Source organism: Hydra vulgaris, chromosome 10 (genome assembly GCF_038396675.1).
Source record: "Hydra vulgaris chromosome 10, alternate assembly HydraT2T_AEP".
Classification (NCBI taxonomy): domain Eukaryota; kingdom Metazoa; phylum Cnidaria; class Hydrozoa; order Anthoathecata; family Hydridae; genus Hydra; species Hydra vulgaris.
The window spans coordinates 340,801-412,889 of record NC_088929.1 but is presented as its reverse complement, the minus strand read 5'-3'; the positions used below and the strand labels follow the sequence as shown (position 1 = coordinate 412,889).

Below are 72,089 nucleotides of genomic sequence, written 5' to 3'. Positions count from 1 at the left end.
AGGTGCCGCCTGCGGCGTTGATGTAAGAACTACAAAGAAACTCGTGTTACGACAAAAACGCCAAAGACGAGTTGATGATTTCATGAAAAAGCATCGCAAATGTATCAAAATTGATGAACAAGTTGACGATGTAAATGTTTCGGCAATTTCTGAAGAGAACGACTCAAGAATGGATGCAATGTATCCGGATTTCAGTGTTACCACAGACACTACTGACAGTAAAGTATTGGATATTGATAACAAGCAGCGCAAAAAACAAGAGCTAAGATGTGCGACAGATATAAAGTTCCAGGTCGTTGTGCAGCAGCTATTGTCAGTGCAACATTGCAAGATATGGGTCTTATACACAAGGGGGACACATCAATGGTAATAGATAAGAATAAACTTGGCAGAGAAAGGTAAAAGTCAGAAAGCGATTACAAACACAGGCATTCCAGCAAAAACTGAATGGACTCTATGACCAGAGTGCAAAACAAAAACCAGTAACAAAATAAGATAAGACCAGGTAACAAAAACCATGGACGGATTATTGTAGAAAAACATGTGTGTCTAGTTCGCGAGCCAAATTCAGAGTACCTAGGCCACATTACACCTTCAAGTGGAGGAGCCGAGAGCATAACTACAGGTATCTGGGACTTTCAAAAGAAGAATAAAGTCAAAACAGAGGATCTAATGGCTAATGGGTGCGATGGCACTAATGTCAATACCGGCACACACTGAGGTGTGATCCGTTTGCTCGAAAAGCGCCTTGGTAGACCGCTTCAGTGGTGCGACTGTTTATTGCATGCAAATGAACTACCGCTTAGGCATCTGATTACTCATTTTGATGTAGTTACGAGTGGTCCAAAATTATTTTCTGGACCCATTGGAAGTTTACTGCCGACATGTGAAGAATTGCCCGTTGTACCATTTGTGGCTAAAAAGTTTGACAACTGTCCTCCTGTGGATTGTGCTGACTTGAGCACGGATCAAAAATATTTTTTCAACATGTGTAAAGCAGTAGAGACTAGGCAATGTCTTAAAGATCTTGGGTTGCAAAAGCTCGCGTCGGTGGTACATTCAAGATGGTTGACTACCGCTAACAGGCTGCTTCGGTTATATGTAGCGACAGCTATTCCTTCCGAGAATCTTGTGGAACTTGTCGAGTATGTCATGACTCTAAATGCATCGTTATGGTTTCACATTAAAGTCAGGTCGGCGTGCACGGAAGGATTGCGACATATGTGGAGACTAATACAGTTTTACAGATACATGAGAACTCAAAGTGATTGTTGATCCCGTAATAGCCAGAAACAGTTACTTTTGCCATTCTGGGAACATCTTGTTGGCAATGCTAGCTGATGAAAGAAACCACATCAGAGAGCTGGGCTGCAGACGGATACTTGCTGCATGGAAGGAGAATGCATCAGAAGCACTGCGACAATTTCGCTGTGGTTTCATCATTGGAGGTTTCCGCTGCAAACCTCCAATGATGAAACACCTGGCTGAAGCAGAGCTACAAGACTGCGTTAAGAACAGGAACAACCAGTTTGTAAGGAGCCTGCCACAATTTCTCTGCCATACCCAAACCCCAGAGCGACATAATCGTCTAGTGACTGAGGCATCGGCGGCAGTTTGCACTGAACAACGAGACGGATTTATCCGTTTTGGTATTGAATCCAGAAAGAAAATGAAAATATTAGACAACAAAGCACAATACAGACTTTAACATTTTATTTGCATGTGTAGTGTGTACTTGTGTACTGTGTAGTACAAGTATTTTAAGTAACTAAATTAAACATTGCTTAGTTGTATGTAAAATGTCAGAAAATGATATTTCAAGAGTGTTGGGGCACCCCAAGACCAACAAATTTATGAGCTCTACTTTTTTGTTTTCACTAATGCTACTATGGAGCAACTATTCCACCTCCTGCCAATTCTTTCAGCCCACCTTATTGTTAACCCGTATCAACAAGGGGATTTATTATTTTTCATTTGCCCGGAAACTTGTTTTACCTCGCTTTCATAAATTTCTTGTTTTAACAGTTTATTTTCTTCTTTAGTTATTTACTTAACTTTGGTGGGAAACTTACAAAAGACCATAGGTATATGTATGAATGATGGCGATCATCAATACATATATTTATGGATTTTATTTTTATCCTAAGCAACTATTTATTTTATGTCCTCAGCAACCTAGTTGCTAAGAACATAAGGTTTTTGTTTTTTGAACAAAATTTTGTTTCGAGTAACTGCAACTAGTAAAACTGTAACAAGATTTTGGGTAACCATGGAGATTTAGAATTTGCATCTATTTTATTTCTTCTTATATTACTTTTTTATTAAATATTTCTTATTACATATTTTTGTTACATATTTCAAATCATTTTTTCATTGTTACTTACATACTAATGATACACGTTTTGAAGATTTAAAGTGTGATTTAAAAGTGTGGATTTTAGTGCTTTGACAATTGCTTTGTTTTTGCTTTAAAGCATTCTTTATTGAATTCGAAAAATTATCTAACAGAGCTTTCAAAAATCTCACCAGTTACACCTTAACCATAACATGAAGGTGCATATCAAGTGATCCAACATTATTATCTTTAGTAAAAAAAATCAATATTTCCTCCTCAGATTTGCAGAATAACTCGAATAGCCATTCAATCCAATTTAAAAAAACTTGATATGAAATAGCTATAAATCATGCGAATCATAAAAAATTTGCTTAAGGCAGTTTCAAACTTTTCATTAAAACCAAAATTAACATGAAATTAATATTAACTTTTTTAAATATTATTTCTATTATGTTTTAATATTTACAACGTAATATTTTAATTAAATGAAAATTTGACTCTGTAAAAGTAATTACGCTTATAAAGTTTATACTGAGATTCTTCTAAAAATATACCCAGAATTTTAAAAATTGTCTAACTTTTAATATCAAAATGAATATTGAGTTGATAAATAAAGTTCTTTTTTTTAGTTGGATAAATTACGATTTTTGAGTCAATTTATGAATGAAACGCTGAACAGCTAATTAAAAAAGTTCTCCGAAATTTCCGCGTTAAAAAAATGCTAATTTAAGTACATAGTGTTATATATTTAGTTTTTATGATTACATTTTACTACATAAAGAAATAGTCTTTTCAAGCTGACTTATTCTAGTACTGTAGCCATCTTCGTCATGAAGGTGTTTACTGCAGAACCGATTTCTTTCAGGGTAACTTTTGATTTACCAGTGTCATAGGTTGCTCTCACGCTATTTTCAGGTTTTGAATACATTGTCAATGAAACTAAAACTTTAAGTTTTTTACTGACATTTTTGTTTCCACGCCATTGGGTTTTGAAAGCTGATATAGCTTCTTTTTCTTTTTTAATCAGAAGAGTAAATTCTTTGATTTTATCTTGAAGAGGAATTTTTTTGGCAGAAATTTCTGCAATTTTATTAACAGCATTTTCAGGAAGGGGGATGTACTTTTTAGCTAAATTCCATGCTTGTTTTAGCTTATCAAGGTCGTTTAAATCTCCAAGGTCTTTTGGGCTACCGAACCATTTTAAACCTATAATTGCTTTTGGATCTAAATAGTCCTTGATTTTATCCAATCCCATTGCAAAAACCATGTCAACCATGCTTTCTGTTACCTTTGGTCCTGAACGTAAATTTGATAGTTGTATTTTAATAGTTCCACTATTTTCTACCCATTTTCCGTTATCATTTAGTTCTGACCCAATCACTTCGTAGTCCCCAAAACATTCGAAAAAAGCTTGTAATTCGTTTGCATCGCCGGCAATAAAATAATCGTACACTCCTATTTTTATAGGGATTTTAATTTTGTTTAAAACTGAAAGAGGAGCCCTGGGTTCAAGTTCCATACTCTTTGTGCCAATGTTAAAATTTGGGTAACCAAATGATTTGATCGGAGAGACTTTCTTATCTGGCGTCTAAAAATACGTTATTGTTGTTAAAAAGAAAGTAAGTAATTTGGTTGTTAAACTTTCTGTTACATTACATAACATTATTTTAAAAAAATGAAAGATTAAGTCAAACAGTTTATTTTTTTCTAGTAAATACTATATGCATTTAAAACATTTTCAACTATTTTATATGTTTTAAAATCAACAACTTCTTTCTTACCTCCTTTTTCTTTAGAACGGCTTTGCATTTGTCAGAAAACTTACTTTCAAATAGTGATTTGATTCCACCTAAAATCGAGCGATTTATTACTTTTTTTTTTTCTAACGCTTTTTTAGTTTGACATACAATTACCAAAGATGCAAGAATTACTAAAAGAAAAATTGAAATGCTCCTCATTTTTCAAATGTCTGAAAAAATGATTTGAAGAACAAAATAAAGTTTTCGTTGTAAATTTTACACCCGACTAACTAAACCATAAACTTGAAGGCTGGATGAAAACTATTTACGTTTAAAATGGTTCATTGATTTGAATTACCGTTTATGTTAACTACTTTACTCACTTTTTATTTAAACTTACTTTTATTTACCAAACAGTTTTACGTTAAATTGCACGGTCTAATGATTAAGTCATTAGACTCATTTAATCATTGACTCAAGGACTAAAATTAGACTATAGGCTATATATAGACTAAAAATAGACTATAGCCTATTTTTAGTCCTTAAGTCAATTGCCGATTGCATAAATAATTTTTTTTTAAGATTCCGTACAGTCCATAGAGTGTAAGGAATTTACTCTGTACTTACAGTCCATAGACTGTAAGGAATGTTCACTCAATGTTTCACCTTAAAATATAATTTTTGAAATATGACCAGGGTTTTTGGTAAATGGTGTCTGTAGGTTTTTATTTTACTTATTTCATTTATTTATTTATTTACTTTATTTTTTTTTTTTTTTTTTACTTTATTTTTTTTTTTTTTATTTACTCTGTTTATTTTATTTATTGTGTGTGCACATTAATTTATAGCTGTAAACAGGGCTGGGGCAAATAGGTGTCACTTGGAGGAGGTGCCATTGCAGCTTTTGCCGACTAAAGAAAAAATAAAATAAAAGGTCTTCGTTTTTTAAAATTTGTTGACTGCCTTATCGACATTTGCCGATTGACTTTCTAAATTTACCGACTAAATTGTCTAAAGGGTCAAACTTGCCGACTAAATGAACAAAAAGATCAGTGATGGGGAGTGTCACCCCCACGCACCTTCCCCCTTCCTCCCCATCATTCCTCCTTCTTCATCGTGCTGGCCTTGGTTGTAAATAGTTGCAACAACAGAAAACAGTTAAAACTAAGGTTTTCATAGAATAGATCTTTTTAACAAAAATGACTGACAAAATAATTAAAACAAAAACTTTCGAAACTTTATAATAAAAAGAATACTATTCTTTAGAAATAAAACAATGTTTATGATATAAATCTTTTTTAGAATATCTAAATTAAGTTTTGTCACTTGAATACCTTATTTATTTATTTAATTAATTATTTTATTTTACGATGTATGCAATGAAAAAGTAAAGTACAACGTACGAAAGAAAAATAAAAACGTAATTAAAAATAAGAAACAATAAATAAAGACAGACGAAGAAAAAGTAAATAAATTTAGTTAGGAATTATTTAAAATTAAATAAATTCTAGAATAAATATCGTCAGATATTAGTGAGTTTAGGTGGCTTTATGGTTTAAAAAATAATTTCTGCATTTTAAAAATAAATGTTTCTAAATAACTTCAAATGAAAAGAATAAACATTTTTATTAACTTCAAAAAAATTATAAAAAACTTTTTGTTAACACACTTTATAACTCTTAAAATATACATCCAATGAACCTAAAAACTTCAGAATATCTTTATGATTCAAACCAAAGGGACGGTAGCAGAATTTTTTAATAAAAATTTGTACATCAAAAATGGCGGATAAAAGTAATGGATGCAAAATAAAAATCAATTTTTTATTTAAGATAATTATTCCAAACTTAGAATAATATCATTAATTTTGTGTAATTCTGCTCCAGTCCCTCAAGTATTTGTTATTGAGCAAAAATTTCACCCTGAAAATTTCAAAGTCTTTTTTAAAATCTTCAGAAGATTTTCTTATAAAATGGCGCTGACGGTGGCTGTCTATTTTGCATGAACCAAAAATACCAAGATATCTGATTTTGAGATTTAGAGTCTTAAAAACTTTTAAAATATCGTACCTTCGATCATTGAAATGAATAACAGCTAAAGCTACACTAATATCTAAAACTGCTTTGAAAACAAATGCATCGTTAGGACACCTTTACCAAATTATTTGATTAAATGCTTCGTTTGAATTTTGGGTAGTACCATGTAGCATCTTTTCAACAAATTTTCAGAGCATAAATTAATAAAAATCGGTTTTATTGCATTATGAATAGCTAATGGTATGTTTACAGAAGATATTTAATAAAATTTATTTTCATCTTAAAAAGTACACCAACTAAAAAACCTGAATAAAAAGACAGGAAATCGCCGTTTCAAGGGTCGTTGCTATAGAAGCTGAAAAGACTGTACCTAAAAAAACGGATATTACTCATAATATTGAGTTTGAATGTATATAAAGATATACATTTTTTGAATCTAGAATAAATTTCAAATAAGAAAAAGTAATTTTTTTATTTTTTAGTATTTTTTTACCATAAAGCCACTGAGCTGTAATTTTTTGCGCAGTGGCGCAGTTGTTTGAGCACTTGCTTTAGAGATCAAGCAAAAGATTCAGAGTTCGAAACAAGCTCTGGGCATATTTCGCGCCATCGGTAAGAAAGGAGACATGAACTTCCTATTTCAAAGGCAGCAACTATAGAAGACTTTTGCAAAAATTTTAGAAAAAAAAGGAATTCATTACTAATGCAATGATTCATAAACAAAATCTACTTTTCAAAAAAGTTTATAATTAGTTCGTTGTAGGGGAAGTGGGGGTCGCATATGGAGACACAAATGTTTTTTAACATTTCCTTTTCAAAGATATTATCTAGTATGGCAACAAAGATACCATGCATCGGTAAAACAGTGCATTTTGCTTGTGTAAAACAGTAAATTGATAAAACAGTACAATTCGCTTTTGTTAGAAAGAGTGCTTGTTGCGTTTCTGAGAAATTGTAGATAATTTTGTTGTAAGTATACTAATTTGATAAAAATATTATATTTACATAATATTTTCAAGACCTTTTTTTGTGGATTAAGCAATATTTGATTTTAGTTTTAAACATATGTGTTTTATTAGCGTTATTTTATCAAGTAAAAACCATTTTTAATACTAACCAATCTTTAGAAGCAAGCAACGAATCTGTATTCGTTCTTAAAACTGTCTTCTGGGGGCAGATGTATTTTGAATGAGAAAACTTAGACTGCAGATAAAAAAATTGCCTGCACAGCATGTCTTCGTGCAACACAATCATCAGATAGACAGAGAAAATGCAAAGAATTGTACTATGAAAATCAAACACTTGACAATTGTTGTGAGGGTACGGTTGTTCCTCACAATGGGGGCGCAACCATTTTAATTTCACTAGCTGTATACAGTTAGTCAAATAAATTGTATACAGTTAGTAAAATATCTGCAGTCTAAGTTTTCTCATTCGAAATACTTATGTCCCCAGAGGACAGTTTTTAGAAAGAATACAGAGACTCGTTACTTTACAAACTTTAAATTGCATCACTTAAGGAAAAAATAAAACGATTTTTGAAAATGTTTTTGCAAATGTCATTAAAAAAAAATTACGTAATTTTTGTGTAATGAAATTTTTATAAATTGTTTTATTTTTTTTCTTAAGTGATGCAATTCAAAGCTTTTTAATGTGACATTTGAAATAAACTTTAAAAATCAATATGGACATTAAGGCAATCATCCCCCCCCCCCCTCCTAGATATTTTGAAATTATTTTTTTTTGTAAATAACTCAACATGTTCTTTTAAAAACGAAAGTGGAATAGATAGGTTTTTAAAATTGGGATATCAATATATGGACTAATTTCATATTTACTTTGATTAAAACAGTTAATCACAAAGCTTATATTCTAAAAAAAATAAGTTAACAATAATTTTACTGTGTGAGCCAGCCTGCTCACAAACCATTAGACCTAAAAAAGTAGAGAGAAAAAATCAAAAAAATCAAAAAAAAGTTATAATAATAATTAAAACAAAAAATTAAATTTTGACTTTTTTAAGGAGGATATTATCGATAACTTATACAGGGCTACAGCTGTTTTATTTCCGGGGTATTTGCAACGGATTTTATATTGATTTGATGTCCTGAATTCAAATATACTGTTATATTTTGCCTACCAGCTCAAATTGAGATATAACATTTTATTGAAATCAAAGGTGCCAATTAGGGGGCAATGGCATTTTATCCTAACAAATCAAAAATCTTTTATAAAAAATGATTTTGAAATTTATTTGAAAATAGTTTTGATTTGGATCAAATTAAAAGGTAAATATGGAACTTTGATTATTATACTTTACAAATATATAGTTATATACTATATTACACTTTATTGTATATATAATTATTACATACAATGATAAAATATCTAAGAAACAAAAGAAAAAATGTTTATGAAATAAACAATAATTACATTAAACACTCCAGAAGTTTCTTTTTCGTGACTTATTTTAATGTATTTATGAACAGTCTCTTTTTAAATTTGAGTAATAATTTACTATCTTATGCGTATTGGGATTCGCCAATCTTTCTTAACTGCAACAAATAAAGGCTAGGTTTTTCGCTCAGCCTCATTTATCAAATTCACGAAGACATAGTCATTAAAAAGTTTTCTCATTTGTGGACCATCAAATACTACTGCTTTAATTTTTTCATTACTCTATTGTGGCATCTTCTCCCCATGGCCTACTAAATCATACGGCCGTGTATGTTACATTTTAGAGGCCGAGGTCTATTTATGCAACAACAAAAAATAACAGTGCAATATTAAAAAAAACTTTTAATACATATATTAATATATATATATATTATATATATATATATATATATATATATATATATATATATATATATATATATATATATATATATTATATACATATATATATATATATATATATATATATATATATATATATATATATATATATATATATATATATATATATATGTATATATATATAGACAATTTAATAATATTGACAATGCTGAATATCATGGTTAACAAGTGTGTTGCATATGACTGTAAAACTAGATACAACAGTTCTTTTGGAAGATATAAAAGTTGCTTCTTTTCATTTTCCGTTGAAAAATCAACAGTTGCTAAATTATTGGGTTCGTTTTGTAAACCGTATTCACTAAATTCTGTCTTATATAAAAAGCATTTAAATTAAAAGTACATTATTCGAGGTATAAAATACAAGTATAATTGGAATTTAAACACTATTGCTGAAATTTTGTCAACCAAATGCTTAAATGGCCTACCACACTACTATCACCTATTGCTTTAAGAAGTCCACCTAAAACTCGTATTTATCAAGAAGATGAAGTTAGTCTTTTTCTAAAAATGATACAATAAATCGAACAAGTTAAACAGTAAACATTCACCAAAAGGTTTTCAATTTAAAAAACATCTCAATTGTGTTATTTATTACAATTTAAAATTTGATTGTTTACACATTTTCCGTCGGGCCTTGAATCAATAATAATTAATCATTGTTTATCCTTTTTTATGCTTTGCAATAAAAAGGAAATAATGTTACATTTCTTCCATGGTTAACTAAAGGTCATAATGGCAATTTACCTAGTTTGAGTATGCTGAAAATCTTGCATTATACTTGAAAAAATATAGCCTCTTCTAATAGAAATATACTACTTGAAGAAATAAATAGTAGAATATACTATAAAGCAAAGGGTCAACTTCAATATTTTGCAGATAAGTTCAGACATGCTTTATTATTAAGATATACATCTTAAAAAGCATATAAAATTTTAAATAACCGTTACCATTACCTTCAGTTTCTTTATTAAGTATAAAAAAAAGGTGCAGTTAATGCAATAAAGACTGTTAAGACGCTTCGTGAGAAAGGTTCAATACATGAAGATATAAAACTAATTGTAAATGCATTTTAGCTTCAGAAACAGGTACAATATTGTAGTGGGGTCTATCTGGGTGCAGATGAAAATGGTACTCTGTACAAATGAGTTGTAACATTTATGATTGTTAGTTTAGAGAAATCTATTCCTTACGTTATAAAAGCAGTATGTGAAGATACCTTGGGTGGTAAATGGCTTTTGATGCAAATATCAGATTCTATTAGTTTTCTTTCTCTGTCTATATTCGTGGAGTTTTTACTAACAACCATCAAGTAAATGTTAATGCATTTAGTTTGCTTCGTATTTAGTAATCAGTCAAATTTAGTTATTTATCATATTGATGGTCCAAATATTAAAATAAAATTATTTTATGATAGTGTTCACATTGTTAAAAATATCAAAAATAATTTATTACACTGTAAAAAATTTGTCTTACCATCATTTACATATAATATAAAAAATGACGTTTATAATTGCCCAGCTGGTTATATTAGTTGAAGAGGTTTTTATCTTCTACATTCTAAAAATGAACAAATTAAATTAATTTAAAAATAATCTAAAATAATTTAAAAAATTTTTAAATAAATAAAAAATTTTTAAATTAATAAAAAATTTTTAAATAAATAAAAAAATAATTTAAAATAATTTAAAAAAAACTCCAAAAATTATATATCAAAGCCTTCACCCTAATAATAAAAAGTAAAATGTTTCACTTACACTGTCGATTTTCGATGAATCAACAATTGCAATTTTTTAAAGTTATTTTTTAGAACAAAATGACATTTCTGGATTTTTAAGCAATTTTCAAAAATGGTGGACTGTTTCAAAATCAAAACAACAATTTAGTGCTAATAAACTTGGTAATGCAATTATTTTTGATGATGTTAAAACCACATTTTTTAGGCAACTAGCTGGTTGAACGTTGGCAGAAGACTCAATTTTTTACTCTATCAAAACAAATATTATCTGCTCTTATCACATCTCTGCGTTCTCAAGCACGAGCTTATTCGAAAAGGATATTTGTATGTGCTTGATTCATGATTTCAAAATGAATCTATAGAGCGTAAATTTTCTCAACTTCGATAGATGAGTGGTGGGATTTTCTCAATATCGACAGATGAGTGGTGGAATTTTCTCAATATCGACAGATGAGTGGTGGGATTTTCTCAATATCGACAGATAAGTAGTGTGAGATCTTTAATTAAGGAGAATGTAAATTTTTGGGATGAAGACTTAAAGAACAATTATAACCCAATTAAAATGAATTACTTATAACATTAGATTTAAACTCAAATGAGATATCAGAATTAACTCTTTTACCTGAAACAGAAGAAATTGCAACAACAATTGCTGGTTATATAGCAAAGAAATGGATAAAAAGAAGCAAATGTAACGATTGCATTCTATGCTTGCTACAGATGCAAACTATATAAATACTTGTCCATATCTACAAATACTTTTACAAGATGGTCTTACTGTGCCTTTACTTTCACTTAATAATTTCACATTTGGATGCTTTGCAGCCATAATTTTTCAAAATTAATAACTAAAAAAGGTGCTAATGTCAAAAATTTATAAAGCTTTGTTTTATGAAAATACTTTCCGAAAGTTTTTTTACTTGCGATTTACACAAAAATTGGGGGTTTAAGTTTGCTTCTAAAATAAAAATTAATTTTTTTTTTTAATTAGAAGAAGGTAATCAATGCCACTGTACAAAAAGATGCTGTTAAAATTTTTTAAAGTAGACAAAGAGAAAATTATACATATATAAAAAAAAAAAATACAAATATATAATATCATAAAAAAAATAAATAAATAAAAGAACACAAATGTCAACCTTTTTTTGTAAGTTCCCAGTGTTGTCAATTTAAATGTGTAATATACAAATATATAAAAATATATATTATAGATACAAATATATATTTGATATACATAGATATATATGTTTATAAATACACAAATCGCATGTATAAAAACACAAAATTCCAATTAATTGTGCATACTTTTTATTCTTTATATTATATTTGTATTCGTAATAATATATTTATACCATCTATTTAGTCTAGACAAGATATAATAATGTTTTCTCTATAGTTGCGCAGCCAGTCTTTTTTTGTAAATAGGCCTCTTAGAATCGGCCTCTAAAATGTAACATACACGGCCGTGTAATATAGTAGGCCATGTTCTCCCCTATATATCCAAAACACGATCCGTTTTTGTCAAGGCCCAGTTTGACATACAATGGAGGAAAAATTACTTTTTCCTGTTAGTCAAGACGTCGTTAATGACATTAGTTTTCCCAATGCTCATGTTTTTCTATTAGGCCATTCCTTTCTAGCCCAAGGGTGTGTTTTATCTTGACAAAATACAAGATCCTTTTCTAGAGAGAAGAATGGTAGCAGATTCTTTTCTCGTGTACGGTAGAATTCTGGTTCTTTTTTCAAGTAAAATTTTGTTCTTTAACCTAGAGGCAAGTTATTCAGAAACTTTCTTTGATAAGCTAAGATCTCTGGTGAGGTCATTTAATTCTTCTTGTTTATATTGCTGTGGAATAGATGACATCTCCTCATAATCACTGCCAACTTCATAAATATCAGAATGGTGCTTAGAAGCAATTCATCCTCACAGAGTTCTGGTTGCTGAAGAAACGTTTGGATTGGCACTTCCTCTTAGTGAAGAACCAGTTGTCTTGCAGAGAGTAAATTGGGATAATTCCACTTGCTACGGTTGTTTCGATTGATTTCAGTAATACTTATTATGCAGAAAAAAAAATCATTTGGCACGCCGATTTTCTTTCTTTTTCTTTTCCCCATTGTTCATTGTCGTAAATGTTTTGCTTTACTTTTACACTTTTAAGTTTTACAGACTTGGCGTGACACCCAGGTTTTATCTTGATCTACTAACCTACTACCAGAATATGCAAGATAAGCCCTCTTTACAAAGTGTCTGACTGGTTTTATGTTTTCTTTTAACTCTCTTTTCCGCATATGTATCAAAACACGTCAGGGCGATTAAAACAACGTCTTCTACTTGAATTATTATTTTATCTATCTCTAAAAACAAAAACACAACAACATTCTACAACACGGTAAGTTTAAGGTAAACCTAACAACAACACTTTCCAAAACAGAAATATCATGCATTTCACACTTTATTCACGGTCACTTTATTTACCGTATGGTTATTCCACCTGGTGAGTTATCATGTAACAAACTGACTGGTAAACTGATTATTGATAAATATATAGAATACAGTAACTAAACCATTTATGCGTGAATTATAAATTTACAAAATGGAGTAAAAACTGTTAAATTAACAATTCTAACTCCTTTTTTTTAAATTTATAACTCACATATACAAGGTTTGGTAGATAAAATAAGATTTGGTAGATAAATTAAGATAATTTACTTAATAACCTGAAACGAATTTGTCGTTGGTAATGACAACTATCACAACAATTGTTTAAATATAACCTGTCGATCCTAATAAATCGTGGGACCCTCCTAATTTAATTTATTTAAACGATCTAAATAAAGCAACTAATCTGATGAGCATCATGTTCGCTAATGATAATAATTTATTTATCTCTAAGAGTGATATTAGCAAACTTTTTGCCACCGTAATTTTTTTTTTCTTTTTTAACATCCTTTGCTTTCAACAAGGCTGCGAGCAACCACTGTTTGAGCGAGAAGTTACTGGAAGAGAAGTGATGAAGTTTATGGAGCAAGATAACGATTGTGACTTAAAAGATTGCAAACTATATGAATTAGGAAAACAAGATAATAATAAGAGAATAAGGAAAAGAAAGCAAATTCTAAAGAACTGATGTTCGAAGAAAAAAACGAGTTAGAGTTTTCGGAACACTTATGAATAGTCACAGTAAAAGGATGACATTTAATTGAATGACGAGTAACACGAGAATGAGTTTTAGTTGCGGTAGTGGTGTTTAAATGAGTTTAAATGCGGTAGTGGTGTAGTGGTAAAGCGTTTGCTTCATAAGCGAGAGGTACCGAGTTCAATCCCCACCACGTCCCTGGTAGTACCGCGCTCAACTTGTTTCTCTGCGCAGCGGCCTTGTTCGTCAAGGTTCATGTTTCGGAGTTATAGAGTTGAGAGGGGGTTATAACCACCATTAAGTAGCCTCCTTATCTGTAGTGGCCTTCTCGGCCTTGAGGAGGTAAATAACAAAAACAAAATAAAAAAATTGATGGAACAAAAGATACAAGCACTTTAGAGCAGTGCCCGTTATAGTATTTGTAGAATAGAGAAAGAGAAGCAACATTAAGACGATGTGATAATGGTTGGGTGTTAGCTGCAAGAGCAGGTCCAACTATGTTTACAATGCGTTTTTGAATCTTGTCTAAAAATAAAAGGGCATTGTTGGAAGCTCCGCCATTGTTGAAAGCTTATGGAGAAGACTAGCATACCAAACTTTATCAAAAGCCTTTGTAATGTTAAGTGCGATAGCCTTAACCTTTCCACCTCTCTCTAATGTACGATAAAACCTAAGGGTTATTACTGTTAGCAAATCAGTTGTAAACGAGAAGATCAAAATCCGTATTGATAATCAGAGAGTAAGTTACTAGATTCAAGATGAGAAATTAAGTGTTTGTTAATTAATCATTCAAAAACCATTCTTATGATAAGAATTAGACTAATGGGACGGTAGTTAGACAAATCAGATCGCTCTCCAGAATTTTTGAAAATAGGGATAACAGATGCCGCTTTCCAGCATGCCGTTAAACAAAATTTCGATAAGCACTCGTTAATTAGTTTTGAAAGTATAGACAACAGCTCCAAAGAACACTTCTGCAAAAGACTACAACAGTTATGTTGTTCGGACCGCAAGCTGCAGAAGAGTCTAACAGAAAATAACTTTAGATAAAAAAAGCTGGAGTTATACAAATGTCAAGTAATGGATCAAGCTGTTTGTGGGCAATATCAGATAGAACACAACTAGCGGAATCAAGAGATGATATTGATGAAAAGTTGTTTGCAAACTATTCAGCTTTGTCTTTATCCAAGAAGTTATGTAAATAGCACATTTATCAGCAGAAAGACGAAAGATTTCTACCCAAGGGCCGTTACAAAAAAAATCATGGAAAGAGTCCCTGTCAGCTTTAAGATAGTTGTAAGAGGTATGATAATAAGGGGATTCTGATGATAAAGAAGAATGAGATAACAGTTTTAGAGAGATCAAAACGTGATTAGAAACACATAATGGTGAATGTAGAGAAACTGTACTAAACAAAAGGTGAACTGGTGAACTTTGCAAGAGATAAGACTCAACAGAAGAAAAGTTACTTCGAAGACCACCAATGATAGTGAATGATAGGTTTATAGAACTTGGTGATGACTTTGTTTTTTGTGTTTTATAGTTTTTGGTTTTTCAGTCATTTTTTAACTTTGTTAAAGAACTTGACTCAGAGCATAGATAGTACTCAGCGAACTATTTAATAGCCTAGCAATTGCATTATTAACATTAAAAAACCCTAAGCCGTTTTAAAGGGCTCCAAATGTGGCCTTGATAATGCATACCAAAAGTACGAACAGGGAAACCATCCATGCGCAACATATTTATTATTCATTATTTATTACTAATTATTTTATTTATTACTAATTGTTTTATTTATTACTAATTATTTTATTTATTACTAATTATTTTATTTATTACTAATTGTTTGTTTATTACTAATTATTTTATTTATTACTAATTATTTTATTTATTACTAATTGTTTGTTTATTACTAATTATTTTATTTATTACTAATTATTTTATTTATTATTAATTGTTTTATTTATTACTAATTATTTTATTTATTACTAATTGTTTTATTTATTACTAATTATTTTAATAATATAATAATAACTATTTAATAAACTAAATTAAAATAATAAATTATTTTAATAATATAATAGCTACTGTTTACCACTTTGTTGATGATACTAACCTAATGCTAATTAATAAATCCTTAAAAAAAATTAACAAACACATTAGCCATGATCTTGCCAATCTAGTTCAGTGGCTTCAAATAATTAAAAAGTGGCTAAAAATATTAATCTTATTTTATGAAGCCTCTTGTCAGCTTATCACAACAATCATTTACGTTAATATGTAAGTTAACACAACAATCGTTAATAAGTTAATAACTTTGAAAAAAACAACAATGAAAATATAAAATTTATGTTGCGAAACATAAACTATGAGTTTAAGGTTTATGCCTTTTAGAAATTTTGCGTTAAGACGAAGGTTCTGTTAATCAAATTTTGAAATATTTTTTTTACCCACAATACACTGCAACTTAAAAAAAAACAGAAACCTTTTTTGATCTTAATGCGGAATAAGAGTCATTAACCTCAGAACCTCATAAGCAATAATAGGAAAAACGAACAAAATGTTTTTTTGAATGCTATAGAATTTGTGTTAAAAATGCACATCCTAACATCTATTGCAATGTCCGTCCGCTACCTCTATACTATCTTTCTAACTCGACTTCTTCTGACTTTACACTTTAATTTACTTCAATCTTTCTAAAACTCGCTTACTCTTCATCCGTCAAAGCAACTAATGATGCTCTCTAGAGAGGTGAACGTATTTTCGTCGATCTTGGTATATAGCCTTAATATGGTAACATACCAGGAGGTAGAGGATAAACAACAATACTTTTTTTTTTGACTGCTATATACAGATTACCTAGCGGTAACATAAAGGTGATATTTAGTGAAGTATTTAGAAATCGTAAGAAATAAACTACCATATTTAATGGGAGGCTTTAATCTAAACTTTTTAAAAGTCTAAGTTGATAATAATGTTAAACGCTTAAAAATTATATTTTATCAGCAGAATATATAACCATTAAATATATTACTATAAGTTAACAAACCGTTACTTATCATACTGAATGTTCATAGATCATATTTTTACTGAAAATTTTTCAAAATATAGCACTTAATGCGAGATCAATAAAACCAATATAAGTGATCATTTCCCAATCATTTTTACTTCTAATTCAAGATTCAAAAATCACACGTGACATATAAAAAAATAATAATAAAGAACTTAACGAAAAAGATGATTGACAAAATTAGAATTAAAATACTTCGCAATCATTATCGATATTAAACTGAGAACAATTTATTATCAACGAATACGCAAATAAACTTAATTAACATTTAATAATTGAATATTCAGTAGATTTGAGCAAGGCTAGTTGAGCGATTTTTACCAGACCATTAGGTGAAAGTGAATAAATATCGAGGTGTTTCACTCGCCTTGAATTTCATGAAATCTAAGTTGCATTTCTCTAAAATAAGGCAGGTTTTTATTCTGAGTAATAAAATACTCAAAGAGATTAGTAGAATGGCAGATGCCTCTCTCTCTCTCACTCTTTCTCTCTCTCTCTCTCTCTCTCTCTCTCTCTCTCTCTCTCTCTCTCTCTCTCTCTCTCTCTCTCTCTCTCTCTCTCCAGGACATTGCGGTTTTTGACCTGCGACTTTTTTGATTCTGCAATTTTTAAAACTTAATTTCATAAGTTTTGATATTTTAGTCATATTGTTAAAGAACAATTTATGTCGTAAAGTAACAAATTGTATAAAAATAATGCTTTACAAATTGGCTCAAAATCAGATGTAAAACACGAAGAAAACAATTATAAACCAATTTTTTTTCTAATGACAGACTTTTCTTAGAATCAGTAGAAATATAATAAACATGAAATCAATTGAAATAGCACTATAATTTTATCTTGTCAAAATTAAATGTAATAAGTTTTTAGCAGTGTCATTTAAACCTTATTTAATCTACATTTCATTACTTTTAGTTTACACTTTTAGGACCAACAAGATTGGCAAATGTATATTAAACCTGCTGCAGAGGTGAAATATAAATCATGGCAAAACCAAAGAGGTGCTTGGTGCTGGCGTTAGCATGTTTTACCGAAATATAAAAATAGTAAAAAGTTCCGTATTCAAAAACAAAAGGAGATCAGAAAAGATGTAGAAATGGATAGAATCATAGCTGAAACTCTTTTGAATGAGACTCCCTCTTATTGGATAAAATGAATTCCAAAATATTTAAAATCTTTCAAAGTTACTAACAACTCATTAGAACTCACAGCAAAATTTTAAATTTATTGACCATAGTTTTAGAAATTTATTTTTCAAAACAAAAAATATATTTCTTATTTTTAAAAATGAATTGTAGGGTAAGATATTTTTCTCCTCAAACAAGAAACGTATTTCTTGTTTTAAGAAAAATGTTTCGTAATAAAAGGTTCAATTTTGGTATGCTTACAGTAAAATTTATTCAAGATAATGTAAAGCGTGTGATGAGCTTGGAGAAGCTTCAGAAGCTACTTCAAATAAAGAGTTCTTGTAAAAGCCATTAAAAAAGAAGAGGGCATTCAAGGATCTAGCTACGGCGACTGCTTTCTTGCTTCCTCGCTATTTAATAGTTTTAATAATTGGAATTTTGATACAATAACAAACTGCAAACTCTGAACCTTAAAAGTAAGTTTAAAAATTATTTTTTTACATATTTTCTTGAGATATTTGTCTTAAGCTGAAAGTTAATATGCATATAGACATTTATTGTATATTTGTAGTATTTAAACGCTCAATTCTGAACCAAAGTTGCTTCTGAAACAAGAGATCTGTGGCAGTAACGGATTCAAGATTTTTGATGTTTGAGAATAACAGACACGGCGCAAACTCCAAACATTTGTATGTTCATATTTATGTCAAATAATGATGCTTTTTAAAAAGTTACAATGATTGGAGGCTGGGAACAAAAAAGGCCTAAATTTTTACTCCCCTTTGCCCCAAACGTGAGAGCAACAAGTTGATGAAATAATTTTTTTGCTTTTCTTACCTAATTTTATATTCATCAATAAATTTTAAGTATCTTTTTACATCGAAAAATTTCATAGTATTATCTCTAATCTCAAAAACTATATAAACTTTTTATGTTCATAATTTATGAACGCTAAAAAATAATGAAATTTAAAATTTTTTGATAAATTTAAATTTAGTTAAGAATAGCAAAAAAAATGTTTTTACCAACTTGTTGCTCTTACGTTTAGGTCAAGGGGAATGAAATTTTAGTGGTTGTTTTGTTTCCAGCCTCCAATCTTCGCAATATTTTGCAAAGTATCATTATTTGACGTAAGTATAAACATAAATGTTTGGAGTTTGCGCCATGTCTCTTAGCTATCTTAAACACCAAAAAATGAAAACTTTACTGATCTGTGGCTCGATGCCTACTGTAGGCTTTTTCGACATGAAGCAAGTGTAAACTTCCAAGTTGAATGCTTTTCTGGGGTGCTCTGTGATGCGACCATTAGGTCTTCTTGGAGCACCTAAAATAACTACAGAAAAAATATTTATATATATTTTAGAATCACATTGATATGTTTTGATCTAGTTTAGTTTACAACAAAAGATCGAAAGTCCTTTATGCAATCTTTTCGAATTATAAAAATAAAAGATTTTTTCTATTAATATGACCATTTTATATAAATATGACGCCAATCATTAGCTACTCCGCATAAAAATTGGTTGTCAAAAATTAATTATGGAATTGGCTAATATTGCCTAATGTTTGCAGAGCTAAGTTGAGGTAAGTTGAGCAATAATGTGTGGTAAGTTGAGCAATCAACAAACAATTGAATATGCATTGTACAAAATTTGAATGAATTGTCAATAAATCTTTCACTTACAGTAGGGGAGAGGGGGGCACGTTGATACACTTTTTACTTTTTCTGACATTAAAAGCTAAATATTATATTTAGAGTGAAAATAATAACTTGTATATTAGAACATAATTAAAATAAATACAGCACAAAAAGTAAGGTAAAGATTTGTGTGTCAACCTGCCCCATTCTGGGGCAAGTTGATACACACCATGGGGCAAGTAGATACATTTAATAAGACTTGAAAATGAAGCTTTAAAAAACTAATTAAGTAATCAAACGCAAGCACAAAAGATTAAGTAAACAAAAGCAAGCTTTCTTGTTTTTTTTGGCGAAAGACCAAAAAACATTTTCACTGCGTCTAGCAGATAATTACGAGTTCTTGTTCCTCTGCAGCAGTAAATAATAATTTGTGTTTGGAATAACCAGATGTGGAAACTCCTTGCTTGGCTTTTTTGCAGAAACAAAGTAATGTGTTTTTATCTAAGCCATGGGTCAAGGCGACAGTTTTGAGACTTCAGCAGCAAGTTTAAGGCCTTCCAATGAGGCCCCTAAAGTAGTTTTTCTTTTATATGTTCGCACCATCTGAAATTAAAAAAAATTTAAAATGTTTACTTTCTCTGGTAGTTAAAATTTATAATTAATACCAATAAAATCACATACGAACTTTTAAAGTGTTTAGAAATATACGAAAACATTGATACGAGCGGTACGGCAACTTAAACTCTGTTATAATTTCATTGGTTGATTTTGAAATTTGGGCGCGTTTTTTTAGAAACGTGAAATATAAGAATGGAACAACTTAGTTAGATTGGAATCCAAAACATTGGATTGCAAAAGTTTTCAATAGTGGTATCAATAATAATTAGGTCGTAGGCCTAACAATGTTTTATTAGGTCTATTTACCTATTTACTATTTATTTATTGTAGAGTCTACACCAAACAATTTAATTGCATTAATGCAATTAAATTGTTTGGTGTAGACTCTACACCAAACAACTAAATTGCTTTAACGCAAATACATAAACAAAAATATTTTTGGCCATGTTCAAATGCTTTACCAAAGGGGTAAGATGATACAGTGTATCAATTTGCCCCATGTGGTCTCTATTAACGTGCCCCTTTAGACCGCGTTGCACTAAATTCGAGTTAAATTTTAACGGAAGCAACTAACAAACAAATGACATATACAAATCATTTAGCAATATTTTCTTAAACTTATGGAAGGGTTGATGTTTTAAATGTACTTACCTTTTTTGTAAAATCTCTTACGAATCAAGTTGGCAGTTTTTTTAGAAAGCTGCTCGATTTACAAAATGCTTCCCAGCTTGATCAATTTTGAAATGAACGGAAATCTTTTTACATCGAACGTTAGGGAACTAAAAAGCTATTTCCCGTACCAAATCTTATTCGTGCAATTAGTATAATAACTGTTTTATTAGCTTTGTATCAGTTTGCCCCCGTATGAACTTTTGCCCCTCTCTTCTTGGCGTGTGTATAAATTATAAACTTTTTTTTTATACACTTTAATGACGTAAGTAAGAGGAGAGAAAAAATTAAAAATTAAGAAAGTGTCATGAAATATCTTGAACTTTGAAGCCCGATTTAAAAGTTTCTCATTTTAAATATATATATAAATAATGTACCGCTAAATTATTTCTTATCCAAGTTTTTTTTTATGTTCGATAGTTCAGTTTTATTAATTATTTTCAAAGCTGCTCAACTTACCTGTACTAGACAAGGTGACACATTAAGTAAGTATTGTAAGAACAATAAGACTATCGAAAGTCCGATAAATTGGTAAAATATCAACACTTAAGTGATGGAAGATAAAAAAAATTTATAAGCATCCAAGAGGAAAATAGTGAAATTTTTTTTTTTTACTATTTTAGTCCAAAATTGAAAAACTATCTGTGTATCTTACTCAACTGCTTTCCAGCAATCTTTTGTTGCGCCTTATGCTAAAATTCTAACTCCCTGACTTTCATCTATTAGATGTTTTGTCTTGTGATGCGTAGTTTTTGAAATATTTTAATTTCCCAACATACCCTTATGCTCTATCTGCCCCGCTTTACTCTAATGTATATGAAAAATCATTTCCAAACCAAGAAAACCACTCAAACTCTTGCTAAGTCTATGGGTTTCATTTTAAAGAAAAAGTTATTTCCAAAGAAAGAATCATAGGCTAAGCAAGAAAAAAGAATCATTGGCTAAGCAAGAAAAAGCAATCAAGCTCTTACTAAGTTCATGGATTTTGTTCATTAAATATTTGAAGAAAAACAAAATAAAATATTTATAAGAATATAAAAAAATAAAAATCTGTTATAAAACAACGTTTGCATCAACAAAAAAACGCAAAATGTAATAAAAGAATAGAAAAATAGAAAATGAAAAGATTGACTCAGTACACCGCCATATCATTTAATTACTGATAACAAAAATATTGTTATTAATGATAAAAAAAACATTGCTGAAAGTTTTAACAATTATTTTATAAAAATTGGAATGAAACTAGCAGATAAAAAAAACTCAAAACAAAAAAGTATGGGAATCATATTTAAGACATTTTAATGGATGTGTTTGGCTTATCTTCTGATGAGCTCAGAAATTTTTTTGAAATGATGCAATTAAAAAAAAAACGTCAAGTTTAAAAATCCTAATGAATTAAACTCTCAGATGGGTAAAATGTTTATGACATTATTGTATATTCTCTATTGTATATCTTCAATCTCTTAATAAAAATTTTTTTCCACTTGAAGTACACATTGTTTCAATATTTAATGGCATAAGACACATTGTTTTAATAAAAACCTCCTCACTCCTATGCTTCTTAAAAATATTGGATTACACAATGGACAACAGATACAATGGACTTTTTTATCTCCAAAATCACAATAAGCTTTTCAATAACCTTTTTTAAAAAGTTTTCAACTGAACAAGCAGAAATACAAACAAAATTTAAATGGATAAAATCAATATACCTTAGGAATATTTATTGATCTGTCGAAGACTATTAACACAATGGATTCACGAGATCTTTTTATACAAACTTAGTAATTAAAATTCTAAAAAAAATCTAAAATGATTTAGTTGCTATCTAAACAATCGGAATCCGGCTTTATTTAACCATTATGCCTATACTTCTCTTGAAATCATGACTAGTGACGTTTCTCAGGATTCCATTCTGTGTCCTTTGCTTTTTCTTGTTTATAAGTATATTTACAAATATCTAATAAGTTATATTATTATTGTTACTTAAGATACATTTTCTTGGCAGTTTTTTTATATTAGTTGTAAAATATAAATGTAAATGTAAATAACTGGGCAAGATCATGAGCGTCCGCAGCATAGGTCAAGAAGGCCACATGATCCAACCTGGATTTTATTTTTTACAATTTATGCTATTTGGCTAGTTAAAACAACTGTCTACACACCTGTATAACTAAAAACGCATAGATTTTATCTATAATTTCCTAACGAATATAACTTTCTCCGTTTTTTTGTATGTATATATGTGTGTGTGTGTGCGTGTGTGTGTGTGTGTGTGTGTGTGTGTGTGTGTGTGTGTGTGTGTGTTTGTGTATGGAAACTGTTACGTAATGAATAAACTAATCAAAAATAGTTTATTATTTGAAAACTTTGTGCCTATTTTCAGGTTTATAAAATTTAAAAATGGCTTCTCAAAAAAGAAATTGGATGCCTGTTGGAAAAGTTATTAGTGTTATAATATGGAGTTATGTTTATATGTATTTATAATATGCATTTATATGTATTATTTTAATATGTATATGTATTTATATGTACTAGTATGATATAATACTATATCTAGAATTTATCATCAGTAATGCCAGAGCGTTTTTTACCTATCAGAACAACTTACTTACACAGTAAACTGTAAAGCTCATAATCATAAAAATCATAAGTCATATGATGATGTATACAAATGAAACTTGTGCATAAGCGTAAGAAAATGACACCAAATAATTATAATAATAATATAATAATTTAAAAAATAATAACGGTTGATGCGGAAGTTATCGGACAAAATAAAAACGTCAATAACTTATTTATAAATAAAAAACTGCTGTTATATTTTTTTTAAATAAAGCATTTACCTTTTAATAAAAATTTATTATTTTTTATATGAAAAAACACCACCATTTGCAATTGATCTCGAAGCGATTTTGTGTTATAGAGTGGGTTAACTAGTTTCCTGCTTCTTTTCTTTGCCTTTATTTGTTGTTCTATAGTGTATTTTGGAGTCTTTTCACGTTTTCTATATTTAATATTCATTTTTTTTAACTGACGACCAATTGTCGATTGATTTACACCGAATTTAATACCTATTTTTCTCTGACTGACCCCTTTTCGATTGTTGACAAGTCTCGTTAATTCGGCTTTCTTTTAGTCCAGGATGTCGGACGACCAGGGTGCTTTCTATCAGAAAACGATTGAACAGTTTCAAGTCTTTTTAGGTTATCATATATTGTACTTCGAGCAAATCCTTCCTTTTCAAAATGATTTACGATTTTTTTTTTATACATCAGCTTTATTTACAAAAAATATAATTTTAGTCGCTTTCGAAAAGATTCTCGTTCAACTGCATTTAACCTCATTTTAAATAATTGTGCTTCAAATAATAAAGTTTATGTTTTATAGATTGTTTATGCCTACGCATAAAACCACAAAAACAAATTTATATGCTCAAATAATGAAATTAGGATTTGTCCGATAACTTCCGCATCACCCGTAAATAATAACAATAATAACTTTATTCAATAATAGAGCAATTATAACAATAGTAGTAATAATATAAAAAACAGTAATAAAAATAATAAATAATAACGACAAAAATAATAAAGTTTCTTTAAAAATAGTAAGAAGATAACGAATAAAAAGATAACTAAAAGAAGTTATTAGTGATAAAAAAGTAAAATAATTTTTTTTTAGAACTTCTTTAAATTTATTTTGTTTTAAATAAAGAAATGAAGATAAATTATTTTTAATTTTTAATTTTTCAAACTCATTTACAATGACTTCGATTCCATTCACTAATCCACTGTTGTGCAATTGAATACTTACCATAACTAGTGATGCGGAAGTTATCGGAAAAATCCTAATTTCATTATTTGAGCATAATAATTTATTTTTGTGGTTTTATGCGTAGGCATAAACGATCTATAAAACATAAACTTTATTATTTGAAACACAATTATTTAAAATGAGGTTAAATGCAGTTGAACGAGAATCTTTTCGAAAGCGACTAAAATTATATTTTTTGTAAATAAAGCTGATGTATAAAAAAAAAAATCGTAAATCATTTTGAAAAGGAAGGATTTGCTCGAAGTACAATATATGATAACCTAAAAAGACTTGAAACTGTTCAATCGTTTTCTGATAGAAAGCACCCTGGTCGTCCGACATCCTGGACTAGAGAAAAGAAAGCCGAATTAACGAGACTTGTCAACAATCGAAAAGGGGTCAGTCAGAGAAAAATAGGTATTAAATTCGGTGTAAATCAATCGACAATTGGTCGTCAGTTAAAAAAAATGAATATTAAATATAGAAAACGTGAAAAGACTCCAAAATACACTATAGAACAACAAATAAAGGCAAAGAAAAGAAGCAGGTTAAAGAAGCAGAAACTAGTTAACCCACTCTATAACACAAAATCGCTTCTAGTCATCGATGACGAAAAATAATATATTCAATGCGATCAATCAAAACTTGCTCTGTTGAAGCTCGCCAATCTCCCTCGTAAACCTTCTGTGCCAAATGTCCCCAAATGATGATAAAGGCAAAGAAAAGAAGCTGAATACTGATGAAATAGGCAAAGAAAAAATACTGATGATAAAGGCAAAGAAAAAATACTGATGATAAAGGCAAAGAAAAAATACTGATGATAAAGGCAAAGAAAAGAAGCAGGAAACTAGTTAACCCACTCTATAACACAAAATCGCTTCTAGTCATCGATGACGAAAAATGCTTTTGTTTTGCAGAGGACAACATGCCTGTAAAATTCTGGATACTACACAAACAACAAAAAGACATGCCCAGAAAGTCTTCGTTTTATAGGAAAATAGAAATTTCCAAAAAAATTATTAATGTGGATAGCCATATCTGACCGTGGTATGTCCAAGCCATTATTTCGCACTTGCAAGGCTGTAGCGATCAATTCATCAATCTATATTAATGAATGTTTAGAAAAACAACTTCTTCCATTTATTCACAAGTATTATGGAGACTTAAACTATTTATCTTGGCCAGATTTAGCAAGTTCTCATTATTCTAAAGATTCTCTAAATTGGATGGACCAATATGTCTATTATGTTGATAAAGAATCCAATCCCCCAAATGTACCTCAAGCACGACCAATTGAAAATTTTTGGGGACATTTGGCACAGAAGGTTTACGAGGGAGATTGGCAAGCTTCAACAGAGCAAGTTTTGATTGATCGCATTGAACCAAAACTACAAGAAATTGATTTAGACTTTTTACAGTCGCATATGAAAGGCGTCAGAGCAAAATTGAGATCAATTGCAGATGGTGGTGTTTTTTCATATAAAAAATGATAATATTATTATTATTACTATTATTATTATTCAGTGATCAAATACAAATACAATAATCTATTTATAATTTGATGAAGAGGTGCTACACCAGGCCCCCCTATGCTGACGAACATGAAGATACAGTAGCTACAGACAAAGCAGCAATTGTATCTATAAAGTTACTTTCTTATGCTGTTTTTGAAAGCGTTGATGGATTGAGCGTTCACTGCTTCTTGCGAAAGCGGATTCCATGGGTCGACAATTCTATTTGAAAAAAAGTTATACCGCTCCTCGCAGTTTTTTACCATATGACGTTCTAGTTTATGGTTATGGCCTCTTAGAATATACTTATCTTTACTTTTTGAAATTTTTTGCTTAACGACAAAACTAACAAGCTCGAGTTTACGAGTGATTTTGAATTGCTCGATAAGATCTGCTCTTTTGCGGCGTTCTTCAAGAGTTATTAAACCGAGCTGTTGTAGTCGATCTTCATAGGTCATGTGTTTGATAGTCGATATTGTTTTTGTTGCTCGATGTCGGACTTGCTCGAGAATGACAATGTCTGATTTTAAATGCGGTGACCAGGCTTGTACAGCAAACTCAAGATGTGGGCGAATGTAAGTGAGATACAGAGTGCGCTATAAATAAAAACTGCGACTGCGAAATGTTTTTTTGAGTCGCCCTAGCACTCTATTTGCTACTGATGCGGCTGACTCTATTTGCGGTCTAACGTTAAGGTCATTCGAGACCATCACACCAAGGTCTCTTTCGACTGCAGTTTCTTCGAGAGGACGACGGGTGCCGTTGACGTTTGTCATTGAGTATTTGTACGTTGACTTGTTACATCCGCGCCCAACATGTATTACTTTGCATTTCTCAACGTTGAAATGCAAGACCCAAATATGTGACCATTTCACTGCTCTGTCAACGTCATCTTGGAGAGTGATGTTGTCCGACTCCTTTTTAATTATCCCTATTATTTTGCTGTCGTCGGCAAACAGTTTTATATGATGAGTAATACTGTCCGGCAGGTCGTTTACAAAGATTACGAATAGCAATGGGCCCAAGACCGAGCCTTGAGGCACTCCTCTAGTGACTGCTTTCCATTCAGAAGTAATGCCGTTTATAACCACTCGTTGACATCGATTGCTTAGCCAAGCTGCGATCCAGTCAAGAAGAGCGCCTTGAATACCGTACGCTCTCAGCTTATGAAGAAGGCGTTTATGTGGTACTTTGTCAAACGGCTTTGCAAAGTCTGTGTAAATGACATCTACTGCGTGTCTGCAGTGAGTTGCTTCCGTCATGATATCCCGAGTTTCTAAAAGGTTTGATACACATCCCTTACGATGAACAAAGCCATGCTGATTTGGAGAAATTAGACCATTAGCAACGCAGAGTTCCATTATTCTTTTTTGTAAAATACTTTCCATATTTTGCAAGGTATGGAAGTACTGGCCGGTAGTTGGATGCTTTAAGCCTACTCCCCTTCTTGAAAATAGGTGTTACATTCGATTTTTTCCATAATTCAGGAACTACACCAGTTGCAAACGAGCACTTATAGATGAGCGAAAGAGGCTTGGCAAAGGTAGCTGAGCATTTACTAAGGACCCTTGGATGTAATCCATCGTAGCCGGTTGATTCTCTTTCATCAAGGTTGTTTAGGCATTTTTGTACTATATCGATAGAGAAACTTGCTGGATCGATGACACAAGCTGCTTCAGTACGACTTTCAAATCCTGGCATTGAACCTTCGGGCTCTAAAACAAAGACTGATTAAAAATAGTTATTTAACGATGCGCTTATATTGCCGGTATCGGTTGTGATGTTGCTATTGACTGTTTCAAGCAATGTAATGTTGTTACTGACGCTCTGCTTGCTTCTTACATATGCATGTAAGCGTTTAGGGTTGCTTTCGGAATCCCTGACGAGTAGCTCTTCGTACTTTTGCCTACCAGCTTTGACCATTTTTTAACCTTTTTTGCAGGCAGTGCGATGCGATATTTTGAGAAATTTGTGCGTATCTCGACCTGCATTAATGTATTTGGCCCAAGAGGTGCGTTTAGCTTTGACTGCCTCAATAAGTTCTGATGTTACCCATTGCTCCTGTTTTTCTGTAAAGGGAGTGGTAGTTGATGGAATGTGTAGGTTAGTGGCTTCATTATACACGTTTGCTAGAAGTTGGTACTCATCGTTTGCATGTAGTCCAGTGAATACTGTTTCCCATTCAACAGCTGCAATATTTGCTGATATTGCTGCGTAGTTTGCTCGACTCCAAATGAGTCGAGGTTTTAACGGCAAAGTAGGCGAGTTGTTGAGGCATGCAACAGCAAATTGACCTTTGATGAAGCAGTGTGCTTGGCCCATTGGAGTGTCACCAAGAGAATCGCCTCGTTTAATAAAGATTACACGGTCTGGCTCATTTGTTATAATAAGATCGAGTGTGCTAGTAGGCTCGACGTGTCGACTACAACGGTAGGTTGGGAATGTGATAAGCTGAGTTAAGTGACATTCATCAAGGCACTTTTGGAACCTGATGTCGCCTTGACGCTCACCTCTCACGTGAGCAACTGTTGCAATTCCGCCGTTAACTTCGATAGACTCATAAGACGTATAGCTAAAATTGAAGTCGCCATACAGTAGCATTGCAGAGCAGTTTATATAGTGCGGCCGTGGCGCAGTGGTTAGAACGCTTGCTTTATAAGCAGGAGATCCAGGTTCGAAACGAGCTCTAGACATATTTTCGCGTCACGGAAAGGAAGGAGGCGTGAAATTCCTGGTTAAAACTTCCGCGGTGCTCTGTGACAAAACCGTTAGGACTTCTTGGGGCACCTAAAATTAAAAAAAAAAAGTATTAGGCAGTATCTGTTGAGCAGTAGTGATTGATGTGATACACTGAGTAAGAACTTGATCATTTTCGTCGTGTGGACGATATAAGCAGCCGAGGAGAAATGATTCTTGACCAACTTTTATTTTTCGCCAGATTTGCTCAATTGATGTTGAGTTGAGTTGAGTAGAACTAACTTCGCTGACTATGATATCGTCTCTTGTGTAAATTGCAACTCCACCGCCCCTCTTGTCTCTGTCTTTGCGATATGGTTGGTAGCCGGGTACGGTAACGTCTGATAAATCTGTGAACCAAGTTTCCGCAAAAAATATGAGGTGTGGCCGGCTGAATATATGTAGAGCTGATAGTCTAGCAAAGAGCTCTGGGCGTTTTTCATTGTTGAGTGAACATGGGTTGTTTGCCCAGTAACTTAGATGGCTAGGTTAGACTGTAGAAGCGTCGGGTTGTATCGGTTTTATTTTTGCTTTAGTTATTGGTGTAGAACGTCTATATATTTTTATTAAAAGAAAAATGCTTTATTTAAAAAAAATATAATAGCAGTTTTTTATTTATAAATAAGTTATTGACGTTTTTATTTTGTCCGATAACTTCCGCATCACCCGTTACCTCAAAGTTTTATAGGGAGTTACATTTAGTTTTCCATTATTGATGTTTCTAGTTAAATATAAATGTATCAATCGAGTTTTAGTGAAGAAGGTTTTAATAGAGGGAGACAAATTTTTATTAAGGAAGTCAAAATCAAAAAGAAGATTAGCAAATCTTGCTCGTGCTGACAAGGTAGGAGTTTTATGTTTTTTGAAGAAGTTTGAAGTTTCTCTATAATGGAGTTGAAAATTTATTATTCGGATTGTACTTATTATTCGGATTAATTGACGCTGAGCTGATAACGAATTAATAATATTGTAATTGCCAATTTATCCCCAAACCTAAAAAACAGTAGTTGCGATGAGACTAAAAAGCTGCAAAACACAGATTCTTAAGGGTAGTTTTATCAAGATTAAGAAATTATTGAAAGAATTATTGAAGACTTGCAATTATCTCGATTAAGTTTTTTTTATGCATCTATAGGAAAATTCCATTAGACTCGAATCTATAAAAATACCAAGATATTTAACAATGTGTGTAGGACATAAACGTCTATTATTAATTTTAACTTTAGTTATATGATTGTTGTATAAAAGTTTTTGTCTTGGAGATGAAAAAAAATATTAGTTCAGTTTTTTTTCAAGTTCAGCGAAATTAAGTTTGCATTTAGCCAATAAACTAACTTTTTTAGAACTAAGTTTATACTCTTACACAAGGAATGATGAGACTTATTAATATGCAAGATATTAGTATCATCAGCAACTATATGGATTGATGAGAAGTGTGCAGAGTTATTTAGATCATTAATATAAATCAAAAACAATAAAAGGTCGAGAACAAAACCCTGGGGAACACCACAAACTATGTGCTTGTTATTTGATTTGTAACCATTAATGCTAAAAAACTGCTTTCGATTTGAGAGATAAGACCAATTACAAGCAACTCATCGGATTCCGTAATGTTCAAGTTTAGAAATTAAAATGGCATGATTAATGGTACTGACAGCTTTTTGTAAGTCGATAAAAACACTACCAACGAAATGACCAGTATCCAGTGTCTTTTCTTATTTTTTCGGTTATACTTATTGCAAGTTGAGTGTTTTGATCGAAATCCTGACTGAAATTCATTTAAACAGTTAAAAGAACTCAAAAAAAGTATAATCAAGAATAGATTAGTTTTTTAAAGAGCTTGCTAATGCTTGTTGGAGATATTAGTAAAGATTTGGATGCTTAAGATTTTTATAGCTAACGCAATGTTATTTATGGACGATCCTATTAAAAAAGAATAGTTCGAAAACGTGATGGTGGAACAGTTGCAAAAAAAATATAAAGAGAAGCTCAACGATTTTGCAATTTATTGGCTTACAAGGAACGACGTTCCCCCATACTTTAATCTCTGATTATAGTTCAGCATTAAATTATCAATCATTTTTAAAAATTAAATTAACAAGTTAAAGATAATACACCGTAAAATATTAGGAAATAAAAAAAAAAAGGATTTATTCGGAGAGCTTTTGTATCTTGATGATAAGTATGTCGCACGAGGTAATATTTTATAAAAATATTGCATATTTTTTTAATTTTCATCTATTTTTAGTTTTGAACTACGCGAATTCAATGAAGTTATATTGGACGGTTTAGTAGTTTGAAAATATTTTTTTAACGAAAAAAATAAGAACATATCTATACATAAAAGCAAAAGCTCTTTAACCTTAAGTAGCTTGAGGTAAATTTGGAGTCAGAAATTATAAAGCCAATATATTTACAAACAACTAAACCGTCCAATATAACTTCATTGAATTCGCGTAGTTCAGAGCTTTATTAAACTATTCCTTTTATAAAACCAATTAACTATTTAATCCTGGAGTTTTGTAGACGTCTTTACTTTACATATAGATCATATGTGGAGCTGTTATACGAGTATTTAGTTTTGTAACCAGTTTTTTTCTTGGTCAGAATAACTATTACTTTTAAATTTTTAAGTAGTATAAAATTTGAATTATTCAACTTCTTAACACTTAGTTTTTATAAATCCTTGTGCTCTTGGAATCGACTTGAAGGTAGAGAGGAAAGAAAGGCGTCCATATTTTGTATGTTCCTGATACTTCTAGGTTATTCGTACATAAGTCAAAAAGATTTTATATTTTTGAAAAAAAAGTCATTTGTCTGTCGAATGACGCATTAGGGTGTCGAATGACGCATTAGGGTGATAATTTAAATTATGAAATTGAACCTCTTCATCAACAACTTCTTTTTATATCAAATCAAGTTTAAACCAAGACCTTAGTTTGTGGAGATTCACAGGTACAAGTCAAAAACTGAAGAAAAAAGACAAACTACAAAAAAACTATCATAAAATTACTACAAAAAAATTTTATTTTTTAGAATACTATTTGTAATAAAATAAATTTACAATAACACGCTATATTTTAACTGATGCGTTTTGTGTGGTGAAGCCAACATAAGTTCTTATGTGTTCTGAGAATGCATTAGTTGTCGATGATTTATTTTCAAGCAGTGTTCACATAAAAAAGAATAATACATTAATGCGGTTTTTAATAACCTTTTCCTATTGTTTTTATTACTAATATATTTTATTCATAACTGGGTATTAATTTATGGTATAATCATAGCTAATAAGTTAAATTCTAAATTACAGCTAATCAAGCTTCTAAACCAACTAAAGTAACATTTTCAGACACTTAGTAAACGATTCAAATACTATTTCTTTTAACAATTAAGATATTGAGCGGTGCGTAAAAGCCTCTTTAACCAACTTCTTTGATTATATGGAGGACTGGCCACCAGTTTTAAAGATTTAATCATGCAGAATTATTTTTTAATATTCATGTTTTCTGAAATGACTCCACTGATCTACGACTTTTTTCAAAAATGGAAATACTTGTCAAAAACATTAATTATATTGAAACTCGTATAAATATATTTGAGATGAAATAATTTTTAATCTGAGTTTTTACCGTAACACAAAATTATAATTTTGTTTTTACATAAAGCGAAAATAAACTAAAAAATAAATTTATACGTGGGTTTATACGTAAAAAATATTACCATACGATTTTTTTGTATATAAACTATTAAAAAGTTTGACATTGCTTTAATTATAAGAGTTATAGCAACTTTTTAAAAATTAAAAAAAAAAAGAACTTCAATGGAACACGAAAACTTAGTATTTTCTTTGAGCACCTGTGGAAAATAGTAAAACCCCTTTTTGCTTTTTCTTTTTAGAATTATTTTCTTTAGTTGAATCTAAACATTTTAAAGAAGTCGCTGAAATTGCAGCATTAAACATTTCTTTAAAGGTAGGTGTTGAAATTTCACATTCATTATCTTGTAAGACAGATAAGTTGCGTGTTAATGTATCTAAAATTGAAAATAGAGTTTATAAGGAATTGATTACAATATTATTAATATTATATACACTATAAAAGGTCATGCCATAAAAAATGCAAATGTTATATTGTAAAAAAAAATTTCTATTAGATTTAGAATGTCCGATGTAACCAAAAATATGAAAATTTAAAATATTTTGTTCGCATTACTTCAAATGAGTATATTTGCATGGCTAAAGATAGTGACTAAAATTAGATGTTAGCATCAGATGATCAAACACGTTGTTGTATCATTTTCATCAGAATCAAGCATTGGTACAACATTAAAACAAACACCACTTCTACCAGATTATCGCACTCGACATCACATCACTCCAATCAAATAGTCGTACAAGCCAACACGAGTTTAATAGTTTTTTTACTGATAATTATTTACTTTGGACTATTTTTTAGCTTTTACTCTTAAACTATTAAATTTTTAAATTACAACTAATTTAAAGATACCTTTACCACTTTTGTTTGTTAGATGAATGTTTGGCTTTTGAAACATCGCGTCATCTGGTTGTTTTACTTTCAACATTTGAGCAAAAGACAAACCAGGTTTTCCTAAACCATTGTTTTCATCTGCAATTGCTTCATTATAAAATGAATTTTGATTGATCGATTCAGTTGTAGGAGAAAAGCTGCAAGGAAAATTATCAAGATCTGCTAAATCAATATTACTTGTCGGACAATCATCAACACATTGATAGCCTAATAACAGAAAAATCAAGATTAATTGTAGGAAAATCATCAAAACATTGATAGCCTAGTTAAAAAACGATTAACTCTAAGTTAAGAAACTATTGCATAATATAATAACTTTAAATATAAATGTAAAGTTTATATACATATAGTTTATAAAACAATTTTTTTTTACCAAATTCTTTATTTCTTGCGTTAGAAGCTTTACGATCAAATTTTCTCTGTTCCTCTAACTTCTTTGAGCGAATTGACTTTCTTTTATTAAACTCTGGCATAAAATTATGTATTGTGCTTTTCGACAAAACTGGTGGTCTTAGTAACAACTCACAAATGCAAAATTCACACGCTAGTGGTAAATGACTCAAATATCTAAAACGCTTACGATGTTCCTAAATAATTACAAATACTAAATGAGTATTTATCAATACTAATTACTTTACCAATACTAAATATATATTAGAAAAAAGTAAAAACAATAATAAAAAAAAGCAAAACAATATTTACTATATTCATATATATATTTCATTTAAATATTGAAACAACAGAATATTAGCTTTTTAATTTAATTATAAAACTAATATTTAATAATCAAATTATTAATTTAGTTTTAAATATTCAACAAGTGCAACATCTCTTATTTTATGAAGGAAAGCGCAAAAGATAAAAACATTATTTGAAAATTACCAAACTCATAGTAAACGATTCAAAATCTAAAATTTGGCCTGTAATGGTGGTTGGAGCATTACATAAGGATCCATACTCTTCTATTAAACATCTTGCATTGAGTGCATCAATATATATATTTTGACCATCTTCAGCTAAAACAATAACACATAAAAATTTAAAAATCGATAAAGAAATATATTTTAACCTAAAAATAAATAAATTAACAATGACTAGAGTAGACAGTTTATCATAAACTGGGGGTAGGAGTAGACAGTTTATCATAAAATTTAATTCTATAATTTATATAGTGTAAATTTAAAAGTCCAGATGAATTAGAAATTTTTTTTATAAAGCTGAAACTTTGCTCTGCGATTATTGTAGGTATGCACAGATCGTAGGGCGGGTGAATAAAAAAAAGGCAATTGCTTTTACTCAGAAATTGGTCAGCTTTACGTGAATAAAAACTTCAAACTTGCTTTAATTTTTATTTACGAAAAGCTGAGCAATTATTCAGCAATTTTGGAGAAATTGTTTAGCTTTACGTGAATAAAAATTTGAGTGATTTTGCTCAAATTTTTATTCACGTAAAACTAAACAACTACTCCAAAAACGCATATACTCAAAAAAAGTGAGACATTTAATAGGAATAAAATTATATTTTTCAAAGTGTCTCTTCATCAAGCTTTTCACAATAAGTGCATTTATGATTAGTGCCATTCTTTAAATTCTACATCAGTTTCATCATTGATTTCTTTCAGCAATAACAACATCAATGCTGACTTCAAAAACGTGTGCTCTTGTTGTAGCAATGGCTTATTCTGGCATCATTTTAGCACTGATGTTCTTAGGGACACAGTTCTCGGCATCTACTAATTTTCCTCTATTTTGTTCAACCTAAAGCAAAAAATTAGGCAACTTTCTAGGCAAAGTAGCTTTAATTTATGAATGCAACCTTTAAGATTAAAGCCAAACAATTTTCTTTTTCATTCATGAAAGGCACTCACCGTATCTCAGTAGTTCTGTTATGTTCAACTCAAATTGTTTATCATCTCTGTTGAAGATGCTGTCAATAGTTTATAAAGCTTTTTTCAGCAACCAAATTTATTTTCCTATTATCACTTCCACAAACAGTATAATGCATGGATGCAGTTTTTTAATTAAACTACAATATATTGAATGGAGGAAAAAGCGGAGTCAAATAAAATCTTAGTAAGTCAAATGTCTTTCAAGAAATTAAGGCTAACTTTCCAAAAAATTTAATACTTTAATAAAAATTTTAATAAAAAATTTTGATAGCGATATATCTCATAAAGTTTACATATATTAGAAGGACATTATTATCCATCGAATTATATTAAAAAATTCCAAAAAAAGCGAAGAAAAACTTAGAATAAAAAATTAGAAATAGCTATTACAAATTAGATACTACTAATTTTTCTTAGCATTCTTAGCAAAGGAGATTTAGGTCTATGTCCAAAAGAGATTTGTAAAACACTTTTTTAATTTAAACAATTCAGAGATTTGTTTATACAATGATAAGATGAAAACCACTTGTATATTTTTTTTTTTGGTACTATATATCCGAAAGATACTGATATAAATCAGGTACAGAAGTTGAAAGATACAGGTATAAATTTCAAATGTTCAGAATAAAAAATGTTTTAAAAAGGTTATAATAAACTTATATTTGAAGATTTTTTGGACTATTTTTTATTTATTTAAAAACTTTGGCATATATAAAGTTTGCCAAATGGTAACACACAAGCAGTCAACGCCTGAGGGAAGAAATGAATTACATTAAAATAAAGGAGAATTATTTTTCGAACAAAGCATATTTTGACAGTTGTCAAGACAAAATTAAAGATTAATAGAGGAATATTTAAAAATGAATAAGACAGAGAATGAACCTAAACACTTTTAACAATTATAATAAACAATAAATTGTTTCATAAACACTAATATGAACGAAAATATACAAAAAATATGTAACCAAACAAATAAAATAAATAAAATAAAACAAAAAACTGATAACCAAAATAAAAAGTATGTATGCAACAATGAAAAGCCTCAGAATGGAAAAAAAAACATTAATGCTAATGTGTAAACATTATTTGTGTAGTGATAAAGTAATAAACATCTCCTCAGAGTTGCGTCTATTATTACTGGCATTTCGATGAGGATCAGTACTTATAACTAGTTATCTCGCCAGACAAACATTATCGCCACTTATGCTTTACCCCCTGACTTACGCCTATTCCATACTGCAGTAAAAAAGGATTCACTACAAATAGCCAAAACTAAACCATACCCAAATTTGAAAAACACTAATATTTTTTTAATGATATGATATAAAAAGTGTTGATCTACTGCACAATATAAATAAAAATAGTTAAATAAATAACTTACCATACCTCCAGTAGAAAAAACTAAGCACAATAAATAAAATTCAAATAAAAACACCAAAAACAAAACTAAAACAACTAAAGTTTGCAAACAGAAAATACTAATAAATTGTGCTTTAAGACCATTTAAACCACATAGATAGTTCCAGCACAAATAAACCAAAAACAATCAAATGGCAATATACCCTATTAAAAACCCTTTTAAAATTAAATAAAACACAATAGAGTTTTCAAAAAACTCTAACACTGTCATAGATACTTCATTCGAATTTTGTTAACCAATCTAAATCGTAAGAAAATGAAACAACCCACGCAACTTAAAATCATAACTAAAAATCAAGTAATATATGAAAGTAGAAACATATATATATATAGATCGCCTGCAAAAATGTAAAGATTTAAATATGCAATGAAGGATAAAAAAAATTCTCTAAATAATAAAAGACGAAAATTGTGCATGCGAAAATTAAAACCAAGCTAAGTAATGAATGTAAGATAATATAGCATAAAAGTTGCTTAATAATATTAATAACATGAAAATCAGCGGATAAATAATATATTGAAAAATATTGTAATAAGATCAACTTAATACTAAAATAAGATGAATAGAGAAATTTAAGCCAAATGAGTGGTTAAAAAATTATTTTAGGTGATATAACAATATTATAATATAACATAATGTAATATTTAAACAACGTACGAAGCGGGAAAAAATATTGTTCAGAAGTAAAAACTTCTCTACGGTCTGAATTAAAGGAAACTTTGAGATCCTATCTAAATTGAAATTTGCGAAAAAGTAAAGTTTTCTCTACGGTCCGAATTAAACGTAATTTTGAGACCATAGCAAAACAACAAAAAGATGTTGATCAACAAAACATGTCGAAACCCGCTAGTCAAAAAGAATCACTCTTATATATACATATATATATATATACATACACATATATATATATACACACACATACACATACATACATATATATACACACACACACACATATATACACACACACATATATATATATATATATATATATATATATATATATATATATATAAATATATATATATAAATATATATATATAAATATATATATATATATATATATATATATATATATATATATATATATATATATATATATATATATATATATATATATATATATACAGTATCGGACAAAACGAGTGCAACCAAATAATGCTAATTTAGTTTCTTTATATAAAAGTGCTGCATTTTTTCAATTTAGAGAAATAACTATGTAACTGTTTGGAGACAAAGTTCTTCAAGTTTTATTCATCACGAAGTTCATTATTTGTACACAAAAATTAATAAATTAATCAAAAGTATTAAAAAAAGTTGATTTCCTTCTGGACAAAACAAGCTCAACTTGACAAAATGTTGACCAAGCTGTATTTCGCTATCAATATTTCGTGACAAATCCTTTATTGTCGATCACAGCCTTGCATCTTTTAAGCATAGATTCGATCAGGTGATCAATGAAACTTTGTGGAATCGCTGCCCAGGCCTTTTGGATTTGTTTAAACAGTTGATCCTTATTACGAACACCTTCACAATTAAATCTGCGGTTGACGATCTCCCACAGGTTTTCGATAGGGTTGAAATCCGGAGATTGAGGCGGCCAATCCATCACCGATAGGTGGTTGTCTTGAAACCACTGCTCGACTACTTTTGCAGTGTGTTTCGGATCGTTGTCTTGCTGAAAAACTTATTTTATTAGCATATTCCATTAAGCATGAGGTAACATAACATCTTTCAGGATATTTTTATACATGAAACGGTCCATTATTCCATCGTTTCGATGTATTGGTCCTAGACCGTTAGCAGAAAAATACCCCCAGACCATTACATTGCCTCCACTATGCTTCACGGTCTTATGGCAGTAACGTAAATCGAGGCGTTTTCCGGCCGGTCGACGTACACAGCAAATGCCATCGCTCCCAATGATGTTGAACTTCGATTCATCACTGAACAGGACAGTTCGCCATTTTTGCACATTCCAGTCAATATGAGATGTAGCAAACAGGAGTCTTTTCTTCTGGTTTTTTAGTGAAATCAGCGGTTTCTTTGCAGGGCGTCGAGAAAACAATCCGGCTTCAACAGCACGTCATCTGATTGTTTGGTCTAATTGCTTTTGTATCTCGACTGATGATATTTAGGGATCCTTCTTGACGGATCTGACGATCATAGAATCCTCTCTAGAAGTGGTGGAACACGGTCTTCCACCTTTGTTATTTGCTGCCAACTTCCCCGTAGAACAATATTTGGAACATAGTCTTGACACGGTTCATTTTTTCACGCGATATTTATCACAAATACTTTTTTGTGACATTCCACTTACGTAATCGCCAATAATTTTTTTTCTTAGTTCCAATCCAAGATTGTCAGGAACCATTTTTGCACTTGAAGTCATAAAAATAATAAATATAAATAATCACGCTTCTCAAGGCTTACCGTGTTACATTTACCTTGTGATGATACAATAATGCTCTGTGGAACACAACGTCTTAGTTGGATGTGGACTGTATTGATGTAATGAAACACTTGTTGTATTTCACTTCTTGTATTGATGTCCTTTGTTAAAACACATTGATAAAACTCACTTCGATAAACTGTCTTGATAATACTGACTGATTGACTTCCATATACTGACTGAATAACATGTCGATTTACATGTCCTTATATAGTAAAATGAACCTGTGAATCTGTTCTGGAAGATTCTAGATGCTTCTTTTTGATACTTCTGGAAGCTTCTGGATGCGTCTGGATGCTTCTGAATGTTTCTGGATATTTCTGGATGCTACAGGATGCTTCCAGATGCTTCTTCTGGAAACTTCTGGAAGCTTCTGCATGCTTCTGGAAACTTCTGGATACTTCCTTTAATTATTAAAAAAACTTCTGTGACGTTGAAACAGACCAGACTTAAGAAAATGAAACAAACCAAAAAAGTTGCACTTGTTTTGTCCGCTACAAAATGGCACTTGTCAACAAAATTCTGCCTGTGTGCTGTTACCTGTCAGCTGATTGCTCATGTCATGGCATGCTATGACTCTAAACTCCTGAACTGTTTGCTGTGGTAGTATAGTTCGTTTCGTTTTTAAGACATGTAAAATTAGGAACACTTTTTAGCATTGTTCGATGTTGGTTGCAAATGTTTTGTCCAATACTGTATGTATATATATATATATATATATATATATATATATATATATATATATATATATATATATATATATATATATATATATATATATATATATACACACACACACACAACAAACGCAAATATATATTTATATGTATATATATATAAACTACAATACAAAATTATATATATATGAACCCTAAAATCAAAACTTGATCACACATTATAACATGTGCATAACATACAAATCTATATCTACATTCCAACCACATACTATATATTAAAAGAAAATATTACCAAAAAAAGAATGAGCTCAAACAAAGAAGTTTATTTTATAAAAGAACAAAAAGCATGCAAACGATGTAAAAAGGCTGTATGTGCATAAGGGTGTATAGGTGTAATGTGTAAGTCCGTGCTGTTTATGTCGTTCAGTAGAGTCTTGTGTTGTTAGTAACTAGCATGAAAGATTTATCTCTTAATTACACCATGCCAGCCCAGTCATACTCCAGAAAACCATGATGGATTAAACAACTATGCATGAATTTATAATGGACTTATGACTAAAAAACTAGCCCATGCGTCTTTCAGAGACAAACAACTTCTTTTGCGGTGACAGTAATTGTGATATAGAAAATAGTCGTGCTCGATCACCGTAACACTAACCCTTACGGGCTAGGCCCAATATTATTTAAAAACTTTGGCATATATATAATTCTGGCGCATTTGTGTTTTGTTTTTTTTTGGTACTATATATCCGAAAGATACTGATATAAATCGGTTACAGATATTGAAAGATACAGATATAAATTTCAAATGTTCAGAATAAAAAATGTTTTAAAAAGGTTATAATAAACCTATACTTGAAGATTTTATGGACTATTTAGTGCATCATTTTAGTGTGTGCTGAAAAAAAGGGTTCTTCTATTGTGTGCCAAGTGCCGAAAAAAAGGGTTCTTCAAAGAGTTGTGGAAGTGTTTTCATGTAATCTACATAATTTAGAGAATTACTAAGAAAAGTTTCAGCTTAATAAAGAATATTTACTAAAATTTATTCTTGTGTTACTTGTCATTCATTCTTTTACTGTGAATGTTGCTAAGTGTTCTAAAAATCCTTTTTTATGTAGTTTTTTTCCTCAAACATCAATTCTTTGGAATTTGTTCCCTTCATCTTGTTTTCTTAATTCAAAAAATTTGCAATATTTTAAGTTGCTTGTTAATTGTTATTTTGCTTTATAAACTTATAAATCTTTTTTTCCCCCAGTAACTTCCAACAAATTAGTGGTAGCTCGCAGTCTTGTTAGAAGTGAATATATTTTAAAAAAGAAAAAATACCTAGCTGCCACAACCACCTGGTCTTAATCCAAATGAAATATGTGGTCATATTAGATGCTAAACTTCAGTCAGAAGTCAGAAAACCTAGTAATTAAGATGAATTGTTTTTGACACTTTTAAATGGTTCGAATTTTCTGGAAGCTTGTAAACAATATTAGATGAAAGCCTGCTCCACAGATGCCAAGCGGTTATTGATGCAAAAACTTAAGCAATCAAGTATTAAAAATGATTATAATATTAAGAGGCGGATTGAATTTCTATTTAGTTGTAACAAGGAAAAAGCTATTTTAGCAAGTATTTTGTATTAAACATTAAAGATGTAAATAATTAGAAACCATAATCAATTTTTGCCATTCCAATTAAGTTGATTTTTTCCATTTATAAAGTTTTATTATAAGTCCAACAGTTTTATTTAATTTCTTTTTTTTTTGTGATTTTAAATCTTAATGAGCAAATGTTTAAACATTTTATTCTAACAGATGCAATAAACTTAAACCATGTCCATCTGACTGAGGGATTCTTTCCTTTGCAAGCATAACCTACTTAAACGAAACTAAACATTGCATTAAAATCTAAAATTAGTATTATTAGTGTATTATGTAATTAGCATAAATAATTTATAAAAAAAGAGTTTAACAACATACGTCTTGAATTTTTTTTTAGTTGAATAAAGTACGACTTGTGGGTTGATTTATCACACAGTGATATAAGCTTTTTTTTAATGTTATGTAACTCAGTGTAAACTAATTAATATATATTTTCATATATTTTTTTTTTTTTTTTTTAAACATCTTCGCTTCCAACAAGGCTGCAAGCAGCCACTGATTAAAGTTAGAAGTTACTGTAAGAGAAAAGATGAAGATTGTAGAGCAAGATAACGATTGACGGACGATTTAAAAGATTGCAAATTATACGAATCAGGAAAGCAAGATGAAGGAAGCGAATTCCAAAGAACTGATGTTCGAGGAAAAAAACTAGAAGAATAAGCGTTTTTGGAGCACTTAGGAACAGTCACAGAAAAAGGATGACACTTAATTGAATGACGAGTAACACGAGAATGAATTTTAGTAGATGGCACAAGAGACGCTAGCTCTTTAGAGCAGTGCCCATTATAGTATTTGTAGAAAAGAGAAAGAGAAGCAACATTACGACGATGTGATAATGGTTGAAGGTTGGCTGCAAGAGCAGGTCCAACTATGTTTACAATGCATTTATATAAGATAATATATATACATGAGTCATATAGATTCATAATATGTATTTATAATATACTTTTTCCTTTATTAGGGTGAGATTTTAGAACTAAATAAAATAAAATAATAATTCTTTAATCTTTAGATAGATCAGGAAATTTTAACATCGTACCACAACTTTATCAAGATTTTTGTGTTTCAATAAATTAAAAAAAAAAACAACTTGTTAATTTGTTTTTTTCAGTTTACTAATAACCCAGTTGAATTTATATCGAAAGTTAATCCATAAAATAAAGTTTAAGAAGTATAACACAAAATAATGGGTATCAAGTATATACCTTGATAAAAGTAGTAAAAATCATCAAATCTTTCAGATGGTTTATCAACATAGTGCTCAACCTGTTCATCAATTATTTTTTTGCTTGGTTTTGTATTATATGACAATTGTTCATCAGTTTCATTATTCCATTGTAATGATGCTTGACAATCTGAATTTTCCTTAACTATATTTGTATTTTCAAATTTGATTTCACTGTCATTATTGGCAAAAGGTAATTCATAACTGTCATCAACCTATCAGTATAAACAATAAAAAATTAAAGTTATAAAAAAAAATAACCTTTGCTTGTAGTAAACTAAACTAACCTTAGCTTGAGAAAGAATAAATGCCAAACTTGATTCTTGAGAGGGAACAAAGACGTCATTGTCATCAACAGTATGTGTTATATTCAAAGTTTCAGTAAGTTCATTATCAATTTTTATTTCTTCTATTGCTTTCTAGGAAAAATTAAATTTTGATTCTTCTATTGTATTATATTAGTTTCATATCGCTTTTATATTAGTTTATAATGCCTCTGAATGTGAAACATGAATAATATAATTAACATGAATAATATTACCTTGACTTTCACTAAAGCTAATTGAATAAAACAGTCTTCACCACTCTTAAAAAAATTAAAACAACCATTTAGTAATTATTTTATTTTTCACTTATTATTGTTTCATTACAATATTTAAGTGAATCAAAAATTACAAACCCAGGATTTTAAAATCAACCATTTCTTGATTTTAAAATCCCGGACTGGGTTTTAAAAACCATGAAACAATGCTCAAAATTTATCTTTACTTATATTTATTTTTAATGGCTTTTTATTATTACTCAGATTAGTTAACTCATTTATGTTTAAGTTAATATAACTACAATAGCTATAATAAATATATGGAAGATATAAATAAATGTAGCTGCTACAGCTATATTTAGTAACTATTGGTAATAAATATATATTTTTAAATTCTGCTAACAAGGCTTCCAGCAACCACTATTAAGTTTGGATTATATTTATTTGAGAAAATTAACTTTCTCTGTAAAATTCTCTGAAATTGATGTAAAAGGTGCTGTCAGATGCTAAGCTCCATTATTCTCAGTTCACTAAATCTCGTATCTTATCTCAGAAGTTAGGCTCTAGAGCCTTTTGAAAAATCTTTTACTGAGTGGTTAACAAAGGTAGGTCTAACATACCATCTCTAATTCATTGGACTGATCTTATTAACTCTCCCAAGGATAAGACAGAACAATTATAGCCACTCTCTTCCTTACATTCCAATTAAACAGGTTAACCCATTTTTAGACATTCAAATCACTCCAGCTTCCGTTGCTAAAGTCATATCTCGATTAAACTCTGCTACGGCTTGTGGTCCAGACAACACATCTGTAACAATCTTTTAAAATTGTTCTCCAAAACTCTCTTTAATTTTCTCTGAACTATTCAATAAAAGCTTGACTGAGTCTTGTTTTCCTACCTGCTGAAAAATGGCATCTATTGTTTTAATTTTCAAAAACTCTGGTGAACATTCTGACCCCTCTAATTATTGTCCAATCAGTCTTCTTTCTGTTATTAGCAAGGTCTTTGAGTCTTTAATAAACAAATTTCACAACATCTAATCTTGAGTCAAATAACTTGCTGTCAGACAATCAATATTGTTTTCGATCCTAACTCTGCGGCTGACTTGCTAACTGCTGTGACTGAAAGATTTTATTGTGCATTAGAGGAAGGCAGAGAGGCTAGGGCTAGTGCTCTTGACATATATAAGGCTTTTGACAAAGTTTGGTCTTTTCCATAAGCTTGTTTAATATAGTGTATCTGGGAAAGTTTCTGAGATTATCAAATCGTTTCTTTCTAAACCACTTGATTAAAGTTATCCTTGAAGGCTTTTGAGGGTAACTGAAGGTTCTGTCTATGGTCCTATTGTGTTTCTTATCTACATTAATGATCAGTGATCCGTCAACTGTTTCCTTGCTTGTTTTTTGTGGAGCAAGCAGTAAATGCACTTAGTATATATTTAAATTTCTTACATTGCAAGTAATAGTAGAAGAACAAATTCTAAGCAAAATACAAAAATGCTAATTAAAAAATGAACAAGTAAACAACTTAAACAAATTATTTTGAAGTAACAACTTGTTAATAAGTACTTAATTGAAAACAATAATATAAAACTCTGTCTTTTTATGGCAAAAAGAACTTATTTTCTTTTTTAGTAAGAGCATATATTATTTATTAGTGAATAATATATTATTTACAAGTCTACAACAATTTTTAATTGCATACAAAAAAGTGTATTGTAAATTGTATATGTTAATGGTTTAGTTAGCAAGACAAAATAATGATTTAAAAACAAAAACAAAAAACCATTGTCATACTGACAATGGTTTTTAAAAACAAAAACACAAACTATCGCCTTACTGAAAAAAAAACATGCTTAACTAAAGTACCGTTATCCTTTATTAGGATATAAGGATATTGGATATATAAAAAAGAAGAGTAATGTCTAAGTATGTTAAGATAAGTTATGTTGTGTTGAAAACAGTTAAAAAACGAGAAAATTAGTACCACAATTCAAGAAAGATTTAATGAGTCCATAAATGTTTAAAATACAATTAGATTTCATATTAGACACAATTAGATTTCAGACTTCATATATTAGATACTATTGGAATTATTTCAAATTTATCATAATAACTTTAAAACAGACAATGATTGGTCAAATAAGAAAAGTTTGATGTTTAAAACTGCATAACAGATATTCATGAATTCTGTAAATTCCTCGTAACTATCACTCCTAGAACTTAGTTATTATGAATGCATTTTTAAATTTAGTGAAAAAGATTTTTTTTTTTTAATTATATCTTAAAAACCATTATTTTTTATCACAATGTAACTTTTCAAATTAAAAATTTTTCAAATTCCAATTTTATCACTCGTTTTATCGATATTTAAAATAACTCTGATAAATTTAAGAGATTTAGTAGGAGATAAAAAAAAAAAGATTTAAAACCTCATCTGCAATTGCCTGTATTAGTTGATTTTCCAACTGAAGTTTTTCTGGTAACATAATTTTTTCAACAACAGAATCTTTGTTTGCCAACATAAGTTTACTTCCAAACTTTAAAAACAATCCTAAAATAAAAGATCAACACTATAAAACAATTGTACAATTTTATTACATAATTTTTTTAGTCATTATATTTATGATTATCTATATTTTGCAAACTACTTTCGAAATATTATTTTTTATTTTATTTTATTATATTAAACAGTTACAAAAGATGATAGAAGAGAAAAATACCATTCCAAAAAGAGAAAGATTCATCAGATGATATTTTTTCACTTTTTGTTGAGGTAAACAAAGAACTCTAAAAAATAATATAACTTATCTTTGTAAATAAGTTAATGTTTCACAACAATATAAATTGTTTACTAATTAAAAGAAAAATTAAAACAAAACAGCATTGATATATAGAATTATGTAAGCTTACTTTTTGTCGCTTCATTAACTTCATTGTGATATTTTCATGTCTTGCAAATTTCTTTTGGATAACATTCACAACACTTTAAATAAAGTTACAGCTCAACAAAATATTGTAAATAAAAATCAAGTGATTTAATTATAATAGTGCCAATAAAAACACAACAACAACAACAAAAAACAAACAAACAAAATAGAACCTTGATCCAAAGAGGATTACTATTCGATCAAGTTTTACATACACTGTTTAAGATTACTTTTGTGTAAATCAGTGTTTAATTAAGTATGCACATTAAAGTTACATTAAAAAGTTTAAAATAAACCTGCAGATTTTTAAACATTTTTTGAACCAAACAAAATTATAAAAACATAAATCAAAGTACTACAATAAAAATGGAATAGTGTATGGATTGAATGTATAACATTTTTTAAATAGACTATTAATAATCAATAGACATGATAATATTATTAAACTTTTAACTTGTTATGCTGTTGAATGTGTGATAAAAATCGTACACTAAAACATCGATCTCTAGGTAATTGTTAAAAACCGTGAACCACAAATTTTAGCTAAAATATTATATAATTTTTTGTTCTCTTTAAATTCAATTTTGATTATTAATATAAATTCAAGAAAAAATTTATTTTTGGCTTTGCCAATCAACATAAAACAAAACTGAATGTTTGTGATGATGATAGTGATGGTGTTCTTGATCTACACTTTATAAAACAGACATTATTTTATTAACTATGACATTGTTAGCCAATTAATTGGCCTCACCTTTGTTACCTTAAAAAATATAATTTAAATTCTACATAAATCAATCAAATAATAAGATTTCTTTAGAAGTGAAGCATCTTCAATATATTTGTTGCTCATTATATAAAGAACTTCAACTCCAATTAAATTACTACAAATGTTATTTAAATAACTATTGTAGTGTTTAAAATTCCAACAAAAAATTTTTTAAACAGTATTTCATAGAAAAAAAATGGCCATTAAAATGAGCATCCAGTAGAGAGATAGTAGTGATATAAAAATTGACATTACATTAATGTTAAGATCATGACATCATATCAATGTTAAGATCATGACAACATATTAATGTTAAAATAATGTCATCATGTTAATGTTAAGATCATAACACCATGATGATGTTAATATCATGACATCATTTTAATGTTAAGATCATGACATCATGTTAATGTAAAGATTGTGATATGTTAATGTTAATGTTAAGATCATGACATAATGTTAATGTTAAGATCATGATATCATGTTGATTTAAAGATCATGTCATTTTAAGTAGTAGCAAAAGAAAAATGCTTGCAAGCATTAAAAAAAAAAAGCTATAATAGTGATATTTACAATAATTATGTATGATTTTTTGTAATTAGTATTGTATTATAGTATTTAATAAATGTATTATTCATAATAAGTATTTTGAAAACATGAAAATAACCTTTTTAAATCTGCATCATGCACTGCTTCATGACAGATTGGGCATTTTCTCCATGTTTTATCAGTCTAAAGAAAAAATTTATATAAAAATAATCAAGATTAGAAGATATAGTCATAAATAGAGCAACACTTACCAGCTGCAAATAATGGAGAATGCAGCTCCAACAAAAAACATGACCACATCGCGTTATTTTTGCCACTGTTGGGGGGTACAAGCATATTGGGCAACTAGGTATTTCATGTGTTGGCAAGTACTAAAAAATTTTTTTGTGTAAAGTTTAACAAAATTAAAACAAAATATTTATATCTAATGGAATAATTTGAAAGAGTTAATTAATCCATTAGCTATAAATAGCCTGAGTAAAATTGATATGACAAGCTACGCGAGCTGCCAGGCATTTCAACAAAAATTCTTTAATTCATCTAAAAGTTATTTTTTTTATTTTTTATTTTTACTTTTGATTGAACTTCAGTTGTATGTTCTGATTTTTGTTGCCTTTATTTCATATATACCTATATTTCATATATAAACCAAAAACTTTGTTAGCTTAATTAAGTTTGAGACTCAGTTATAGACAAACTATAAAGTTTAAAAAAACAAACTAGTTTATCACTCAATTAAGTGAAACACATTAATATTTAACAGTTTGCACTATTTAAGTTTTTGAATTTTCAGAAAATACTGAAAACCTAGAATAACATGTTAAGTACTTTTGCAACGCATGCTTATATTTTGCTTTTCAACATTCTAATTAATTATCTTGTAATTTAATATACAACAATAATACAATCACTGTTTGAAAAAACTGTTTCATTTTGTTTTAAACTTGCTAAAATATGCTTCTTTACAAAATTAAAACAAAATCATTGTTATTGTAAAAATTGTAAAAATAGTGTTTAAAAAAGCCTCTGCTACCCCCTCCCCTCCAGCCAAAAAAAAAATTAACAATTGTAAGCACTTATATTTAGTTAGGGTAAGCTCAGTTGGAGCTATAAGACTTTATTAGACAAAGTTAAAAATTCAAATTTACCATGAACATATTAAAAAATGATATCCCCAAATAAACTCACACTCATTTAACTTTTTAAAATAATTTTTTCTTTAATAATTTATCTCAAGATTTAAACCTTGAAATGGTTAATAAAAACAAAATCCTTGGTTAATAAAATGGTTATGGCTTATAAAAACTAAAACCTTAGTTTTTGTTTTTTTTTTATTTTTTTTTTTAATTCTTTTTATTTTGAATAACATGATAATCAAAAGCATTTTGTAAAAACATAAAAAATAATTAGTAGGAAAAGATTTTTAAATGTATTTTTTTAATTCCACTAATGTTTAATAGTACTTTATTCAACATCAAGTAATAATTGCTGACAATATTTACTTTAAAAGGATCCCTAACTGCCGAAACAAGTAGTACTCATATATAAGTAAAATGCTTAAAAAAAACATTTAAGATAAATTTTTTTGAATAAGCCTAAATAATAAATGTATATCAATAAAACTAAAAAAGTTGTTTTAGTTAAAGATTTTATTTGATTTTTGGAGTCTTAATAATATACGGAACAATGTTACTTTAAAATTTACAAAAAAAAAAAGTGAAAAAATACTTTAATTTACTTACTCTACTAAGACCTTTTTTTCTTCACTAAACAACTTCCTCGAGTAGTTTTTTTTTTAGTAGTTGTTTTCACTAAACAACTTTTTCTAGTTAAAACAACTGAAAACTATATAAAATCCTTTTCTAAATTACTTTTTATTAATGATTTCTTGTAGACATTTTAATTTAAAAAAAGTTTGTTTTGCACAGACAAAGTGACAAATAAACCAAAAAGACAGCAAGCTAATGAAATGTTGTAGAAAGGACACAAAAAGTATATACTTTATGTCTTATTGAATAGCAACTTTTTAATCAAATTTTAAAATGACACTTTGCACTGTTATTGTTGCTATAGTAATGCAAACACATCACACAACTATCTTTTCATTGATTACAGGTTTTCATGTCTTTTTTAAAAATTTGAACTTAATCAACATGATTAATCAACATTTTCTAATAAAAAAATTTTTACAGCCCCTAATAAATACCGCCATTTAACCAAATTTATTATTAACCATAACATTTCAATAGGAAGAAATACCCATAGCGATAAATGGTCTACATAAAATTTTCAACAATTTTCAAAAAATTAAAAAATGTATATACTAGGGCAACTAACATCTTCTTTTTATTCAGGAGTTTGCCATTAAAATTATAATTTTATTTAGTTCTTGCACAGTACAAGAGGTTATTGGTATTCTTAAATAAAACTCTGTAAAAAAAAATAACATTCTATAATACTTGCATAAAAATACGATCGAAAAGTAACACTTAGAAAAAAACAAACAAATTAAATATAAGAAAGATACATTAACTAAAAAATTATCTTAACTATTGTTAAAAACAAGTTGCGCTACAAAAATCTAGAAACTATACATAATTATAATTCTATTACAAATATTTTTAGGGATTTGAAGTAAAATTGTATAATTAAATAAGAGTTTCTAATTTTGGGAGAAAAAATACTCTGATATCTTAAAAAAAATTAAAAAAAAAAAAAAATCATTTAACAATGACGTTGTAGACTAAAACTGTTATGAATTAAATGTGCATGAGATAAATTACTGAAGGTATATTATGGTAACACAAATGATCTATTTACCTATTATTTACTGAAGATATATTATGGTAAGACAAATGATCTATTTATCTATTTTTAGAAAACTAGCTACACCTAACTAGAAAATATAAGTATCGGACAACTTGACGAGAAGAAAAATATTCCTCGCTTTAGACCCAAAAAATACTTAAACAATAAGATTATACTCAAATTATAAAAATTTGAAACAATAAAACATAACAAAAATATTCATACAACAAGTCTAATAGTTTCCCAGGCAACTAAAACATCTGGATCCACTCCATTAACAAGATACTTGTCAGGAACATTATCAACAACAAAATAGCAGCTATCATAAAAATTTTTACATGTATCAAATAAATTTCTATGTAAAAATATAAAATTTATATGTAATAAAATAAAGTTCACTAGTAAAATTAATTTAAAACATAAGAACAAAGGAATAAAAAAATAAGGTTCAGCAGTTAAATCATAATTTAGTTTTATCAGTTTATTAATTAGAAGGATTTTAACAAGCCAAAAAAAATGCAGTTTATGTTGTATTTTATTCAGTGTATTAACACATTAACCCTATAACTTCATCATTTTGTCTGTTTATAACACATGAAACTGAATCTCTATAAAGAGTATAATATTGTGCATCCAGAATCGTTACTTAGTTGAGGATTTTAAAATACAATGATTAGTTGAAATTAGTTTGATTAATAATTAGTTGAAAATTTGAAACACAATTAGTTGAAATTAATTGAAATTTCATAATCTCTTTTCACATACAGTATATATAGTATCATATAGGGTATCATATAGGATATAATTTAAGTTTAAGGATAATATCACTACACACATGATTTCAACAATATATTTAATAGGATATATGATAGATCATCCTAGTCATATTTTAAAAATCCAGAAAACTGTTTGGATAAAATATCCGGAAAAAATCAGGAATTTGTTTTCCCTTATTTTCTTTTTAATTTCCATTTAGCTAAACTGTTTCTAATTTTTTTGATACATTTCATAATTATTGTGTGTGAGTGGTAAAAGCCTAAAAACAAATGCATTACAAAAATATATACCTTAACCTGCATGTATTGAAAATATTTTGATATCCAGAAAAACTGAAAGTTGAAAAAAAATATCCGGAATTCCGGAAATATTTGGAAAAAGATAATCCCTGATATATTGCTAAAACTTTTTACAAGAATACCTATAAAACTTTCAAATTCTCTTGTTATATAGACTTATTATATAGTCTTATTTTAAACAATCTGAATGACAATTAGATGCATTAAACGCTGTTCACCTATGTTTTTTAGCAAATATATGTTCATAAAATTCGGAAAAACTAGGATTAAAAAATTAAAATGGGTAAATCTATATCACTTTTAAGTTACATTTTTAATAAAGTTACAATTTTTTCAAGTTTGTAATGATATTTAAATTTGTTATATGCAATTGCATCTGATATGATACAGCATGCGTTAATAAAATATTTATGTAAACATCATTTTATTCATTATTATGCATATTTACAAAGTAATTTAAGTTTTGATTTCTGTGACACTTTAAAAACAATATTGTATTTGTTCACAAAAACAAGGTCACACGCTTCATATTTGTGTTCAAATTGATACTTAGAGCATGGACTAACTGTAGATAGTATTTGCTGTTGTTGTAGACTTCGAGGTACTTCAACTTTCGCATATATAAAATGTGAAAAATGTAATAATAGATTTTGTCTTAAACAAATAACGAATCATTTTCAAATGTTCCATACCTTTATTTTAACACATTATTCTTTGCTATTATGTCATACATTAATTTGTCAGACTACATCATTCCTGCAAAATTTTCTTTTATATTTTTTATATTGTACCATGTATGCATGCTGTATCGGATATGATAAAATTTTGAAAATTTTATAAAAAATAACAAATGAAGATTGTAGAGCAAGATAATGATTAACATACAACTTAAAGGATTGAAAATTATATGAATCAGGAAAGCAAGGAATTCCAAAGAACTGATGTTCGAGGAAAAAAACTAGAAAAATAAGAGTTTATGTAACACTTAGGAACAGTCACATAAAAAGGATGAGACTTAATTGAATGATAAGTAACAGGAGAATGAAGTTTAGTAGATGGCACAAGAGAGACGCTAGCTCTTTAGAGCAGTGCCCATTATTTGTAGAAAAGAGAAAGAGAAGCAAAACTACGATGTGATAATGGTTGGAGAATAGGTGTAAGTGCAGGTCCAACTGTTTACTATGCATTTTTGCACCCTGTCTAAAGGAGAAAAGACATCATTAGAAGATCAAACCCAGATATGGCAACAATACTCCATACAAGGCCGGATTTGAGATTTATAGAGATAGAGAATAGAATCCAGAGTTAGCAAGTGTCAAGCTCAATAAAGAGATGCAACCTTAGCAGATGCTAATTTTGCAATCGATTTGATATATGGTTTACAAGGAAGATTGGAAGTAAGAGCTAATCTTAGAAGGTGTAGACGACTCATCAAGTACATTATCCTAGAAGAGTTAATTCTAGAAGAGCAGACGACTCATCAAGTACATTACCATTCATTGATATAGAGAGATCTAAATTATTGCGATGAGTCCCATGCTGTAGTAGAGTAAGATCTTTTTCAAGCTCAAATGCCCCATCCAAGCGATCAGAGAGTGTTGGCTTCTTATCAAGACAAGAAAAAATGGTCGTATCATCAGCAAACAATGCCACCTTAGATGTGAGAATATCTGGAAGATCGTTTATGTAAATTAAAAAGAGTATAGGGCCAAGAAGAGAATTTTAAGGAACCCCTGAAGTTACAGAATATGAAGAAGAGTGTTGTCCATCGAGGACAACTTTTAAACTACGATTGGAAAAGAAGGACAAAATAATCTTAAAGATGTTACCAGATACACCATAAGAAGAATGCTTATGAAGAAAACAAGCGTGCGAAACTGTATCAAATGTTTTAGAAATGTCAAGAGTGATAGTCTTAATCGCTCCACCTTTATTTAATGCATGATGAAACCTATCGGTTATTACTGTTAGCAAATCAGCTGTAGAACGAGAAGATCGAAATCAATATTGATGGTCAAAAAGGAAGTTATTAGATTCAAAATAAAAGATTAAGTGTTTGATAATTAAAGATTCAAAAACTTTTCTTATGATAGGAAGAGGACTAATGGGTCGGTAGTTAGACGAGTCAGATCGCCTCCCTGAATTCTTAAAAATAAGGAGAACAGATGCTGCTTTCCAGCAGACTGGAAAACAAGACTGATGAGCATTTTTTAAATAGCTATGAAAGTATAGACGACAGCTCTAGAGAACACTTCTGCAAGACTTTAATAGGTGTGTTGTCCGAGCCACAAGCTGTAAAAGAGTCTAAGCAGGAAATCACTTTAGATACAGAAGCTGGAGTAATACGGATGTCAAGCAATGAGTCAACCATTTTGTGGTTTTCATGTTTGTGGGCAATATCAGGTAGAACGTAACTAGTGGAATCAAGAGATGATATTGATGAAAAGTTTTTAGCAAACAATTCAGCTTTGTCTTTAGGTGAGAAGACAAAGTCTGAACCATACAAGAGAGGTGGAATTACCAATTTGCCCTTATTATTGATACTATTAAAGACTCTCAAGAAGTTATGAGAGCCTAATTTTTGTGATAAAATACAAGATTTCATGACCTGAGAATAGTAGGCGTTGTCATTTGTAAAAACCTTTTTACAATGGCCTCTAGCAGTAATAAACAGATATCTGTTTTTTGGACAATTGTTTCGCTGATAGATATGGAAGTAACAGTTTCGATTGGCAATTGCAGCAGCACAATGTGAGGAAAACCATGGAGAAGAGTGAGGCTTGACCTGGAATTGTTATTGAAGTCACCAACAACAACAATATTAGCTGATGGATAAAGAGAGAGGGCTTGGTCAATTTGATCAGAAATAACATCAAAGAGTGCAGTCTTGAGATGAAGGAAAGCAATATAGAACAAAGAGAAAGGCATTACAGTAAAGTGGTGCTAAACGAAAGCACATAAAAGAATAGTCTGTGGATTCAAACCTAGTTTCCTGATAAAAGAATTCTTACAAAAGTAAATGCCCAGGCCAAGCACGTGACTGGAGCCTTTACAAATTAAAGGAAGATAGCCATCAACACTAAGATCACAAGATGAGACAGCTGAACTCAAATTAGTCTCATTGATTAAATAGGTCTGGTAAACTTTGCAAGAGATAAGACTCAACAGAAGAAAAGTTACTTCGAAGATCACGAATATTAGTAAATGATAGGTTTAGACAACTTGGTGATGATGGTTTTTTGTATTTGATAGTTTTAGTTACTTTATTCAATTTTCAATTTGTTAAAGAACTTCACTCAAAGCATAGATAGTACTCAGTAAACTGTTGAATAGCCCAAGCAATGACCTCATTACTATTAATAAACCCTAAGCAGTACCAAAAAAAAAAATTCCTAATTATAGAAACTTATAACATAAAGTTTAAAAAAAAAACTAAAAAACTAATACTTCGATTGCAAAAAAACTTCTTTATTAAATGTTGCAGTTCTTTTCTTTCTGTAATTGCTTGATTGGTTTTTCTGCATTGAATTCGATGATGGACTGGAATAATGAAAATTCAAAAGTCTCAATGAAGAAGAAACACCACCATTCTAAATATTTACAATTAATTTTAAAGCAACTTTTAAAAACAAAAAAAAAATTTTTTTATCTAAGTTATTACAAAATAAATTGTCAATAATAAATCCTTATAGTAAAATCAAAACATTTTAATTTAATATTACTAGAGATATTATTGATTATATATTTTTTATATTATTAGAGATTATTGGCGAACTATTAGCACACACATATATTTAGCAAGCCTTGTTAAGAAGCGGTACGCAGTTTGCATTTTGCTTGCGAAAAGGCGATTTGCCTACGTGTTCAGCAGTTTTGCGCTACGCAAAAACTTATATCTTTTGGAATATTTAAATTATCTTTTAATGTCGTTTACGTGACATTTATTCAGAAGAAATAAAGTCGTAAGTAAAAGCATTTAACCGCAATTGTAAACTAATAGATTTTTTGTTAAAGAAACAATTTGTTAAATAATTTTTTTGTTGTTGTTAAAAATTAGTTAAAAAAAAAACAAAGTGTTTTAAGTTTTATCTTAAGAAATTAAATATATAAATTCTTTTTAAATATAAAAATTATTTTTTGTCATAATAGTTTAAAAAATGCATGATTTATTTGATGTAAATATTTTATTAATGAAATATTTTGTATATTGTTAATTCAATAACGTAAAGTTTTAATGACGTTCGTTAATTTATGAAAATAAATTATGTTCACGAATATGTTATCGGTAACTGATAAATAACAAGAAAAAGCTCTTTATTAATTAAAAACATTATTAAAAAGAGTTCACAAAATAAATAAGAAAAAATCTATTAACAGTTACTAAAATAACCAAAAACCAACTGTAAAATTATAAGAAAATAAACAAATATTATTTTACGTTTTATGAAAAAAATATTTTTTTCCAAATAAAATTTAGTTCATATTTGAAAAAAATAATGAAAATGATTTTTCAAACAGGAACAGACTTTATTTGTAACTTTTGTTATAGTGAGAAAAAAAAAACTCTGATTTTGAACGCGTTAATAAAATAACTTTAATTACAATGCGGTACTTGAAAAGACGCTAGTGACGCAATATAACTTTTAACAATACAAAATATATTTGCTTAGTTGAGTTACTTAGAAATGCACTACACGTTTTCGTTACTCAGCGAAATCTCGTAACAAGGCCTGATTTAGATTAAAATTAATTTGGTCTTTATAAATATTTGATTTCGCGAATTTATCATAAAGAAATATTAAAACATCAAAGTTGATGCCAAAGTCAGCTTAAAAAGCTTAAATTTGTAAAGCTTAAAATGTGCAAAATATGTCCTAACATTATACAGCTATGATGTATACATATACACATGTGTGTGTATGTGTGTATATATATATATATATATACATATATATATATATATATATACACACATACTAGGGTCAGGCTTGCAGAGCCGCCTAATTTTTTACATGACTCGGCTTCAGCTTCCAGTAAAAACTTGGCTCCGGCTCTGCATTGGCTCCTCATAACGTCAATATAAGAATAAGATTTAAAAGTATACCTTGCTATCTATTCATAAATTTTTTAATGAATGAAAAATAAACTATTACATTTTTTTGAAGAATCAGTCTCTTTCATATACCCTTTCATTTTGTACTTGCAAATTTATGCCTTTGTCTGGTCATTTCTACACAAATTTTTTAACAAACTTTTTTAGCATCAAATTCCAAATTCAAAACGTTTTCTTTTTTTTTTTTCTGTCAATACACACTTAAAAGTCAAATGTACTCTTTATTCATTCGAAGAAAAACCATGCTATCAATCAAATCCGATTTCATGACTTCTTTGGCCCGGAGTCAGAAATTTTAGGCCAGAAAACACCTGCTCCCCCCTGACTTGCGTCATAGGAAGAGCAGAAGCAATCTGGCATGCTTTCTGAATCAACTCGGGAAACAGCTTTATTCCGTCCACAACAGTTTTGCACTTCAAATTTCCATCATTGAGCAAACTTTGGCAAACTTTGAATAGCCTCTCAGAATTCTTTTTCCTCCAATTGTTTATGACTAATAACGTCTTGGCTGCACTGCTCCCTTTTTTGCTTCCGAGCACATTCCATTCGAATTTGCATCCTTTTTCTGGGACTCATTTCCTCGGATTCCTCTTTATTTTCCAAACCGCTTCCAGTACTCTTGCCAGAGTCATTTCCATGACAACCAATTCCACTCCCCTCGATTTTGAACTTCTTTTGCACATTGAGCTTTTTCTGGATTTTCCACAGTGTGTCTTCAGCAATCAACTGAAATATTGTAAGCATTTTTAATGTTTTTAAATCTCAAACAAATTATAATCTATCATATTCTTGCAGTGAGGAAAGTAGAATGTCAAAAAGTAAAGTTAAATGAAACAGTATTTTGAATTTCATTAAAAGTACATAACTTCTAACTCCAATTTTCGTTTAAAATAGAGCGAAAACTGAGATAAAAACCTGTTGTTCTTCTCCAAGAAGGCATTGATATTGCACATCTACAAATACAGCAGCACAAAAAAAAATGATTATCGAACAAAAATGATTCCTGATACACCATCGAATCCCTGATATTCTTCCCAAAATCAAACGCCTTGAATTCACCAGAAACTAGCTCCTCCTTCAGAATTTACCAAATGTAAATAAAGTTCCCAGGCGTGAAATCCTGACTCTGGAATTGTTGAATTGTGACTACCGGTTTCTTAAGGATTTTTGCAAGTTTCTTTAATTGCTTCCACTCGTAATTTAGAAGTCACAGGTTTTAAATTCCGCTTCCAGTGTATTCAGGACATCACGTATCTCAAGAAGTCGGTTGAGCATGTTAAATGTACTGGACCATCTGGTTGCATTGTCAATTATTGCAACCTATAAATTTAAGAAATTTGAGTAATTTTTTTTTAAATTTGAATGTTTTCAACCTTTGATAACGCATTATTGACAAATGTTAAATTCAAACTCAAGTTCAGATTCTTAGGAATATTCATTTAAACATTTTCATTTATTGCGATTTGCGATTATATTGTATGTACCTTTTTAGTTGTGTTGTTTGCAAAATTCATTTGCTTTTGACATTCGACAGACTTTTGCTATATCTCAAGCTTTGCCAACCAGAGACTTAATGCCTTGTTTTTCTAAGCCGTCTTTAACAGCCAGCTGCAAGGTGTGAGCACCACAATGTTGCAGATTAACGGTGTTCATATTATTCGATATTTCGTCGAAGTAAGGCCTCTGCTGTTCAAACACGTCGTCAGTGATATTAGCATCCAGCAGATCACCTTTAATTTCAACCTCAAGTTCTTCTTCAATTTCGACGCCAGCAAGTTCTTCAGCAGACTTGTCAGTGACGTCATCTTCTGCATCTGTCTTTCCAAAGTCTCCGACCATTTTCACCATGTTCAATCCATTATCAGTCGTAATTCCGAGGACATTTTCTTACCTAATGCCATATGATTCCAGCACGCCTTCAAGAGATTCTTGAATTTCTTTTGCCTTGTGTCTAGCATGATTGTCAACTGCTGCCAAAGTTTTAGGAGTGATTTCGCTATCCATGAAAAACCGCACATTGTTTTGAAGATTATGTCTTGAAGCTCTGTCAACTTTCAGAAAAACCAGCTTTCCCTGTAAATTGATTTTTAACTCAGCCCGATTTTGGCATTTCAAGCCAAAATGTTTTGCCAAATCGCCAGTCAAAATCTTGATTCAATCACTGCTGATTAGGTTAAAGAGAACGCTGTTTTGAAGAATCATCATGTTCATTCCTTTCTTGAACTTTTTCGAAATTGTGATGGTAACTTTGTTGTTGCTTTGGAAGCAATCGATGGGTGCTTGTACTTTTCTCGTCTCACTAGTTGAAACCTGATTTCCTCCTTAAATGGATGAGGTGCATTTCTTTTCCTTTTCGGCCTTCTCTTTCTTCAGTTTCTGCTCTCTTGCCTCAACAATTTTTGTCAAAAGTGTCGAATGTTTATTGACAAAATGGCGCTTTATGTTGGCGGTGGGGGTTTTTTTTCGTTTCTCTTTTCCCTTATACTGCATTTTGCATGTTGCACCGCAAAGTTTGCCAACTTCCTCCCTTACACTTATGTCAACTTGACAAAAAAACACGTCGTTCTCTTCGCAATAAGCAAACCATTTCAGTTCATCATATAACCCCTCGCCTTCTACGTTATCATTCATGGTTGCAATTTATAAATAACAGAAATCGCGGAAAAATTCCAAATATATATTCAACTTTATCTAAATGGGAGAAGAAAAGAAAAATACAAGATTACAAGGTCATTGCATAATTTTGAAACGAAAAAAAAAATGACAGAAGATAAGAATAAATATGGCACTTAATTCATTTCACAAGAATAAAAATTTAAAAATACAATATAAGCAAATATATGGTGGCGGCCATTTTTTTGAGATGGCATTTCAGACTAAACTTGAGTGAGTCATTTTATTGTATATGAAATGATTTGTTAGAGACTTGGAGAATTTTGAGTTTTAAGTTTCTTGAATGAAGTGCAGAGGTCGCCAAAAAAATGTCTAAAAAACTATCCTAAAATTTTAAAAAAAAAAAATTTGTTAAGTTTAACATTTTTTTGAGAGCCGGGATCCACTAGTTTTTCTCGGCTCCGGCTCCTGCAAAAACTATTGGATCCTCAGCTCCCGGCTCTGCAAGCCTGACTAGGGCTATGACTTTTTTTCAACCCCATGCTCCTGTACTGTAGTTTGGTTTCCCAGTTGTACTGAAGAAAAACCAAAACAAGTTTTGAAGACACTGATTTGCTACAACTATTGGATGTACATAGTGAAAACATTTTTTTTTTAAATCATTCTCTTTAAAATGAACACAACATGTTTGGAGGTTTGGAATCCCTTTTGCATCTACAAGTTTTGTAGTCTTTTCCAGATTTTTTTTGAACTTTTGCAAGTTTTTTTAAAACTGCCTTTTTAAAAATGCCAATATTTGTTTGGTTTTTTATTTTAATTCTTAATCAGGATATACATACACAGGAAATCATACACATTCATAATCATTCATAGAAAAAAAAAAAGAAGGTTAGTGTGGCACCCACCACTTTGAGTTAAAAAAATTAAAAATGTAAATCAAAATTAAAAACAGTTTATTTATATTATTTTATATTAAAAATTAGATCAACTTACAGAAATCTCTTTAACAAGAGGTTCAGATGAATCCAGTTTTTTTAAATTTTTTGTGTAAGACTGATCTTTTTTTGCACAATTATAGCTCTGTCTGACAGACTTGGTAACATTACGATTTGGAGCTGGTACTAAACCTCAACAAAACATATAACATATAATAAAATTTAATTTTCATTATTTAAAAAATATTTATAACATTATCAGGCAATATGATAATTTCATAACAATATACTTTTTTTGTTGGGCAACATAATATATTCATAATATACTTTTCAATATAATAATCAAGTGTGGATATAATCAATATAATAATCAAGTGTGGAGGCAACTCATAACATTTTGACTTAATTTTATGACTTGATTTCAATAACATTACTGATGGATTTTTTTATGTATCTTTTTTTTAATGTATTAGTAGAAAACTTTATGTAAATTTAAGATAACGCTTAATAAAAGTTTTTAAGAAAAAAATTGGTTTTCATCACTGATACAGTTATTAACTAAGAACTAATTGTATTTGATTTTTGAAAATAATATTCCTAAAAAATGCATCTCATATAAGAAATACCATTGAAAATTCTTCCTTTAAATCTAGTTTTTTCAGTTTCATACTCTAAGCTAAGTCCAGGAGTCCATCGATTTACATGATGATGTATAGGTTGATTTTGGACTTGTCCGTTAGAATGATGCATCTTTTATATCTTTAGATTGACTGAAAGTCGTAATTTCTCTGCTTAAATTTTTCCTATCATAAAATAATAAACTCTCCAGCCAAAATAGGCAGAAATGAGAGCTGCCTAAATATTTACAACAAATGTCTTCAATTATAGCCAAGTAAGGCGTTGCTTCATTATAATTTACAATGTTGTTGCTCATCTTTAGCACTCCATGATTCTACAACAACAGTAATTTGGTTTTAATGTTAGTATCTAGTTATTTTTTATAAAATTTTTTAAATATAGCTGATGATGTTAATAAAATTTAAGTTGGAGACAAAAGTTTCTCCAACTAAAGTGCAGAAAATAACGTCAGAGCAAAGCGGAAGACGCAGAAAAAATGTTAGATTTGGTAACGTTTAAAAAAATCGGGTCGTCAGTGCGAGAACACGCATGACTGCAATGATCGCTAATAAATAATACAAAAAGTAAACAGCGCATAATTGACCAAGGATTTATAAATTCAAGATGAAGGACAAATTATTTAATTAAGGTTTCTAGTACATCTCTTGATGTCAATATCATGTCGCCTGTACCGTTTGCCTTGGAATTTGTATGTGTATTTTTTGTTACGTTGATAATACTTCATCAATATGGAGATTTACGAAAACAGCATGTTTTAGTAACTCTTGCGGTATTTATTTCGTGGTTTTTCTCGTTTCTTATTGTATTTATACTTCCACTCGACGTTTCAAACAGTTGCTACTTGGAGTGCTTAAAGCGTTCGAATTCAACCAATATGCTTAAAAATATTTATCCACTATCTAGAACTGATTTTGCAAAGCAAAGAGATGAGAAGCCTATTTGTTTTGTTCCTTGGTCCTATGTATCTGGTGATCTTTTACCTTATTTATGGCGTGTTATTTATTGGTCTTCGCAATTATTATCATGGATTATTTTACCTATGATGCAGTCTTATGTTTATGCTGGTTCATTTACAGTTTGGGGTAAAATAAAAACAGCTCTTTATGAAAATGCTATTTGGTATGGAAGTTACTTAGTTATATTTGGTGCATTATTAATATACGTTGCACTAAAACCAGAGTTAGCAATTAATTCAGATAGTTTGAAGTTAATTGGAATAACTGCATCAAATACATGGGGTTTATTGCTTTTAGTATTGTTACTTGGTTATGGATTAGTTGAACTGCCAAGAACTTCATGGAACATGTCACGATCTGATCTAAGACTTGAACATACTTACTTCAAAGTTTCTAAGTTAAGCACTTCCAAAGAAGATGCAGATGAAGAACTTGCAGATACTCTTAGCCTAGTAAAAAAAGCATCAGAAGAAATAAAATATAATAGCAATTTAAGAAAACATTTAGATGTAATCATTAAAAAATGTCCTGAAAGTAGTGTTGCGCTTTTTTGTAAGGGTAATGATGATTTTTTAGACTACAAAGCAGGTACTCTTGAATTCAATGAAAAAGCTCTGGTAAACTTACATAAAAAGGTAATGGTGATTACCCAACGTGCTCATCGAACACATGTTCAGTGGAATGCTTTACTTAAGTTAGCATTTTACTTAGAAGATGTTGAGAGAAATAAATCTAGTTCTGATAAAAAGTTTAAATTATCATTCTCTGAATATACTCAGAAAAGTATTCTTGCTATGCGTTTATTATGGTTTTGGGAGATAATCATAAAACCTTGGATGTTTCGTGTACTCTCATTGCTTTTGTTGATATTAAGTATTTGTTTGGTTTGGTCAGAGTCAACATTTTTTATGACTGAGCCAGTTTTATCTATATTTACACATCTTATTAATATAACAAAACAAAATTATTTATATTTTCAAATCGAAGTTGTATCCTGTGTGACCATAGCTTATATGTGCATTTGCACATATTATACTGTTTTTAAAATTAAAATATTTAATTTTTACTATTTTGAGCCTCATCATGAAACAGATGCCAACAGTTTGCTATTCAGTGGGTTGCTGTTTTGTCGCCTCACTTATGCTATATGTTTAAATTTCCTCGCTATGATACACATGGATGGACATGTTACTGGAAGGAGTGGAACTGAAATTAGTGAAACATATTTTACTCAGTTTATGGGTCATATGGATTTGCTTTCTTTCATTGCAAAAGGTTTTAATTTGTATTATCCAATAATAGTTTTGCTTGTTTGTGTATGTACTTTTTTTAGTATTGGTAATCGGTTATTACATTGTCTTGGAATTCAGCAATTTTTAAGTGACGATGACTTTTCAGCAGATTTTGTTCGTGAGGGTAAAGAGATAGTCAGGCGTGAAAAAAGAAAAATTGAAAGACAGATAAATGGCAAAAATTGGTCAGCTAGATCTAAAACTGTATCTGATCGCTATGTTGGCGAAAAAAGTCTAGAACATAATGAAAATAATTCAGATGACTCCATATTAGAAACATCAAATTTAAGTTCAAAAACAAGACTTAATGTTAACAAACCAATGCTGTATTCAAAATTAAATCATAGTGAGGACAAAATTAATTTAATGTCTGATATTGAGTATGCACCTCCAGATACAAATGACAGGGTTGTAAAAGGATATCAAAATATAAAGGGAGTTTCCCTTTCAAATGTTCACTCTAGTGTTTTGAGTCGTTCAAGTGTACCAAGAAATATATTTGATGATGCATAATTTAATATAAATCTATGGTTATATTTTTTTTTAGTTTAATTGTGAACGCATTTTGAATTGTTTATAATATTTAAGAAATTGAAGTATTAGATTTATTTATACTACTTCGTAACACATTTTATAAGGTTTTTGGTTTCCTTATGTATTATATATTTATTATAGGGGAGATCATGGCTACTTGCAACACAATTTTAAAAATTATATTTATTTCCTATAATTTTTTTTTTTTTTAATTTATTTAATCGGAAATAAAATAGATTTTATGGATGTATTAATGCAACATTGTATGCACCAAGATATAAACAAAACTTAATTATCCTGCAATGTTGAAAATAAAATAAGAATAAACGTTGCATTGGGGCAAGATGCAACAGAGAAGCAAGTAGTTTTTGATTCAATTTATAAGAATTACAGAGTCCTCAGAAAAATTATTAGTTTGTAGTTTATATATTTTTAGCATTAATTTTATACTTATAATAAAGAAAAAGTAAAATGCGTAATATTTATAGAAGTCTAAAAATCAAATTACTGTTGTTTTAGAATCATTAATCGCTAAAAATGAGCAATGTTGTAGAATCATTCAGCGCTAAAATTGAGCAATGTTGTAGAATAGGGTGGAGTGAATTTTAGTTTTTTTTACAATTCGTTTAGCCTGGGTGTGCAAAAGTTGTCTATTCATTTCAAAAATACTCTGGAAAAATATCAATGCTCTAGGAAATTATCTTGAGGTGCCTCAAGACCTTTAAAATTTTAATGGGTCCCTAATATTATGTAAAAAAAATTTTTTCAAAAGTATGTCATGTTGGGTCTCAAAAGAAGCAAAACTTTATAAAAATTTCAAAAATAACAATTATTTTATAAAAAAAAATTTTATTTAAGATTTTTTTGAAATTATAATTAAAAAAAATAAACTTTTTTCATTTTTAGTTTAAAAGGTCATTTTTTCTGCAATAAACTATAAAATTTTTAACACTTCTAATATATGAAATATTATAAGTTTAAACATGGCCCAACACATTTACTGAACTTTTGATTATGTTACACTTTAGCATAAGACAATTACAAGAAAAAAATTTTTTTAATTTTCATGCAGGAAAAAAAGGTTATTTAAAGAAAAAGAAAAAAGAGCACGTTATTTAAACTCTCAACTGTATTTTGATAACGGAGTTTCCTTACAAATCGCTCTATGCGTCGTAAACATTGGCATGAGTGCGAAAAAGTTTCAAAAACTGGCATAAGTTTTTGCAACTGCTTCGCTCTTGTAAATTCAGTCCTTCTAATAAATATGATAATTTTCAAATTTTTTCATTGTTTTCGCATATCATCAAATAAATGATATATAAATTGAAAATAAAAAAAAATTTGGCTCATTATTTTTGCAAAAACAATGACCCAAACATTTTTATTAGCCCAAATAATCTTTGCTGACACAATTTACAAAATCAATCATATCGGACACAATACGAAATCAATCATGGCCCAATTAATCGATTAATACGGCCACACAAACTTGTGAGTCCGTAAAGATCGATTGATTGGGCCATGTTACTACAGAGGTAGGCATTTTTTTACTTGTTATAAATTTTTTGCAATAAATTGACTTTTTATTAGTGAAACAGAATTTGCCATGCATACTTTTAAGATCCCCTATCCCCCTCTAAAAAATACGCACGCATTTAAAATACCCCCCCCCCCAACCACCTCCTCTTTTCTTTTTTAATTAAATAATTTTATAATTTAAATAAAACTGTATAAATTAGAAAATATTATTTAAATTGGAACGTGTGTCAAGTTGATAATGATCCCCCCCCCCCCCATTATTTATTGAACGCTTTTTGCAGATCCCTCTTTCTCCTAATCTCCCTTAGAAACTTTATACGACCCTAAAGTCTTTGGATTCGGACAGGATCCTTTGAAGACATCTATTTATGGTATTATGTACTAAGCTTAAAAAGTAACAAAAGTGCAGGATCGGATAAAGTTAGCGTTATATATATTAAAATTAGTCTATGATATAATTGAACAATCTTTGTCTCATATCTTCAATCAGTTACTTAAATCAGGTAATGTTCCAAATAATTTAAAAATTGCTAGAGTAACTCCAGTATTTAAGTCTGGAGATGAGTCAGAACCTTCTAACTACAGGCCTCTATCTGTTTTATCTTGTTTCTCGAAATTGCTTTAACGTGTAGTGTACATTAGGCTGTATGATCTTTTAACTGAGAACAACAAGCTATACAGTAAGCAGTTTGGCTTCAAAAACAACATTCAACAGATCACGCAATACTAGAGTTAGTTAATCACTTCTCTAATGCTTTTACAGAAGACTGTTTTACGTTAAGAGTTTTCACTGAGCTGTCGAAAGCTTTTGATACGGTGAATCATTCCATTCTAATAAAAAAAAAACTGGAATATTACGGAATTAAGGAGACAAACTTACTCTGGTTTCAAAATTACCTTTCAAAAAGAAAGCAATAAGTACAATTTGAAAATTTAGAAACGACCAAAAAAACTGTAAATTGTGAAGTCCCACAAGGTTCTATACTTAGACCTTTACTTATTTTACTATACATAAATGAATTGTCTTCAACATCAAACCTATTAAATTTTATTTCATTTGCAGATGACTCGAATCTTTTTTATTCTCACAAAAATATTGAAACACTTTTTACAGTAGTACATGAAGAATTAAATAAAGTAAATGAATGGTTTATATTTAGCAAATTTTTTTCCACAAACCACAAGCAAAACAAAAGAAATACTAATTATTGGTCCCAATCTTTTAATAAATAAAACTAACATCAAGGCAAACAACATATATGTATATATATATTTATATATATATATATATATATATATATATATATATATATATATATATATATATATATATATATATATATATATATATATATATATATATATATATAAATTCTTTTTTTTTCCAACATTGTATTTTGCGGTTTAATAAATATAACAGTTTATAACACGGTGCTCGGTGATTTGCCTTATCACCGAGCATCGTGTAATAATTTTTACAAGGGTGTTTTAAGAATATATAGACTTAACCTTTTTTTAATGATTATAAGGAATAATTACCTTGTTTTTCACTTTTTAAATTATACAACTGTCTATTTTTAACAGAAAGACTTATAATAATATAAATCAAAATCTGTGTTTAATAATAACTGTTTTGAATCAGTTTTGAATTAATGAAGAGAAACAATGTTTAGGAATCTTTTCCAGAAAAGTGATCCGCGATTCTGAATTGAATAAGAATTTTATATAGAATAAGATTTTGGCATAATAAAGTTGTTATCGGAAAATCTTGTAGCATATTTATGGTGTATTTCTTTAAAATAAGTTTCAAATATTTATGGGGGACAGTCCGTAATTTGTTTTATACATGAACTGTAGAACAAAATGGATATTAAGTTTGAAAAAATTCGGGGTACCAATTATACATAAAAGAGGTTTACATAAAATTGCTCTACCAGCTCCAAATATGTTTCTAACAGCATGTTTTTGATTGCTATAAAGTTTTTTTAGCTTAGTGTGATTAGTACTTGCCCACATGATGTTGCCGTAAGTTAAGTAACTATGTATAAAAGAAAAATATAAACTTTTTAAAGACCTAAAATTTAAAAGTAGCTTAACTCTATAGATCATACCAATGTTTTTTGAGATTTTTTTTTCTATAGAATTTATATGAACTTTCCAAAATAGGTTTTCATCAAAGTAAAAAATACCTAAAAATACCTAAAAAATTTAACTCATTTTTATTTTATTAAAATTGCATTTAAGAATTTGATTTTATTTTCATGTATAACTTTTTTCAATAAGGGGGGGGGGGGAGGAGGAGCTGAGAAGTAATTCAGGGGCCTTGATTAAAATTCAGCAGAAGTAATACTGCTGTCATAAAATTTTATTAACTTCTGGACAGAAAGGGTCCCAAAGTAAAATGATAATAGTTAGATGATAAAAACGCCTTTACCAAAAATAATTAAAATGTTATAATAGTACACCAATTAAAAATAATATCAAATATCTTTTATGTTGTATAATAAAGCATTTAGTTTTATTAAAGTAAATTAAAGCATTATATTGTGTCTATTCATTTAAAGTAACAACAGTACTTTGCGCAGAACTTTTTGAGGAATCAGAAAGCCTGATAAGACTAATTCTGATGGTGTCAAAGAGTTTTTTTTTTAGTAATTGAGATTATAACAGAAAAAAATTATGTTAGTCGCAGATCTAAGGAGTGGCCATTGTAGCTACATAGTTTAAAGTTGTACTAATTAAGCTTAAGTGGCTTTAAAAATGAAAATTTGACGACGACCAAGGTTTTGCGTTTTTTTGCCGAATTAAGCCCACTAAAAATTTATTTACCTGTCATGGCAACAAAACTTCATATTTGACGTGACAGACGTTTTGTTTTATAATTGTTTTCAAAAAAATATTATGCTATCAATTTTTCAACTGTAAAAAAAAATTGCGTTCTCATATTAGGTTTTAACATGTTTGTTTCAAAAAAGTATGATGTTAAATACGGATTATCATTAAGAAGATTCTATTTGCAAATTCACATCGTTGCAGAAGTATTTATTGTATAAAAACGTTTTTGATGTTTTTATCCATTATATTTTACTGTTTGAGTCTGGATATTAAAAGCCCTTTAACCGCAACCGCGAAACTGTAATTTGAATCTCCAAGATCTTTCTTGCTGTTAGACTTACTGCTTTCTTTTAAAGACGGTTGATTACTATTAGGAGAGTGGAAACAAGCAGTTTATGGTTATGTATAACTGAGGCATAAGAAAAAATATGTTTAGATAAACGTTTTGCCGTATAGAAAATGCAGAAGTAGCAGTACTTATCATAAAAATTTGAAAGAAACTTCACACATCACTTCATATAGAGTCTTTTATTTTATTTTTTTTATAAGCATTTATAAATTAGCAAACTCACAACGTTTATTTTTATTAGTTTTTTTAGACTCATTTTCAAGGTATTTTTTTGCAATATTTGAATGTAAAATAAGGTGCCCAGGATTTTTCCTAATTCTTTGACAGACATGAAAAAAATTGTCTTATAGACGTCGCACATTTTTTAACTTGCTTCCACAGTATACATTTTTGATCTTGTTTTTACAAATTGTTTCCCACTCTTTCCACACACACAGCAAAATGCATCAACTAAAAGCAAGCAAGCTCTTGATGCCATTTAAACTAAACACTTTTTTATTAGTTGCTTTTTTGCATTTGTTTTGGCTCGTTATACAATGCAGAGTATGTAAGATTGATTACTCAAGGAATCTTTTGACGACGTAATCTACACCCAGGACCCCCAACCCTGCATTCTCCTTTGACATTACTATCTTTTACAATAAATTTGAATAATTTTCCCCCTTTTTCACTGTAATATTTTAAAAGCATAATTTTTCTGCCTGTCTTAACCTGTTTTTATTACTTATTTATAAAATTGCCAATCATTTAATGAGATGCAGAGGCGGATATTGCGAGGTCTGTAAAAATATAATCAAAATCATATATTAAACTAATTACATGATAGAAAATATTTATAGAAATATTTGTAAAAGTAATAATAAAATAAATGGAAACAAGTTCAAAATATGGTTAGAAACATTTTTAGCCACCTGAATAAAAATAGTGAGGTCCTGGGACTTATGTCTCGTGAGTCGTCACTCGCGACTTGTGTTTGGTAATTAAGATTTTGTGGAACGTTTTGGGGCGAAAGCAAAAACGCTCAGGCATATAATATATCTGCTCCTCGCACCTAGCATAATTACGTAACACCGCTCCTTTGTTCAGCTCCCACTCCACACCGCTCATATATTTTAATACGATGGTATAAATAGTTACATAATAAAAAACTTTACAAGTACACAGTAAAAAAATTACCCGTTATATTTTTTAAAAACATAACGCCAGTTTTCGTGTTTTATAACGGCTAATTACCGTTATGATCAACGTATAATTTGTATGAAAGTAACATAACGGTAATTACCGTTATGTTATTTTCATACGAATTATACGTTGAACATAACGAGTAGTTACTGTTATGATCAATTTATAATTCGTATGAAAATAATATAACGGTAACTGCCAAAATCGCGCTTTTTTAACAAATGCTTTTATGATGTCATATTATTATATCCCAGTAACATTAATATTTCCACAAACATAACGGTAAACATAACGATTAAACATAACGCCTTACATTTATATACATATATACAAATAACTGTGGCCAACATAACGCTTTAGAGATATGTCATCTCTAAAGCGTTATGTTACAGTCTTCTGTGCTTTACCAAACTTCTCCAAGAAAATTATGTCTCTTCAAATAAAATTTATTTACCAACTACATAAACTGAAATTGTGGTTCATTTTTTACTTGCATAAAAATTTTTCTACGCATTGAAAGGTTCCAAATGTTTCTTGAAAAATCTAAATGTTTTTGACTTTTTTTTATGTGACAGTTTTATTTTTATGTGACAGTTTGACATTTTATTTGACACATTTTTATTTGACAATAAAAATGTGTCAAATAAATGTTTCTGTTAAAAAAAATTTTCGATTCTTTTTGACAACTCTAGAAGTATAGAAATATTCTTGAGGATGCTCAGGAATATTCTGGAGGATGCTCAGTAAAAATTTCAAAATATCGTTGTCCCGGTCACAGAGGTTTTTGTAAAACAACAGCTACTTTTTGCTTGTTTTCAGCAAAGCGGGAAAACAGAATATTAAAACAAAAAATTGTTGCAGTTATTGCTGTGATTAAAATATTGTCATGTTCGTGTTTTTTTTTTAAGAGTTTAGCTTGAAGTTTGAGCGAGTTGAGCGAAGGTTGTTAATTGTAACTTTAGTGCTTGGCAGAAGTGAAAACTCCCGATACACGATGGTGGATACGTTTCTCTAAACCAAAAGAAATAATTTTTTTATTTATGCAAGTTTACATTGAACTAGCTGAGAAGAGATTTGTCGGTTTAACACCTAACCAATAGAGTTGGTTTAACACCTGACTTGGTGTGTATTTTAACACCTAACTTGGTGTGGTATTTAAACACCTAACTTGGTGTGTTAGTTTAACACCTAATTTGGAGGTCTTTCCCATTTTGTGCGAGTGGTGTTTTAAATTACTTTGAAATCATTAATAATAATTATTTTTTAGCCAATTCAATAACTTGTACAGACATATATTATTGCAATTCAAAATGAATTTTTCCAAAGAAATATATATATCATCAAATAAAATCAAAACCATAATCTTTTAACGGAGTTTTGTACAGAACAACAGTAAAACAATTGCTAGCGGTTGACCAATATGTGAAAATGATACACATTGATTAATGCTATTATGAGGTGTTAAAGGGCTATTTGATTGAGCAGTTTCTGGTTGATCTGTCACCAAAGATGATAAATAGTCGTCACCCGTAAAATAAATTTTAACAAAAGGCCAAATACCAGGGCATCTAAATCCAGATTTCATATTTTTAGGAGTTGCAGCTCTATTCCAAGCTTGGAGACAAATTTGAAGGCTATCATAAATGCTAACAGTTTGACCAGGGTGTTATAGCATCCATGAATCCAGACCACTATTGTAAAAATGCTTGGAAAAATTCAAACAGGTAGTAAAGCATGTCAGCAACACTTATGATTCCTATATGTGTTACCGATTCTCCTCTTTCTCGTGACGTCACTTGACCGACTTGGTGCTGCCTTTTCTGAGCTATGACTTTAGAAACACGCTGCACTGTAGTCACCCCAGTTTCATTATAAATTTGGGATATTGTAAAGTTGTATTGTATAATAAAATCATGTTCATTTTTAAAATATGCTATTGTTACTCTATTAAAAATGGTCATTCAAGCAAGACTCGTTGCTTCAGGTGATCGTATTGATAGGCTAGGATAGCGTTTCATGAATGACGAGAGCCATTCAGATCCTGCAGACTTTCATTCCCTCCATTTTTTTGAATACTTTATACAATTTTTCTCCGCATAATCAAAGACTCAACGCCTTGTAGCTTTTGTTAGACAATGGAACATAGCTGAGTATTAAATTAAATATTCCGCTATCGAAGCTTCCATAAATGGAGAAAAAACTTGACTTTTCTTAAAATTAGTTATCGCATCAACATTTATTAAATCGATATTATGATGCTTAATCTTTTTGATATAGTCAAAGCGTCTTGATTTGCTAATACCGTGTTTAGCAGCACTCTTTCTGATCCTCAAATTATTTGTTTGGACATCTTTTACGGCTTCCCTTAACTTTTCAGTTAAAAAGGTACGCTTGGCTTTTCTTTCATAGTTTCTGATCATCTTTTGATTGGCAATGATAAAAGCAATAATAAAACTTAAAATTTGTTAAAAGTTTTTAACTCTTTTTCCTTTATTAACTTGACTACTACTCTTTAGTTTAGCGCTACTAGCGGTACGGCTT

The 72,089-nt window shown here is 29.6% G+C and overlaps 4 protein-coding genes across 7 annotated transcripts; 2 read left to right on the top strand and 2 right to left on the bottom strand.

Annotated features, from left to right (window-relative positions):
• Positions 1-3,060: 3,060 nt before the first annotated feature.
• LOC136085706 (uncharacterized) lies at positions 3,061-4,361 on the bottom strand. Its single transcript, XM_065807021.1, has 2 exons — positions 4,117-4,361; positions 3,061-3,923 (listed from the first exon to the last, which is right to left on the bottom strand). The coding sequence occupies exons 1-2, from the start codon at positions 4,291-4,293 to the stop codon at positions 3,138-3,140; spliced, it is 963 nt and encodes a 320-aa protein (XP_065663093.1). The 5' UTR covers positions 4,294-4,361; the 3' UTR covers positions 3,061-3,137.
• A 21,438-nt stretch (positions 4,362-25,799) lies between these two features.
• On the top strand, positions 25,800-26,267 carry LOC136085704 (uncharacterized). The gene has a single exon (XM_065807010.1). It carries the CDS (start codon positions 25,800-25,802, stop codon positions 26,265-26,267), a length of 468 nt encoding a protein of 155 aa, XP_065663082.1.
• A 6,326-nt stretch (positions 26,268-32,593) lies between these two features.
• Positions 32,594-61,385, bottom strand: LOC100204268 (E3 ubiquitin-protein ligase RNF10). Of its 4 annotated transcripts, none has more exons than XM_065807017.1 (16): positions 60,849-61,385; positions 60,281-60,408; positions 55,009-55,151; positions 50,711-50,804; positions 47,929-48,048; positions 47,796-47,860; positions 46,343-46,415; positions 46,153-46,219; positions 45,862-45,983; positions 43,428-43,472; positions 43,174-43,305; positions 42,867-43,101; positions 34,454-34,587; positions 33,945-34,158; positions 33,530-33,778; positions 32,594-33,056 (listed from the first exon to the last, which is right to left on the bottom strand). In XM_065807017.1, exons 1-16 carry the CDS (start codon positions 60,970-60,972, stop codon positions 32,860-32,862), a joined length of 2,142 nt encoding a protein of 713 aa, XP_065663089.1. In that variant the 5' UTR covers positions 60,973-61,385; the 3' UTR covers positions 32,594-32,859. The 4 variants fall into 4 exon arrangements, with proteins under 4 accessions (XP_065663089.1, XP_065663088.1, XP_065663090.1 ...); XM_065807016.1 differs by having other exon boundaries at positions 60,281-60,414; positions 60,849-61,366; XM_065807018.1 differs by having other exon boundaries at positions 33,536-33,778; positions 60,281-60,414; positions 60,849-61,363.
• LOC100203074 (G-protein coupled receptor-associated protein LMBRD2) lies at positions 61,378-63,705 on the top strand. Its single transcript, XM_065807020.1, has one exon. It carries the CDS (start codon positions 61,520-61,522, stop codon positions 63,620-63,622), a length of 2,103 nt encoding a protein of 700 aa, XP_065663092.1. The 5' UTR covers positions 61,378-61,519; the 3' UTR covers positions 63,623-63,705.
• The last annotated feature ends 8,384 nt before the right edge of the window (positions 63,706-72,089 follow it).

What these genes read in the sequence shown, in the direction of transcription:
- LOC100204268 (XM_065807016.1), bottom strand. Translation starts at nt 60,972, where the DNA reads ATGCATCATTCTAACGGACAAGTCCAAAATCAACCTATACATCATCAT. An exon ending in TAGCTTTAGTGAAAGTCAAG is followed by an intron (nt 43,306 to 43,427) that starts GTAATATTATTC and finishes AATTTTTCCTAG; the next exon opens with AAAGCAATAGAAGAAATAAA. An exon ending in TTATTCTTTCTCAAGCTAAG is followed by an intron (nt 43,102 to 43,173) that starts GTTAGTTTAGTT and finishes TTATACTGATAG; the next exon opens with GTTGATGACAGTTATGAATT.
- LOC136085704 (XM_065807010.1), top strand. Translation starts at nt 25,800, where the DNA reads ATGTGGATAGCCATATCTGACCGTGGTATGTCCAAGCCATTATTTCGC.
- LOC136085706 (XM_065807021.1), bottom strand. Translation starts at nt 4,293, where the DNA reads ATGAGGAGCATTTCAATTTTTCTTTTAGTAATTCTTGCATCTTTGGTA. An exon ending in CCGTTCTAAAGAAAAAGGAG is followed by an intron (nt 3,924 to 4,116) that starts GTAAGAAAGAAG and finishes ACGTATTTTTAG; the next exon opens with ACGCCAGATAAGAAAGTCTC.
- LOC100203074 (XM_065807020.1), top strand. Translation starts at nt 61,520, where the DNA reads ATGTCGCCTGTACCGTTTGCCTTGGAATTTGTATGTGTATTTTTTGTT.